The sequence below is a fragment of the Brassica napus genome, chromosome C5 (assembly GCF_020379485.1).
Source record: "Brassica napus cultivar Da-Ae chromosome C5, Da-Ae, whole genome shotgun sequence".
Lineage (NCBI taxonomy): Eukaryota > Viridiplantae > Streptophyta > Magnoliopsida > Brassicales > Brassicaceae > Brassica > Brassica napus.
The window spans coordinates 5,908,689-5,980,777 of NC_063448.1; the positions used below are offsets into that span (position 1 = coordinate 5,908,689).

Below are 72,089 nucleotides of genomic sequence, written 5' to 3' on the forward strand. Positions count from 1 at the left end.
ACTATATTTGTCTAATTATATTTATTTTTATCAAACCAAAACTCAATTATTTTATTCACTTTAATCTAACCCGTGTATTTCTATAAGCATATATATCTCCTTCTACCTAAACCCAAGTTGTCATCTTCTTTGTATAGTAAACACTGATGCTTCTCACCAGCACCTCCTTTTTCTTATCTTCTCTTTTTCCCCTCCTTCAGACTTCGTATGGTTCTTGGTTCGTCCCTCAAATCCTCCTCTCCGTTCATGTATACGAAAAAGACGTTGTGTTCGTCTCCGACCGTCACCACCACTGTTGTCCATAGAGTGATAGAGTCATCTCATCTTTACTCTTGTTGGTATTATATAGCGGAACCGAGACGTGGAGGAGAGCGACGTCAGAGCTGCCGCTCTTCACCATCACTGGATGCTGGAATCTTCACAATCCACCGGAGATCTGCACCGTTACCATAAATCCTAGAATTCCCACCCAAAATCCTCTACACTTGCTCACGGATCTCTTCGCTCTCCGAGAAAGAAGATGAAGGAGGATCGTGAACTCACAGAGAAATTTACAACACATAAATATTTCAAAAGAAGTTTTTGAGTTTTGATAAATAGAAAAAATTACAAACTATTTTTAAAATGTTAACATTTTAGTAGTTTTCAAATATAAATAGTTTTTTGTATTTTTGATAAGTAAGAAAGAGTTATAAAATATTAACTTAGTATTTGGTACTTTTGATTGAAAACAATAATATAACATTGTTGGATATCTTGAATAATTTTTTTTAAAAATAATACAAAAGGGATAAAAATGAGATCCTCTTGTTTAAAAAGATTACATATTTTTTTGAAAATTCACAAACTTGCCTATTTGAATATTTGATATATATCAAAATTTAATTTGTAAGCATACTTATTTTAGTCGTTTGAGATGTTTTACATTAATTTTTACAATTTCCCAAACTAACAAAGTTATAAGAAAGCCAAAAAGTTATTTTAACCAAGATGAACACATGACATTAAGAAGTACAAAGGTACAAACGTGTTTTTCAGCTGTAGTGGAAGACATATCTACCTCTCTCGGTAGCAGAATACATGGAATCTTATTCGTCCCGCACAGCTCCAACAGTTGCTTGGCACTCAATATTCTAGAATCAGTTCGCTTTCCCCAATAACTCCCCAATAACACGTTATGCACGTGTGTGTTACTCTTCCCTCTAAATTGGGATATAGCCCATGCAACTTGCTTGATCTGTTCAATGCGGTAAAAAACAGTAACCATTTGCTATTTAAATGCACTTACTCCCTCTAGATTTGGTCTGCAACAGCTTCATCTCTCATCTTACCTTCACTTATAAAATTTGGACTGAAGGTAACCATCAGCCCCATCTTCAAGCTATTATTGGTCCTAATAGGTACGTAAGTGATCAGTGAAACAATCCAAGAAAAAAAAAAAACAGTGTTTAGGAATATATATATATGTATCCTTCCTTGAGTTAAAACACAACATGCAAACCTGCGATATAGGATCTGGAACATGAGGCGTTCTCTCATCATAAGGCTCATTTGTAACCCTTATGACTCAGAACATGATTACCCCATAAGACCATACATCTGCCACAACACATTATGACTCAAAATCTAAACCAAAACAGAGAAGATCATAACAACAAATAAGCATCACTATATTTCAAAACATTGTGATATTTGACTTACCTAACGAGGAACGTAATTTGGAGTTCCACAAGTTGTCTTTAGAATGGTAACTCCCTTGAGATACAAGTAAGATAATTAGTTGATAAAAATTCAATCTTAAATTAAAACAATAAAGTGAGAACCACCATTACTTGGTCTGGTAATGCACTGAGCCCAAAATCAGATATTTTGAGATTTCTTTGAGAGTGTAGCAGAAGATTTTTAGGCTGCAATTGACAGTAGAAACAATCAAAATCAGATTTCGTTTGAAAAGATTGTTGATTGTCAGCAAAAGAAACTACCTTTAGATCTCTGTGGTAAACCCCATTTACTATCAAGTACTTCCTAGCTTATGATTCACTAAGACTTTCATTACGAACCTATAACATGTAACAACTGATAAACATTTTCTTCCAAAGATCATCATCACCTGAAGTAGTTGAGTCGAGAGCTAAGATAATTCACAATTTTATCAAACAGTCCACCACCTTTAATATACTCTAAGAGGATGTAAATATTTGTACGGCATGCTAGAACCTAAACAACAAAGAATCAACTTCCATATGAAGATAGCTATAAACTTCTCAGTATAAAGTAGAGGAAAGAATAAGACTTAAAAGACGAACAACATGACGAACCAATTTCATGATCGAGATTTCCCTCTTAGTCTGATAACAATTGTAATAAAATCTCAGACAAAACCAAACTAAAACCCAGCTCGCAATTCAACTCTTGGCTCCACTCGATCTTTATTCATGGTGAGAAAGGCGGTGGTACCCATCTCTCAATTCGGCTCTAGGCTCGAGTCGATCTGCTTGACAGAGAGAAACGCCGCGGTTAGGGCATGAGAGAGCAGATCTGCATTCACGGAGACTATGCGGCAATGAAAACTGATCTGATTGCAGTAATTCATCTGATTTGAATGAACGAAGAAGAATGTGCAAACACAATTCCAATGACGTGGAGAAACCAAATGTTTTCATTGATCAATCAATTTTTTTTCAGTTAACGACATGTCACTCCTACATGAATCGAAAATGCTTATGTGTCAATTTGCTCCATTGGATTGAGAGTTTTGCATCCTTTCAAGTTAAATCACCAAATTGGAAAAGACGAGATCTTGTATAATTGTTGGATGTAGGGAAAAACTAGATCCACTTGTAAAATGACCGAGATAGGTTTCTGGCATGTACCACTTGTTCTGGCTCCCTCTAGACTTAGAGAATCTATTATCTGTTGCTAGACGAGAATTTCTAGAAAATATATATGAAAAGGATATGCAATCAGTCAATCAACTCCCTTTTCACTTACCTTATTCGAATTGTAATGAAATCGAGGCTACTCCATTGTAAGAAAACGATTCAAAGCTAGATTGATTTTCCTTCAGCTTCATTGGTCTCTTATCTTGTGGCTCAAGTTTCAGACCAGGAACCGTGATTAACAAGGCACAAGAAAACGAAATAACGCAAACAAAGAGGTTAAGTAACATGGGAGTCTAGCTCTCTCTTATTGATTTAAGATCCGTAGGGACGAAGAGAAAAGCTTCGTTTTAGACGTTTGGAGGTGGCCAAATCTTCCCAAAGAGCTCTTCAACGCGTTTCGCCTGGTTCGCGTAACCTTCCACACCAGCTGATAAAAGCTCCACGGATGCAGGACCCATAGCTGAAGCCAAGCTCAGCTGATCCCATTTGATCAGCTAAACCAGAACCAAGCCAAAAAAAAAAAAAGTATTACACAACGGTTTAGCTAACCAAAAGTTTTGTCTCAGAAACCAGAACTAAACCTCTTTGTTGGTGAAGTTGTAGTGTGTCGCGGTCTCAGGAGTAAGTTTCCGAACAAACGAGTATTTTTCATCGTCAGGAACGGCTGGTGAGTCTTTGAGAGACTGCAGCACCTTCAATGGCGCAATCACATAATCAACCCTGAGGATAACATCCAGAGTTAGAATGAAAACAAGATCTTGTTTGTGTTTTTATACTTCGGTTTTGAGTTTACCCGAGAAGACTGAACAAGTCTTGTTTGTTTCTGACTGCAGCAGCCATTAGCTTGGACTTGTAACCATACTTGTGAATGTAGTTATATGATCTTCTGACCAAGGCCAAACCAGGATCTTCCCCGGATTTAACCGCAGTTTCAATCTCGGTATCTCCTGAATGATTACGCGCCCAGTCCTAAAGAGTTTAAAACATTAGCTTATAAATAAAGTTTACTCAGCATATGTTGAACAAAAATGTTACCCTGAGGCGACCAACGAAAATCTGAATGACAGATGCACCTGCTTGGGCGGCTGCTGCTGCTTGAGCAAAGCTGATGTTGAATGCAAAGTTAAATGGGTGAAGAGAAAGAATCAGATGTAGATATATACGTTCAACGGTACCTGTAAACGAAGGTCAAGTGCGTTTGAATTCCCTCGGATTCCAGCAGCTTTGCAGCTTCAATACCCTATGAGAGGCGATGATAAGCCAGATACTAACTTTGTGAAGCGTTTGCTAAAAGACACTTACTTGCCAAGTTGCAGGGATTTTGAAAAGCAGCCGGTCGTGAGGTACATCGATTTCATTGTAGAGTCTTAACAGATCATGAACCTAACAACATCATCACATCAACATCACATTACATGTCAAGAGATTTAAAGATATACACTCAGTGTGTAAGAAACTACCTTGCGGATAATGGCGTTAGTGTCATAAGCAAGACGTGCATCCACTTCAGTCGAAACACGACCTGGAACGAGTTTGACAAGATCTCCACCTACATTCACAATAGCCTGCACTTTTTCTCATCAGTAACTTGACACAAAAAAAGCTTTGATCTGATAAAAAGACCTTGAAGTGAGAGATAAGCTGTTAGAAAAAGTCAACCTTATCGAAAAAGCAAGAGAGTTTGGACTCAGTGGTATCAAGGCCCGCACAGGTAGAGTCCGCCAAAGCCATGTCCACAGCATTCTAAGCATATATGATGTAAAGAGAGTCAATCCTGTAAGGTTCATAACACGATGCTCTATATATATCTTTCCTTTAAATATCAAAAAAGCTTACCCGGAAGATTGTGTCGGGGAGACCGCAGATGCCAAGGAGGAGAGCAGAGCTAACAGTAGCTGCAGTTGGTGGGAACCTGCAATTCAATTATATACACCACAGAAAATTTATCCTATTGCCAAACCGAAGAAGGAGATTTTACAATAAATAAAGCTTAGAACAGAATTTCTGACTCTGAAGTAGAGATATATATATATATATATATGTTACCTCTCAAAGTCATCGAAAACGACTGTATCAGGAACAATTTCACTAAAAGCTGATACAGCATCTAGCTCATTGTTCTCACCTGTAAAACAAAAAAAAAAAAAAATTCAATCAAAGAATTGCAGTGAACATCCAGAAGCATTCCATAAAGTTCAGAACTTTAAGAAACCCAAATCTCATCCAAGAAAAAAGTTATACATAGACCAAAAGACACCATTTGTTTACGTACACTTCACATGTAACAATTAACTACCAACCATAAAATCAAAAATAATAAGCTAAGAACTTAAAGCAAGCAGGGCCACTGTAGCAGAGCCATAACTTTTAAAAATAAAAAAAAATAGCAACTTTTGTCTAGCTTACTTGTTCAAAGAGGTGATTCCATCCATACATTAGATGATAATCAATTCTCTTTCAAAAGAAATATCAATCAAACTGATGAGCGAGACACGATCATATAATAACAATACCAGCTCCGAGAGATGGAGAAGATGGAGAGGAGGAGGAGCTAGCGGAAGCGTGAATCCGTGGAATCGATCGCCGGAGAGTGAAGTTAACGGAGGGAGGAGGAGCAACGGAGAATCCGACGGCGACCGTCTTCCATCGTCCCTTCTGCGCAGATACAAGATCGCATCAATGAGGTACAGAGACAGAGATAATGTATGAGTAACCAAACGGAGAGAGGGGTACTTGGATCGAAGCAGAGAGAGCTGCTGCAGAAGGCGGAGATTGCAGAGAGAGTGTCATGTTTTTTTTTTTTTTTTCGCTTCACTTGGATCGATCTGACTGAACTAATCCAAACGTTGATATCTTCGGATTAAGATGGGCCCCGCCTTTTTCTTCCCGACATTACTCAATGTCTATTATGAAACCGAAAACTCCCGCTGTGGCAGAGGGTTTGTTTTCCAACAACAAAATCAACAATTGGCCATCCCACCACAATGAAAAATCCGTGTTCGAAACTACGCTAGGCGTAACGCATGCGATTGGATAGAACCTAGCATCAAATCAATTAATCGGAGATTATACAGGGATTAATCGGAGCGTAGTTTTAGATTATTTATATACGTTTATGGGTTTATATTTTAAATATGTAAACTAAGAACAATAATCTCGCATTGTTCACTGGCTAGACGCATTTATTGGTCCGTACAGGCCATGGGTTCAAGTAAAGGAGAGGTCTTTCTCTCTATTTTCTAAAGGTTTAGGTTTAATGAAAGCGAAATGACGACAATAACCCCGTCTCCTACCTCAAACACTGGGTTTTTTTTTGCGATTTCTATATTTTTTCTTCCAAATCTTATAGGTTTCAAACAATATATAACAAATCTATTGTGAAACACTTAACTACGGATTTCAAATCACCAGAATACTGATTTCTTCAACTTTTCCGAGTAACTGGCCGCCCAAGGCCAAATCGCGGCGGTTCCTGGCCAAATCGCGGCGGTTCCTGGCCGCAACGCGCTTTTCCGGCGAGTATCCGACCGCCTAAGCCGCGTTTTCGAATCCATGAACATGGATGAAAATATAAGGTTTGGGTCTCGCATTCAGATCTTCAGCCCATTTCTTCTCTCCTCTTAGAAAATACGTTTTTTTTCTTTAGAATCATATGATCATTGCTTGTGATTGCAAATTTCTTACCAAGATCAGTTTCTTCTTTCCGAAGGTTCTTTTAAACTTTTTAAAAGAAAATACAAGATAATTCTGGTCAAAACCAGAATGGAACTGATCCCTGATTGGTCGTTTCTTTAAATAAATTAAGACTACAGGTAAATTGAAAAAAATAATCGATTTAACTAACTAAAACTCCCCCCCCCCCTATTTTCTCTTCCTATCTCTCTCTACTTTCTATCTCAAAATCTATTTTTCCATTTTTTGGTTATTTGGCAAATAAGCCATTAATCTTATCTGGTTTTTAAAACACTGTGTATAAATTTAGGGCTTGGTGTAAGTGTTTTACTAAGTGTTGTCTTGAGTCGTAAATATTTTATTGGATTTTCTTTTTGAATAATGATATTTTATATGAAAGTTTTAAATTTTTTAACAATTATATATGTTTTTATTTTGAAGTAATGCATGTTTCAATTTAAAATGTCATCAAGGTTTGTTTTTTTTAATATACCAGTAGGTTCCTAGATTTAGTGGGAATTTTTTTAATTAGATTTTTAAAACTTACAAAAAGTATAGCACTAAAACATATATTGTATTGCGTTTCTAGAGTAACTTTTTACTCTACTTTTACCATTTAATGAAAAAATGTATTTTTAAAAATATTTATTTGTTGGTGGTAAACATGAATAATGGTATTACCAAAGTGATATACGTAAAAATTCTCTTTTTTTATTTACTCCAACTACCACAAAAAGTATACCAACCAGGTCAAATTTTTTTTTTTTTTTTCACATCATTTACTATTTAGAAAGTGAAAAACACACACTTAGTTTTGCTCTGTGTTATGCTAGAGTAGTAATGTTTCCACTCATTTTTTATTTTCTTTCTTGTTTTCACCATTTTTATTTTTCACCTATTTCCACCTTTTTGTTTACTCCTTTTTACTCTAGCTGTATCCAATCCCACTCATAGCCAATGAATTATTGGAGCACAAATTAGATTTAGTGGGTCCATAATTGTAGTGGCAACTGACGCTACGAGTGATGAGTGCGCAATGCAATGACAAAATTCAATTTTCCTCCTGGAAAGGCAGAGTTTCATAAATGTTCCTCGTACTATTTACACATTGATGAACTCATCCATATAATTTCTTATATGTAGTCCCCAAAATCCCCTATATGAGAACCATTACAACTTCTTTTTATACCCACTTGTCATCACTAGAATGATTCTTAGAATCATTAGAAAAATATGTTGGTCCATCTAATTATATAATAAGCTTTTTATTAAATTTACAATAAATTCATCATTAATGTACTTTATTATTTCCTTAAATAAAATTTACGGAATTACCTAATGTGGCTAAAGTATATATGGCAATTAATGATTTTGAATAATAAAGATTTGATAAAAAATAGCGTATCTTCTATCATATTTGTTTAATTTTAAGCTATTAAATAAATTAAACAACCACAATAACCATATAATAAAAATTTAGATTTTTATGTATATGTAATATTTTAAATTCTTACAAACGGCTATAAATTACTAAAACTGTTAAAAGTCTCACATTCAAATTTTATGATCCATGGTTTAAAATTTTTGTTATGACAAAATACAAATGATTACAAAAATTATATAAGTAAAAAGTCTAATTTAATTAATTAATAAGATTAATATATATATCGTTTTAAATTAAACTATAAACCATATAAAATATAATATTTTAGTTTCAAAATTTACTTTGAACAATTTTTTTGATAAAAGTTTTGAACGATCATTGACAATTTTTTTTTTAAATTATAAATTACTAAAACTATTAATCCCATAATGAAAATTTTGTTATTAGTAATTTAAATTTTTTTCTATAAAAGATACAAATGATCAAAAAACTATATGAGTAGAAATCATCATTTAATAGACATTAATATTAAAAATATACTAAAATATATTATCTATGTTGGTATCATTTAAATTTAATAACATATCCTATCAAATAAAAAAAAAATTGGATTAATACAATTGATTTATATGTTCGCACCAATTTAATTATATTTTTAATAGTTACCGACTTTTAATTATTTAATATATATTTATTATTTTATAATATGTAAAAATATTTAATACATAAAATAATTTATATATATAATCTTAACCTAGTACATTATTATTACATGTAGTCCCACATTCTTATTAGGCTATTAGCCTTATTACTCTACGTTTTCACATTTTGGAAACAAAGTAGCCACAAGAAACACTTACAAAACATACACACGCACCTTCTTCACATAACAAAGCTTACAAGTCATATTTATCACCCGTTTAGGTTTTCAGCAACGGCAAAAGTTCTGGAAAGCTTGACATAAACTTAACAAAATCATCGTATGCTTCTACGATGAGGTGATCATCGTCCCAATTATCCCTGTAAGTAGCGGATTGTGCATAAATTCTCTTGAAGCCAATGTAAAACATTTCTTCTCTCCATTTCTCTATCCGTGGATAGTCACATTGATCCGCAAGCCAATTATCGTATTCAAACTGCGACAAGTGTTTCACCAAAGGAATGTTTAGTCACGACCATTTTATCTAGATAATATTTTCAGAATGTAGTAGTTAGAAGTTTTACGTACCTGGGAGTCATCTGGCATCAAATGCGTATATCGCTTGGGAATACCCGAGGCTTCGAGCTTATTGTAGAAAGCCTTGGTGTCTTCCATCATCTCGTCTTGCGATGGGAGAGATACTCTTCCAGATAAAACCGCTGCAACCCACTTGCTTTGAAGCTCAAACATCGGAAAGGGAGTGATCTAGAAACCAAGTTAAACCAAATAATGAGATAATATGCAAAAGCAAGGAGTATATTCACACACAAAACAAAGAAAAAGGAAAAGAAACATTATTAAGATTATTAACCTGCCATGGTAAGCCGATGAAAGAAAGTCCGGGGGCAAGAGCCGGAGGAAATACATGCTTATACAACGGTCCAACGCGATTATCATCGACCGTCACTTCTCCTTTTGTGTCAAGAAACGGGAAGTAATACTTGTACCTGAACATAACAAAATCGAAGAGCTCAATGAAAACATCTTTCAATCAATGGATGTTTAAGCTCTCTTGGAGAATTGAGCCACAAAGTGTATCTTACCCGGTACAATGCATTATGGTATCTGCGTAAACCGTCTTTCCATTTTGGAAAACCACTGAACCATCTTTGCGGGCAGTTTCAATCTACAATGTACATAGAGGCATCAGATAATTGATAATCAAAACAATCAGCATCATTCATTGGCCGATTTAGTTAGTACCACTGGGTGAAGCCATAGATTGTCGTAACCGGGAAGCATCTCGTAGGTATCTGGTGAAGTCGATCTAGACGAGACGTGGACTTCCTTAGCGACTTTTGCTATATCTCTGCTTATATCAACGCCACTCGCTGAGCTTCCGATCACTATTACTATCTGCAAGGGTAATAAAAAGAAAACCATCCAAGAGTTGGGCGAGGAGACCAATGATTTGACGAGACCAGAAGCTTCAGTATAGTGATGAGATCCTTGTGCAAGTACCTGATCTTTGAATGGATCAGGAACACGGTAATTATGACTATGAATTTGCTTGCCTGGCCATGAATCTATGCCTGAAAAAAAAGGAAAGCCTAAGTCTTGATTGTTTCAACATTTCATCCATAAAGAAAACTCTATTTTATATATTGCACAAATAAAAACTCTGCTTTTTGGTTACGGACAAATTTGCAAGCAGCATTCTCACTGAGTTTAGTCGATTTAAAATCAGACTAGAACCAAACCAAAATTTGATAAGGTCAGGAACAAGATTCTGAAGGTTAATTTAATATAATCAATGACAATTGAGTAGGAAAACTAAACTGCTTATATTTCATTACAAAAAAAAAAAACTAAACTGCTTATATTGACGTAAACATTTTTTAATAAGAATTAAATTTTATACATTAGTTTTCAAACATAATTCTCTTTACTTACTGTTTTTTTTTTCGTAACAAATACGTAATTGGAAAAAAGTATTTTTAAATTATTAACAGATCAAAAGCCTATTATAATTTTCGATGTTGTATACAGAAACTAAGCAAATAAAATAAAGAACAAAAAAACAAGTGAAAAACTCAACTCAGGACAGGAGTTGTTTGGTTATTTACCAGCGATATGAGCATGACGTGGCTCTGTATAGTGTCCGTTACAAACCACGACGGCGTCGTATATCTCATCGGCAGCACCATCGGAGCTTCTAGACTCCACCCTCCACTTCCCTCTATTCTCCTCATCCGCCGCCGGTTCCGCCCTAACAACCTCCGTCTCGAACCTTATCATCTCCTCTACATCGAATTCCTTAGCAAAGTCTCGCAGGTAAGCAAGAACCTCACTGTGACCCGGATGTCTTCTCGGATCCCTTGACCCGTCGTGTGGTCGGGCCGCAAAAGGGAAGTCGGTGAAACCCATGCACTCTCGGGGGATGTTGGTGCGTAGGGATTTGTAAACGCTCGAGTGGACTACGGGTCGGGTTGGGTCGAGGCTTAGCGGGTCAGGTTCCACTTGAGAGGTGTAAGTCCACACGCCTCCAATCTGGCTCCCGCGCTCTAACACGACCACTGAGTGGCCTTCACGACGTAGCTCACGAGCAGTCACGAGCCCAGCGGCTCCGGCTCCAATTACCGCCACGTGGCGAGAGGTGGTTGGATCGCGATTACTATGTGCCATGTTTAGGCTGTAGTGATGTATTGCGATCTAATAAAAGAGGAAGAGATTGTAATAATATCGAAGAATGGTACGTGTTTTAAGTATAACGATGAGTAATTTATAAAGGAGGAAAATATGTACCTTAAATGATGACGTGTCAGTTCAGTGTAGACAATTCTTACATAATATCTTGTGTGAATATTAAATTCAGTTTATCTTTTAGCAAAACAAATATTTAATTCAATTAAGTAGGTAGCATTGCTTCAACCATGCATGTCTATAAGAGAATCTAGCGTTTTCGTTTATATCACTGGCTAAACTGGATTGGATTACGAATTATAACTGCTTTAGTTTAAAATAGTTAAAACATAAGTTCTCAATCATTGATCAAAAGAATTTCATTGTTTATTCTCTCTGCTTCTATATCTGGTGTGTTATAGATGACATGACAATATGACATTGTATTCATTTTGAATTGGTGTTTGAAAAAAACTTAATTGTGTTGCAGATACAATTGGATATAGCTTATTATTATACTCTCCTTTTATCATAATTTTATTTGTAGGCAGACTATTGTAAATGATGACTAATACTCTTATCTATTCATCTACAGACGGCTGATATTGTGAACAGCGCACATAATCATGATAGGCGATCCAACATGCAGTAACTAAGAATTAATACTTCAAGCAGAAAACCCTGCAATTACATCTTATGGTATTTCCATAAGAGATATAATGCAAATTTGCTTCCGCAATGCTTAAATTTTATAACTAAAGAAGTTATACTTATCTTTAAAGATTCAGTTTAAATAACCTTTTTGGCTACTTCTTTTGAAGTGCGTGCAGACTAATGCATCCAACAACTAACAATGTCCAGGATCATGTTTACTATTCAACATAGCATTTAAAAAAGGTAAGCTTTTCTATTAATAATGAAGTATATCTTTCGAATAAATTACCTGCTATTGTAATAGTTATGTGGATAACTATTCATTATAAAATATCCATACCACTATGCACATCATATTAGAAAAATTGCACGAAATGGAATACATTGAATAGCCAGCGCTTTTCAAAATATATTCGATCAAAAATATTCTAACATTTGTATTTACAGTTTAGTGATTATTGTTTATGGGTTTATAGTTTAGTGAGTGGGGTTAGGTTTATAAAATTTAATAAATAATTTTTAAATATTTATAAATGATTTAGAAGAGTTAATTTTGTTTGCAGTTGGCTGATGGGACCTACTGTTTTTATTCACAATATTTTCAGGCTAGTGTACCCGATCAATGTTTAATTCTCTTGGAAACTATAGTTCTTTGTTCTCTCGTAACATGTTTCCTGTAAAAGTATGATTACAAATTAAGAAAATCCAGGTTCTTATTTTCTTAGTACGAAGTTTAATTTTTTTCTAAATTCTGATGATCATTTGAAAGTTCGATTAGATATTTTTAAAAATACCCGATTAGATATAAATAAACAAGAATACATATATATATATATATACTAATTAATAGAAGGAATAATTTGAGGTTTTATGCAGTATCAACGTCAATGATTTCTTAAAATCTATATGATTATCACATCATTCTCGAATACATCCATCTAATCTCCCCCTTTCAAGCAAGAGATCGACTTATTTCGTCGGGAAAATGGAGAAGCAGCTTCTTCTTACATTATCTACAAATTCAATTAGGTTACAAACCCTTTTTTTCTTTTCTCGTACATGATATTATTATAAAATTAGTAAAGCTACAAAGAGCCGGCAAATATGAATCGTCTACGTTATTGTTCTTTGAAAATGATAGACGCCAAGAATGAAAAATATCCATCAAGATGCAGACAAATCAATTACCAAAGTAGTTTGAAAAAAAAAAAAAAAATGGAAGCGACGTCTCTCTTTTATCTTCCTGTATGGACACTTTCGTCTTTTTGGACAAAACACTGAAACCCACTACCACTGATCACATCAAACTTTCTTCAACTTTCCAAAGTTTGATCTACCCCCTCAGGTTATAGGTTTTAATTGATAATTGAATTATTGTACTTTTTGTTTTGCTAAAATGGATTGTTGTAACTAAAATGAATTATTGTACTTGGACACTAAAATTGTCACAATATTCATAATTTCCGAACCAATCCCTAAGCAAAAATATTTTCGTAACATTCTGGACTCATCTAGCCAATAGCCACTACTAAAAACAGCAATTCTTCTGACGACAAAGGGTGTTGGTAATACATATACCATAAGCAGAAAATTTTAATTTAATTAGGTTATTAGTTTTCATTTGGCAGCCAAGTATTTATCAAATCATCAAAAAATATTTTTCTTCAAGCATTTATTTGTATATTCGATAAAGTGAAGTTTGTTGTTTGATTCCCATGATCTTTCTTTTGTATGAAAGATTGGAGGGGTCCAAATTTTATGCAAGAGACTGGACTTTGGAGGTACAAGTGCTTTTGTAAGACATCCTCGCACTATTATATTTTCTTAACCTCCGTAACTAAATCTACTACAATTTGAAGAAAGTTTTAGTTTTAGAATTGGAATGCCAGCAATACAAGTTATACAACGAGATACGGCAAAGTAGTTTTAGATTAGTGAGGGATTTTCTCTCTCCTCTCTTTAGAAAGAGAAAATTCTCTTTTGTTCTCACACTTCTATCTTTCACAAGAAGGAATTCTTTAGAGGAGAGATTTTTTTGTTGTAAAATAGCTTTTCGATCTTTTAATCGATTATGTTCTTTGCTTAGGCGATTTTCAATCTCGCGTTGGCGACTTTTTGTTGTGTTTTAGCTCTTCTCCTTCTGATTTCATCTTCAATCCATCTGTTCCAAAGGATAGACAATCCTTTCACTAGAAAAGTTCAATTCTTGATTCGGATTTGGAATCAATCTTCTCATATGCAAAGAAGTATCCATGAAGATCAAGACAAGAGGGTCAGAAGATACTAGGGAGATTCGAAGCAGAAATAGAAGAGTCGGAGCTGCTGTTCAGGCTAGCGTTTCAACAATGTTCTGTCTCGGGTTTTTTCGAAGGTCTTCGTTGAAGGTTAACTCTAATGGTTGGAGAAGATGTCCTTGATGAACTGGTGGTGATTGAAGGAGATTGAAGCGAACAAGTAGTTTCAAGGGAGTCGGAGAAGGTGAAGGTGATCAGCCGGCGAGAGTTTCGGCGGCGTTTCTCGCTTTTAGACGGTGGAGCCTAGGAAGAGAACACGTGTTATATACGTGTTACACATGTGATTAATGTTTATCTTTAAATTTGGGCTCAACTTGGGCTTAATGTATCTATCAGAACCTTGTACCGTTTATAACTCGACTTTCTTGGTTTCGTTTATAAAACAAAAAGTTGACCCCAAAAAAAAAAATTAGTGTTTATTGGGCCTATGGTTATTAGAACGGGCTTGAAATTGCGGGTTTGAACGGGCTAGTTATGTTAAAATATCTACTGTTGACATGAGTAGAAGGTAATTTTGGTTTATATAAAAAGTCAACCATTGGCTCTTATAAGTCAGAAGCACAATAAATAAGAACATTGAGACAGGAAGAGACGTGCGTGCAGACAACAAGTCTAAGCAAACCGCTATTGGCACCAAAGAATGAAAGCATTTTATAAAAAGATAGATTTGTGCCTTAAAGACTTATTGATGATAGCTCAAATGAGCTTTATTATGCAGAGAAATAAAGAACGTATAAGATTTGTAAGTTGTCACCAAGAAGAATGAAGATTTAAGATTTGTTTTCATGAAAGAGAAAGGAGGCTGCTTATGAGACAGCCAAGGTTGCATTCATCAGACTCTTAACCACACTTGTATAAGCTTAGAAACACTAGTTAGATGGTTCTATTGGTTCATAAGATGGGCCTTTTCTATGGGCTTCAATACAGAAACCGTCCAACAGCGAGAAGACCAGTTTGAGCATGATAAGTTGAGTCCCATGGGTAGCAATTTGATGTTGCCAGAGAACAAGTTCAACAGAATTAGACAGAGCTTTGTTTCCGCTACGGACTTCAAAGCCACGGCTCTAGACCAGGCTGCAGAAGCCAAACGTGCATTACAAGTAAACTCTGCTAAGGTTAACGAGCTTTCCAAAGAGATTTGAGGATATGAAAGATGCGATTCATCAGCTCAAGCTTGCAGCCACTCAGAATCTGCAAGAGTACGCTAATATTGTGAAGAAAAAAAAATGATTTACGAGAATGTTACAAGACAGCTGCTGAAGAGGCAGAGAAGAAACTACTAGTGTAGAGGCAAGACCAAATGAAACTAGAAGTAGAATGATAGCTGCAGAAGAAGCTGAAAAGAGATTAGAGCTTGTTATAAAAGAACTAGAAGAGAGCAAGAGATATCTCAGAAGCAAGATGATATCTCAGAAGCAAGAGAGCAAGAAACATGATGAATCATCTGACTCGAAGATAAAGGTCACAGTACAAGAGTTTGAATATTTGAAACGAGGAGCAGGGGAAACAGAGAGTGCAATTGCAAAGAAGTTGGCAGATATAGCAACAGAGCTTGAAGAGATCAACGCAAGAAAAAGCGAAGCGGATAATAAGTTAGGAGCGAGCATGAAAGCGATAGAGGAAATGAAGCAGGCAACGGAGTGACGTGACTGGTGGAAAGTGAGTTGAGGAGATGACCTCAAAAAGGAAAATGGACAACATGCTTAGGGCTTTGACTCATTTGTATTAAAACCTTGTTCTGTTCCAATATTAAAACATAAAAAGACAAATGAATATGGTTAAGAGTTAGCGTAAAAGAAAAAAAAACACACATACATGTCAATCATTTTGTTAAAGGAGGAACCATTCATCATCTTCCAGATTTCAATAACTGAGAAGGAAGAACACACATAATGAGATGATCATCGCCCCCACTTATCACTGTCTGATTGTGTAGCAAGTCTTACGGAGTTGCCTTGTACTTCCTCACCTCTCCAGTCTCCACTGTTAAACATGGGGTGCACCAATTATATATCTCGTCTATACAACTGATCTAGCCAACCTGACACGCACCAAGCTGTTGGGGTGCATCTCTTGGGAAGCACGTTTTGCATACAAGGCGGTAACCTCTTCCAGGAACCGAGACGGTAACGTCTCATTTCTTTCTTTTTTTTTTCACAATAGTTTTCTTCATCCTATCCCGTACGCCGAACGCTTAAGACGATAGAACGGAGAAAGGACCCATCCAAAATCCTTAAACAAACAGTATTCAAGTTTTTTAAATATTAAGAAAATAAAAGATCGTACAAAATACAATAACTTAGCAAATAGTATGTCAATAAATTGTGGGGGATAAGCAATAAAAGAGATGTAACTATTAAAAGCTGGCAGAAGCTGGGAAACAGAGCCTCCTCCTCTACTGACACAAAAACTATATGTTTGGTCCCTCTTCTTTCCTCAACCCCACGCATTTCTGACCTAAAAATCTCTCTCTCTATCCCTACACGACAGCTGCAAAAAAAAAACTATTTTATTACTTAATTTTAATATTAATATTCTCTCACTCTCTCTTTCTCTATCTACTTTTTAAAAGAGGACTACTATTATCGTCAGTTGTCACTAAATGACTAAACAAATCTCATTCTATATCATAATTAGAAGAAAAAGCGAGGAATCCTAGACACACTTAAAATCATTATTAACGGAGCATCTCACATAATCCTTCATTATAAAATAAAGAATAAATAAAAAAAGAACAGAGGAAAAAAATGAAATCTTTTTAAAGTTTAAGAAAACTTTAGTGCCATTTAGTGGTTTCTCTTTTAAAAATTTAATTAAATTGTTAAATAATGTTAATAAATTAAGGATGAAATATTCTTGTTAATGGATTCTGCTTTAAAATCTTTGTCAATAATAACCAAACCAAAAAAAAGTTAAATAATATAAATCATAGAAAAAAGATAGCTCCTCTGATTGTTTGCACACTAACCACTTTTAATACCCTTTTCTCTCTCTCTCTCTCTGAGATATTGAGAGAGTCTCCTCTTTTATCCCTCTCTCTCTGTTGCTCCTCATGATCCGATTATTTAATTTTGTAAATTTTATGTGATAGTTACAGATACACGTTATATGTGTGTATGTATAATCTATCTAATCTTATATTGATGGAGACAATAACCAGACTCATGGATCTCATTTCTTCTTGAGAGATATTTTTTCTGGTCTCTTTTCATTCCCCTGTCTCCCCAGATCTGTTCGTCTCTCTGACCAGTTCCAACCTTCAAGCTTTTTTTTATTTTACGGGTAACTCTTTTATTTTAATATTATATACTACTTTTCTTAATATAAAAGTCCAAGTAGTAATAATACTATGTTTTGTTTTTGTTCGTCATGATAAAGTTTGATGCTTTTCCTTTTCCCCTTATAGCTTATAACTGTTGAATTCTGGTTTAGGAAAATATGTATACTTTTGTTTAATGTGAATAACGAACCCTCTGCTACATATTGTTTATCTTTTAAAGCGTTTATGGAATCTTCCATTATAGCATTTACTTGTTTGCATGTTTTAGATTTATACTGAAACTATATATATACTCTTCTAAAGCCATTTACGGAAGCTCTTTGTTTTGTGATCGATATAGGTTTAGTATCCTCCATCAATGGACTTAATATTATGAGGGTTTAGCAGAGGTTTTTATAGATTTAAAACCTTGTCAAAATTCTACATAGGAAAAACAGAATCAGAATTATCATATTGTTAAAGATAACAGGACATTTTGTATGTGTTTCCATTTGATTAATTGGTCGAGTTATGTACTACATTGATGTTCTTGTTATACCTTCATTGGTTTTAATCTTGTTTAGGCTTCCATGGATGTTCTGTTGTATGCTCTTTGTTATGTTATGTGTTGGAATGTCAATGTTGTTCTCTGTGTTGGCATTTGATAGGGACGGGGACACAGAATCAAAGAGCCATGTATTTCTTCGGTTTGTCCAAAGAACAAGTGTTGTCACAGAGACATGTTGTATCATATAAAGAGACTTTTAACCAGAACCCAACCAGTAGTACGGTCACTCTCTTTGGGAGACAGGTTAGCTTTACTCAGATTCTAGTCTTGTCCACCTTGTCGATGTTTTGTTGTTAAAAACAAATAATATTTGATGAGATTCTCATTCTCAGGTGTATCCAGTGAAAAGAGAGAGCTCCAATCTCAGCAATGGATGTATGAGGATACAAGACATCGATCTTCGACTTCCTGCAGATCACTACGCTTGTAATGAGGAGAAAGAAGCGTTAGCCACAAGCTGGAGTGGCAGAAGAAACCCAAGAATTGTTATTGATCTTGAACAACTTCCCACAGAAGAGGATGCGGATTCCATTAGCTATGCCACTGTGAAAAGTCCTGAAACAAAACCATCATTCTTGGCTCATCAATCTCTCTTAGAGAATGGTAGTGATAAAGCAAGTGATATGGAGTCTGGTTTACTGGATCTTAATAGTTTCCCTGATGCTGATGAGTTGGTTTCCGAGCCTCGTTGCTGTTTCTTACAAGATCTGAACTGTCCTTACATCGAAGAGACAGAAACTAGCTGCGAGAAGAGTGGTATAGATGATGAAACTACGCCGCTTTGCTCTCCTAAATCCCAAAACGTCCGTGAAAACGACGGTACTGCATCTCCAGCTTCAGATACATCTTGCTGCACCACTGAAGACAATTTGAGAAGAGGCTCCTCTCCTCGAGCGTTGGATCCTTCTTGCCGTACCAGGCTTGAGTTTCCTGTCTTACCAGATAACGAGGAGGAAGAGTTGTCTGAAGTTATTCAAATGGCAGCTGAATCATTAGTCCACATATCAACGGTTTCATATCAAAACCAAGACTTGGGATCAAAGCCTGTGTCGAGAACCAGCAGCTTGGAATGCTGTTCCTGCGATTCATATGAGCTACACACGTTAGGGATAAGCGAAACCAACACGGAAGAAGACTTGTGCGTGTCATCAATGGCTATGGATGAGCTCAACAACATCACAAGAGATGGCAACAAAGAGATGGGACTCAAGCTGAGAAGAGGGAGGAGGATGAAGCACTTTCAGAAGGAGATACTCCCCAACTTAACGTCGCTCTCTAGGCACGAGATACGCGAAGACATTAACATCTTGGAAGCGGTTTTGAGATCAAGAGAGTACAAGAAAATGCAGGGGAAAACGAAAGATGTCATTAAACTCGGAGCGAACCAGAAAAACAAACGTTCAGTGTCACAGAGGTACGTTGGTAAGAGAAGGCGAAAACATGAATGAGCTTATGATGATATCTTCATGGGTTTCAGATTTGCTTCATTGTGTAATCTTTTTAACAGTCTTATGTTGTTCAATTCTTTTTTCTATATTTAACTTTATGACATGGATTATTGATAAGAGGAGAAAGCTAGTGAGCTGATGAGTGATGACATTCTCTTTCTCATCCTCTCTCTCTCTAAATGTTACTTTAAGTTATCTGTTACACCATTTCCAACCCACCTCTATAATAGAAATCTCTAAAATGTGTTATTTTATTTTTTGAAACAATGAAATGTGGTCTATGTTGGAATCTTGGAACATGGTTCGTAAACCCAACATTAAAACTGATGATTTATGGGCCGTGGCCCATTTACTTAAAAGAGGCCTCTAATTTATCATCACTACATGTCCAAATTGTCGTTGAGACTCTTAGAGCATCGGTATCGGGGGACCTTAGGCCCATCCCGTAGGTTTAAATGGGTCAATAATAAATGAAAAAGAAATTAAAAGAGAGTGGGACGGGCTTTTAGTAAGGGCTGCTCGGGCTCGTCCCGTAGGCGACGTGACAGCACGCGAGTGGGCGATGGAATCAGTGTTGTTCGGCTGTTGTTCTCCTCGAGAATTCCGAAATCGAAAAAAAAAAAATCAAAAGCTCGATGGTGATGGCGAAGGCGACGGCGAAGGCGATGACGAAGCCTTGATCTCCAAATCCATCTCTTCAAATCGAAAGCCAACCCTGCGTCTTCTCTCTTTCACTGGAGTGGGAGATCTCTTTATCTCCCTTGGCGAGGTCGCAGCTTCCGGCGTCGTTTGATCCTCCGATCCTCCTCCAAAGCTCAATCCACATCGTTCGCTTCCGTTCCAATACGACGAGAACCAATCCTCTCCAAAACCTTTGAGAATCGTCCCAACAACAAAAAAAAACAAGGTTTGTTTTTCAAGTCCGATCTGATTTCAAATTTTTTTTTAGGGTTTTCTCGAAATTCGACGAATAAAATGGTATTTATCCGATGTTGTTTGATAGATTCGATGGCAAAAAGATATAGATTCACTGGTTTGAGAACAATTGTATAGATTCTAGGGTTCGACAATTTATGATAGTTCGTATAGATTTCAAAAGCTTTCTATGGTTCGATTGTATGATTATTTCGTTGTAGCTTGTGTGATTGTTTCGTTTTGATTGTATGATTATTTAGTTGGTAAAAAAACATCCTTGTTCGATTCAAATTTCTATGTTTGATTGTTTAGTATAGATTTGAACAACTGTATGATTGTTTCGTATAGATTTCTATGGTTCGAGATCATTTGTTTAACTGGTTTAGAGTTTGATATGTCTGCAAATTCCAATCTGTGAAAATAAGCTCATGTCATTTGTATAGATTTGATTCGTATAGACTAATAGTTTAGAGTTTGATTCGTATAGATTTAAATATCTCATGTCATTTGTCTTGATTAGCTTTCTTCATGAGACTTTGCATTTTCCATAGTTCGTAGTTTATAGATTAATGTTTATATTAAATGTTAGATATATATTTAAGCCACTGATGTTTAAAAAGAAAGTTGATAGCTTTTTAGTTGTGTAATAAGTTGGGATTTGACATTTCTTGTTCGGAGTTTGCCATTAAGGCGGTGATGTACTTTGTATTCTTCACTTCCTCCTATTTAAATCTCTTATCTTTTCTCTCTTCTATCATCTCATTAGTCTTTCTCCAAGAAATCTCTTATATTTTCTTACTGTTATGGATCCAAGCAATCTTCGTAGCCAGTCCTCTAGCTACGTAGGACTGCTTCACAGTCAACAAGGTAGCGTTTTCCATGAAAACTTTCCTTATGAAAGTTTTCATTCTAGTGTTAACTTTGGAGAATCACAGACTTTTCCGGCTTTCAGTTCACAACAATCTCAAGACGCACCAGTAGAGACACCAGTAAAGACACCAGCAGCCCGTGTTGTAAGACGCAAATGGAATCCAGCAGATGACGAGGTGCTGATCAGTGTGTGGCTTAACACTTCCAAGGATGCTATTGTTGCAAATGAGCAGAGGTCGGGGGCCTTCTGGAAACGGGTTTCTGCTTATTATGCATCAAGTCCTCATGGAAGAGAGGATGGTGTGAGAGAACACGGTTGTTGCAAGAAGAGGTGGCATAAAATCAATGAAGATGTTAACAAGTTCTGTGCCGCATACTCGGCAGCAGAGCGACAAATGAGAAGTGGTGAGACTGACACTGACGTTCTGAAGAAGGCGCATGACAGTTTCTTCTCTGATCAAGAGCACAAGTTCACACTTGAACATGCTTGGTGTGTGTTGAGGTATGAACAGAAGTGGCTCAGCCTTACCACACCCACGGCGGGTGGCGTTTCGAAGAGGAAGAATGTGGAGATAAATTCCCAAACTTCTACCAACGAAGGCTTCGTTGATGTTGAGAGCAGGCCCGAAGGTGTCAAGGCTGCTAAGGCTAAAAGAAATACGGGTAAAGGGAAGTCCGTGGCTGAGATTGCCACCGTTTGGGAAATGAAGAAGGACGATTTGGTGAGGAAGGAGAGACTGTCGAGGCTAGCAATACTAGACACTCTCCTTGGCAAGACTCAACCATTGAGTGAGGCGGAAGAAGTTGTGAAGAATAAGCTACTAGCCGAGTTATTCTGAAAAAAATTAAGAAGAAGATGTCTCTTTATGTCTTTAATTTTCTGTATGCTCTATGTTCTTGTTTGGTGTTTGCTATATGTAGTTCCGGTTTCCTTAAATGGGTTCTTATAAATGAATCATTTTCTTTTAATGTGTTTGCTCTATGTTTGTGTATAGCTCTTTGTTTCTAACTTTATAGCTCTATGTGTATCTAATTTAAATTTCGACAATGTATACAGGTTAAGTAACTATGGGACATTACAACTATACGCAGCCATCAGATGACGAGGATTTATTTGGAAACAATGACGACAGTGACTACAGCGAGACGGATGATCTCATACGACGTGACCAAGCTGAGTTAAGCTTGGAATGTAGATCACAAGTTCACTACCCTCCGCAACCGGAGGTTGACTTTGGTTTCCCGCAGGTTTGCTATTGTGGTGCTAGGCCACTGCTTGCAACGTCTAACACTAGGCAAGATCAAGGTATGTGCTAGTTAGTTACTGACTTGCTTATGTGCTACTTTGTGTATGTGCTTAGCTAGTTTTGCGTATGTGAAACAGAGAGAAGATATTACACTTGTGCGAAGAAAGACGACGGCGAATGCCATGTCTACAAATGGTGGGATGAGGCGCTGATGGAGGAGATGAGAGCCAGAGATATACACGTGCTTCAGCTGGGTGAAAAGGTAGAAAGCCTAACCCTTTTGACTGACTATGACACAGAGCAGAAGATACGAAACCTAGAGAAGATTGTGGGTGATATGGCTAAGGAGAAATCTTCTTTTAGTTATGGGTTTGAGTGCTTTGTAATAGGCATAGTTGTTCTTGTTGTTGTAATAGGCTTGGTGGTTATGTTTGGATAATTTTAACTATGTAATCGATGTATTTTCTCGAATGTAACCGATATGGATTTGTACTCTTTTATTTGTGCTCGTAACCAAATAGAATGGTTGACCATAAGTCACATGATCTCAAGTTTCTTATTTGTAACATAAGTCATAAGTTAGATTGTTTATACACATGTTTATTTCATTTATAACCATAAGTCACATGATCCAAAGCCACATGTTTATTTTGCTTTCTACCAATAAGTCACATGATCCAAAGCCACATGTTTATTTTGCTTTCTACCAATAAGTCACAAGATGTACTAAAGAGTTTATATCAATATTCATTCACGGGAGGATTCGTAGAGACTTCTTCTTTATCATATAAGTATTGAGACTTCTTCTCTCATTACAAATGTGGAAAGTCTCATCTTCTCTTAATTTATAAATTTTTTTTTCTGTTGTAAAAATTGTCTATGGCTTCTTCTTCCCATTATCATTACCACAAAGATGATGATGATGAATTAGATGACGTATTTGAAGATTTATTTGAAGAATTTGATTTCAATCCAAAACCAAAAGAGCGGAAAACACGAGTTTTTATCGAGAGACACCGGGAGGAAGGCCATCAGAAGCTCTGGAATGATTATTTTAGCGAAACTCCAACATACCCGCACAATGTATTCCGGCGACGGTTTCGAATGAACAAGGCATTATTCTTGCGTATTGTGCATCGTCTCTCTACAGAAGTTGAGTATTTTCAACCCAAAGTAGATGCAACCGGACGGTCGAGTCTAACTCCGCTCCAAAAATGTACCGCAGCAATTCGTCAATTGGCGTATGGTGGTGGGTCTGACACAGTTGACGAATATGTCCGAATTGGTGAAACAACAGCTCGAAGAAGTTTGCACAATTTTGCCGCCGGAATAATCCACTTGTTTGGCGATGAATACCTAAGACGTCCCACACCGGAGGATCTGCAAAGACTACTATATATTGGAGAACAACGTGGGTTTCCAGGGATGATTGTAAGCATTGACTGTATGCATTGGGAGTGGAAGAATTGTCTCATGGCTTGGAAAGGAATGTATTCACGAGGAACCGGAAAACCAACGATTGTCTTGGAGGCGGTATCTTCATATGACCTCTGGATATGGCATGCGTTTTTTGGAGCTCCAGGTACTATGAACGATCTTAATATTCTCGATCGATCACCCGTTTTTGATGACATTATTAACGGAATAGCGCCACAAGTTAACTTCTATGTTAATGGTAATCCATACCATTTGGCATATTATCTCACGGATGGTATTTATCTGAAATGGACTACTTTTATTCAATCTATCCGACTACCACAAGGTCAGAAGCATTCATTATTTGCTCAAATCCAAGAAGCTGTGCAAAAAGATGTCAAGCGTGCCTTCGGAGTCCTACAAGCTAGGTTTGCCGTTGTTAGAAATCCATCTAATATTTGGGATAAAGAAAAAATAGGAAATATTATGAGAGCATGTATCATACTCCATAATATGATTGTCAAAGATGAACGATCATCAGGAACTGAGGACAACGTTCATGAATTTGAAGAAAGAGAGGAGGTGACTACATTTTCCGTCAATATGCCTTCACCTATCGTGAGTACAATTAATCGTCGAACGAGCGTTCGGAATAGACAAATCCATGAACATTTAAAAAACGATTTGATTGAAAATATTTGGGCTAAATTTGGACATCTTACACATAACATATAATTTACAAGTTCCTATTTGTATTGGAATAAATGTTTGTGTGTGTTTTTTTTTTATTATGATGTTTGGTATTTCTTTTTTTCAATTTTGTAATTTTCTTAAGATTTTAATTTTAATGTTAAACTTCTCTTTTATATATTTTATTTAAAACTTCTTTTTATATGTTATTCATTATTAAAATAATAAATTAATTAAATAATAACCTAAGGGACCAGAAAAGTCCCACTAATAATATACCAAATTTTTCAATATCCTTAGTTTAGGTACCTTAACATATAAATTTAATAAAAAACGCTAAGGGCTCGTGGGTTGAGTCCCACCAATACCGATGCTCTTATTGCCATCAACTTCAGAATCAGCGTGGAGTAGTCTCGGTTTGAAATTTTCAATTTGGTGTAGTGTTCTGAGTTCTGACCGACCGTGCTGATTCTGCCACTCTAGGTTTAGAGTTTTCTTAGGTTTTCATTTATTTTATGTGATATTTATTTCACTGATTTGTTGTATTCTTAACCAAAGTTAGTTAGGTTTTTATGTTAATTATACACAACGGTTTATACTGATGTTGAAAAAATATATACAATATATTTACATGAATTTTGTTTTTAACAAACATTAATCCAGATACTTTCTCATTTTATGTAGTGAGCGCCACAATTTTGTTCGTCCACAGTATTACATATATATATTTATATCACTTATCATGTTGAAATTTTGGTTTCTGTGACAACTGGAAATATATTAATGTACTGAACATGAATATATTCCACAGAGGAATCTGGACGAATCTACACGACAATAATTGAATCATGACAAAGAAAATAGTTAGTTTCTTTCCCCCCCCCCCCCCCCCCCCCATCCCACTCTCCTCTCATGTCTTTTATTATATGTCAAAGAAAGTCATTAAATTGAACTAGTCTTCTTTAGACCAAAAGTTCATGATTACCTGTCTGTGATTGGCTCATGTAAGTTCAAGATCTAAATAAGTCTCATTTCAACACTATAACTCTTCGACAATCATTACAGTAAATCATACTATGTTGCAATACTATAATATATCTTTCTAAGATATTTTCCTATATGTTCTTCTTTAAGATGGTTGTCAATATATTGGAATATACTGTGGCCTAGTTGGTATTGTTTTGATACGTATAATGTGAATTTGGGTCCAGCTGTATATATAGTTGTATGACGCATGAAAAAGAATAGAAAATATGTTGTCTTGTGTCAAAAGAGATCATCAAATAATTGATCTGAAGAAATAAAAGTATCTAATTTAAGATCATCAAATAAACGTACAATTTCTTAAGTAACTTGAAAAACTATTTACATTCTTTTTTTGGGAAATACCTATTAATATACCAAGACACTGGTTCAAGTGGTAGAGGTGTTCCGGCCGAAACTTCTGCCACATGGATTCGATTCGTCTTGGTCACCTAACCGCACCTTAACTAAAATAACATGTAATATAAGGTTTCGTGGAATTAGTCTTTGAGCGTAAAAAGCATTTGAGATCTTCGCAGTTATGAAAGAAAACATATTTACATTCGTAAACAAAAGAAATTACATATTATAATCTCATTAAAATTACGTATATTTTCTTTCGTAACTAAAAATTATAAAATGAAAGTTATTTGATATTATGCTAAAAACTTCTATTCTAAATTAGATATACAGAAAGAACGTTATTTATAATATTTTGTTTTTTAAAAGAAAATTATGTAACAAAAAATAAATAATGAAAATTAGTTGAGTTTTATGCAGTTATATTACAAAATCAGATAACTCTCACGACTATATACACTTTATCCAGCTCAGTCCAAAATAACGGATTGTTGAAAGAAATATCTGAAGCAGACCGTTGGATGAGTATGGATTCTAGTTCATCAATCAATGGATTTGATTAGATTAGTATGGAAATTTGTTCATATACTGATGGACTGGATTAATATCCATATGCAGGAATGGATATAAGTTATAACTGATTTGATGTTCATGCCAGAAGTGATCATATATATATATATATGTCCAAACTCAGAATTTAAAGCTGCATTATTGGGGTGGGAGAATATTTGAGAAATCATAATATTAAATTATAATTTATATCTGCAAACTAGATAAGAGCTGGGAGACAACTGCTAGACAAACAAACGTGCACAGAATATTCCTTGCTATTTTTATATAGTAAGCATCATACAATACAATAAATAATAAATAAAAGGAGTATTAAGATCAAAGGAGAGAGTGTTCTCATAGGATTAAAAAATCAACCAATAGAAAGATTTTTTTTTTGCCACGTCAGGCCAGCTTGAGTTGAAACTCGAAATAGATTAAATATCGTGCTTTTTCATTCCCGTCAAAGCCCAAAAATTATATTCACATTTCTTTCTATATCTACGACGATCTATTTTTTCATCTTCCTCTTCCCCATCATCACCAAAAAATACCTAAAGCCATTAAGAAGCTCCTCGTACGATAATCGTCTTCTACATCAACCAATCAAATCCATTAATTAACACTTGAATGGGTATAACTCTTCATATTCCCTCTACCTCACCATATATTATATCCTCCCGCTTTCATTGCTCGCCTATTCCATCCACCACCAAAACACATCCCACCGCTTGGCTTCAACAACCCCCGCCTAACCCTTTGATCGATGAACATGTACGCCAATTTTATATTCCAATGTTTTAGTCTGTCAATTCATGTATACTCACTAATCTCATACATCGACAGGGGCACTGTCATACTTAGAAGCTTCCCATCAGCTGAAGCCACGAAATGAAGAAAGCCATGATGGTTGTGGTTGTGAGGAGGGTGAAGAAGAGGAGTATCTGGTGGTGCCATAAGATGCGGCTCTGGTGATTTGATCATCGTCTTTTCCGTGAAGATCAGATAAGATACATTCTGCCTTTCAGGAAACCTTGACTTTCAATTTGTCAAACAAGTAGTTACAACACCACATATGCTGGTCTTACTCACTCTCATGTTAATACCAGTTCCTCTCCTCGCGAATGCTCTTAAACAGATAAATATGAATCTTGGTTTAGGTCTCAGGCATAACAGCGTGGTGTCATATCCACTGATCATCTTGTTTTGAAATGATTGTATATATTGATATTGGGTTTACATAGATCTGGCACAACAGAACAGGTTTGATGGTTTAGCTTCTTATCGTCTTGACAAATCTTTGCTAACTCAGTTTACAGACATGAAGATTGCTGGAAACATGATTAGAAACCTTTAGGCTTTCAAGGGGAGATTTCAAATCGAGGAGCTCTCTCAGACGATGAGCAGAATGATAATTGAATAAATAAAGATCAGCTCGAAGAAGAATGGAGAATGAAGCTACTGATAATTGGTTCATTTTAAATGCCACATTGACACTAAGCTCACAAGAGAGGACATTAAGAAACTCTACTCCAAAATTGGTCTCATGTAAGTAGCATTCTACAATCAACTGATAATTACACTCAGTGGTATCAGAACATTCTAAACTAATTTTCATCACCATGGTTTTGATATTTCTATTACAGCTATCTATATGGTCACGAGGAGCTTGCTATATGTGAAGATATATATATAGATGTGCAATGTCTCAAATATATACTCTGGTTTCTATGGATGGTGCGTACTGGAGATGGCGTCTTTCCTCTTATAAAGAAAAGATTACTATCTGACTTTATGTTAATTTTTGTTATATTTGGTTTTAACTACAAGCTATGATGGTGCTATAGTTTTATACTTTTATTGCCTTTCAATCTGAACATTATTACATGTTAATTCTTTTGCAAAGACAGATTGCCCATACCAGACTGATTATGAGGCAACACCAACAATATTGAGCTTCCTTATGTATAACCTCTGGCTACTACAGTTACTAATCTTTCCAGTAAGTGTAAACCTTGAACACTGTTTCCAGGCTCAGTGTTTATGTTTTCTGCTCCAAGTTTATATAAAAAAAGGTGAAGGCTATGATCGGGTCAGGTGGACAGAGACTGGGAACAAAACATTTCAAGCTCACACATTTTGTAGAGGTAAGATTTCATTCGTTTATCACAAACCCTGACTCATTAGTTCCACTTAGATTCTGGTTATAGTGATTGCTTTTGTCATCAGTGTTTTACAAGTCACCACTAGACTCACTGAGTTACTATTAAAATAATTTGGTTAGTAAACCCGTATTGGTTGAATATCGACTTTATTTGTTAATTAGGTATTAATTGGTACCCGACTGTGAGGCAATGAGTTTGGACGCTCAGAGAGATCTGTCACGACTAATGATATTTGTTTTGAGACATACATTTGTTGACATTAGCTTTGGATTTATTTTCCAGAAAATAAGCTCGGGATAGAGCGAAGAAGAATTCCTGGATCTACAAATCCTACAACTTTGAAGGTTGGATGGTAAGTTTTATCATATGTGTTAACTCTTTAGGTCTCTCTTTATCTTGAGGAAGTTGATGCGGACGCAGCCAAGTGTTTGGTGTACGTCTGTGATGTGTTGTTATAGTTCCGAACTCATGTCTAATACTAATTGCGGCTGATTTTACAGTTCAACTATGCGGTGTTCTTTGATTATATAAGTTTGGGGAAGCAGGAGAACATGAACCTAATGTGGATATGTGAATGTGTTGCACAGGTCCAGAAGTAGTGGATTCACGCAGTATTGTCTACAAGTTCTTAGTCTGACGAAGAGCGAAAAACAATAAAGAAGAGTGCATGTCTTAAAATTGGAGGTGGAATAAAAACTCATTTGGTTGCTTTTGGTTTTTTTCGTTGTCCTTTTTACTGAGAAATCGTACAATTTGCAATTTCACATTCGTTTTATGCCAAGTGAGTGTGTATGAAGATTTCCTAATAAGAATATATGCCATTTGTTTATCCATGGTTATCAGTATTGTACACTCTTGCAGGACTTTTATTATATTTGAGAAGTAATTAACTTAAATTTTGTAAATATTTAATATTACCTTAAGAAATTTTATAGATTTATATTATGTTTCTGTTTTTAAAAAGAATATATGTTTTTTTAATTATGCTTTTGAAAAATTGGGCTAAATCTTCTATAAAGCTTCCATGGAGCATTAATAAGGATTAGTTCTTTAGAAAGACTCACAAAGAAAAGTATATTGCTGAGATAAATAGGAAATACGTTAACATACATTTGGTTCATGTTTCCGAAAAACAAAAAACAGCCATAACTCTTTAAACCCATTGTTATAAAATCATGATATTTTATTAATTTATACGAAAAATCGTTTAATAAAATATTTTAACAACTATTTACTTCTAGGTGGTTTATAAACACATGAAGATTTTACAATATTTGATTTTAACACAACAAATCATTAGTAAAATTTAAATAGAAATTATCCGCGCGTAGCGCGGAAAAGGATCTAGTATATGGAAATTGCAAAACAAAGCTCCATACATTTTAGCTCATCTTCTATAATTTTGGAGAACAAGACTTAGGTTCACCCCTAGGGTGAACCTTTAAATTCACTTCTCCTCTTATTACCAACCAAAATGCCACCTAGATTAATAAAAAATAGATTAATTTTATTTAAAAGAATGAAAAAAAATAATAACGCCAATTTTAATGATGCTAACGCCACTAACTAAACCCTAAACTTTAAATCTATACCCTAAACCCTAAACCTTAAACCCAAATCCTAAACCCTAAACCCAAACCGTAAACTCTAAACCTAAACCATATATCCCAAACCCAAATTCTAAACCCTAAACCCAAACCGTAAACCCAAACCCTATATCCTAAACCCAAATCATAGACTCTAAACTCAAACCATATATCCAAACCTAATGCCTACACCCTAAACTCAAATCGTAAACCCTGAACCCAAATCCTATATCCTAAAGGTTTGGGTTAATGTTGATGTTGTTTCTTTAGGGTTTAATATTTGGGTTTAGAGTCTAGGTTTGGGTTTATGATCTAGGGTTTGAGTTTAAGGTCTAGGGTTTGGGTTTAGAGTTTACGGTTTTGGTTTTGGGTTTAGGGTTTAGGATTTGGGTTTAAGATATAGGGTTTGGGTTTATGGTTTAGAGTTTGGGTTTAGAATTTATGGTTTAGGGTTTAGTTAGTAGCGTTAGCGTCATTAAAATGAGTGTCATTATTTTTTCAATTTTTTAGATTTTTTTTTTAAAATAATGTATTTTATTATTAATTTATGTGGTATTTTGATTGGTAATATGAGGGGAAGTGAATTTAAAGGTTCACCTAAGTTTTGTTCAATTTTGGAACAAATGCACGAAGGGTTTATCTTTTAGGGTCATCAAGCCATACACAAATAACTTCAGTCAATAATTTGTCGAAAAGATAATAGCCGCAGTGTGATTTGTCTTACTTAAAATATTCAGGATAAGCATTCAGATAATTACTTTTTTTTTATCTCAATTTCTATAATCTTTCTTGCCATTACTCTATTATATTCTGTAATTAGTTTAATTATGTTTATCTAGTAGTATATAATTTGTGACAATACAATAATATAAAAGTAACTAGTCGTCTAATGTAGAGGACCATCGTAGAGTATATTTGATCTTTGTCATGTAGGTTTAAAGATGATTTTGGACTATCTCCCTAATAATTTATGACTTATTCTTGGGTTCACCCACTAGGTGAACCTATAAGTTCACCAACCAATAGGATTATGTTATTTCAAATTTGATATCTTTTATAAAAGGAAACAAAATATTGTCAAGTTATATTATATTTTCAAAGTAAAAAGATAAAAAAATAAAAAATAAAAATAGTTGTAATTACAAAAAAAAAAAATTTAACGTCGACAAGAAAAAACTAAACCTTAAATCCTAATCCCTAAACCCTAAACCCTAAATCCGAAACCCTAAACCCTTGGGTAAACTCTAAACCCTTGGATAAATCATAAACTCTAAATAAAAAACACTAAACACTAAAACACTCAAGGGTTTAGGATTTTAGTGTTTAGTGTTTTTTATTTAGAGTTTATGATTTATCCAATGGTTTAGGGTTTACCCAAGGGTTTAGGGTTTACCCAAGGGTTTAGGGTTTCATATTTAGGGTTTAGGGATTAGGATTTAGGGTTTAGTGTTTTGCTGACAACGCTAACAATATTTTAGGAATTTTTTTTTTTTTTGTAACTACTATTTTTTTTTTACTTTTTTATTTTAAAAACATAATATAACTTGATAATATTTTGTTTCCTTTTTTAAAAGATATCGAATTTGAAATAATGAAATCCTATTGGTTGGTGAACCTAGAGATTCACCCTAGGGGGTGAACCCAAGAATAACTCATAATTTATATTGCCACTTGACCAATAGTCACCGAGGGACCAATCGATCCAATAGATTCTCAGAACTGGGGTCATGAATTCACTTATATCCAAAAAGAGACAAAGTTGAAAATATCAGACAACTTGAAATTTAAACAATACACATCTTTTTTTATTCTAACACAAACAGTACTCTCATCAATTGCGTTAAACCTAAGAAATTTCCATTTTGTTGTAAAAAAAAACCTAAGAAACGTTTCAATTTCTGCTTTTATACGGACCTTGACGGGAATCTTTATCCCTAATCAGTCTGTCCATAATTTTGTCGACTCGGAAACAAGAGTTAACTGAAAAAAAATCATAAAATATACCACAAAACTCGAAATCAAATTCATTCATATCGACAATAATACATTATTCATCATCATCATCATGATCATGCATGACCCATGGGAATATCCGGCTCATCTTCCAACTCAATCCCAAGCTCAGCTAGTCTTTTGTCCTTGTAAACGTACCACTTGGAGAAAACGAGGAAAATAAGGAAGTTCAAAGTAACAATTACGGCCACAAGCCAATAGAAATTATATAAACGACCCTTGTTGAGATCATCAGCGATCCACGGATGAGCTTTATCGGTGAATTTCTCAACAATAGTCACGAGAACAGAGCTGAAGAAAAACCCTAACGCCAATGTGCTCAACAATAGCCCCGTGCTCATCGTTTTCATACCTTTAGGACACTCTCTCAAGAAAAAGTCCAACTGTCCTGTGTATATCAACGCCTCGCCGATACCAACAATAAGGTACTGTGGGATTAGTAGATAAAACCCTAGAGGAAGCGTTTTGACTGTTGGGCCGTGGGAATGTGCGGTTCTAAGACGTTTGATCTCTACCAAAGCAGCTACGGCCATACCCATGGCTGCGAATAAGAGACCTAAACCAATGCGCTGAAGCGGTTTTAGACCTTGAGGGTAGTTGAATAGCTTTTTGCATAGGCGAATGGCGACACGGTCGTAAAGGGCGGTCGTTAGGAGGAGGCCACCAACATAGAAGACGGCCATTGAGGCTGGAGGGATCTCAAAGCTCCCAATGTGCCGGTCCATTGTCTCGGATTGTGCGACCGATAATGTTGTCAATTGTGCATGGACGGTCCAAAAGAGGATGCATGTTGCCCAAATTGGTAACATCCGAACGATTTGTTTCACTTCCTCAACATCGGTTAGAGTTGAAAGTGTCCATTTGTTGAATACGTTTTGGGTCATCGCCGCTTCTTGGTCCTTTATCGCCGCCTTGTCTAACGAACTTTTGCATAAAAAATGATATAAGAAATAGTTAGATTCATATTAGATTTCTACGGAGAAAAATGAATTTTGGATTAATGACAGGTCTGTATTGTCAGGGCTGGACATTTTATCCGTTAAATTTGATTCGATTCGTTATTCGTTTCGATTCGATCCGAAAATTCCGGATATCATTTTCGAATCAAAGCAAATACTAATATTCGTTAAAATCGAAGCAAATCACAAATATTAAAATTTTGGGAATCGGATATCCGATCCGATCCGGCAATATATAAATATATGTATATCTTGATTATATTTAAAGTTTTTAATGTATAAAATTATATAATTATTATTCCAACATATGATTTGATAAATTATATTCACATTATTACTTATATAAAAGTATTACATAAAAGGAAGAGAATACATTTATGATAATTATAATTTTTTCTTAAGTTTTGTGTTATTATAATTGTTAATTAAGTTTAAAAAAATTTACAAAATATGTAGATTCACTACTTCTTTCAATTTTTACCATATATATCATGCAAAAAAATATTTTGCAAAACAAATTTTGTATCAAAATTTTAAGATTATTTATATTAATCAAAACATATGAGATATCCGTACGTATTCGTAAATATCCGCAAATATCTATTTATTTTCCGGATATCTGTTTTTCCGAATATCTGTATTTTTCCGAAGCAAAACAAATCGAAAAATAGATATCCATGACATACGAAGCAAATCACAAATACTTTCAAAAACCCGGATATCCGATCCGTGCCCAGACCTATGTATTGTTACAAAAGATCTTTCATGTGTTTCTTAGAAAGAGCTGGCGTAGTGGCTTGTTGATAGCGAAATAGATACTATACTAAAATAGTCCCTACTGACATTTCATTGATTGTTATTTTTATTTATTTGTTGTTCTTGACTTCTTTGTTAACATATCATATTTTCGTGATGTAGCCCTTCACACAAAGCAAATTAAGAACTATACATAATCTATGTACATCAGCACATACATTTTTTTTTTTTTTTTTTTTTGGTAACTCTGGTATCTGGGCAGCCACATTCCCAACTATCCCCGTAGGGGGTCCAGCACCCCAACGGAAAGGATGTTAAATCCGCTGTGGCCGGGGCTCTAACTCGTGATGGCGGGCACCTCAGCCGAGATTCCTATACCACCAGACCACGAGGCCCGGTTACCAGCACATACATAATCGCCCAAGAATAGACAAATTGAATGAAGCACATAGCACGCAAAGCACGTGACGGTAGGGTTCGAAAGTCTTAACTTTGTGTCTAGCCCGGTGAAGGTGTAAAGTAGTAGAGATGTTACGACACGAAACGTGATGTTTCCCACTACAAGACAAAACAACTGTCTCCCTAACTTATGGTTTATTTCTTCTTTATTTATTTCCATTTATTTCCAAAACAAGGAGAAATTCAGTGTAGAGAATAACATAAAGATAGAATCCCTTCTTTGGGCTTTGAATTCTCTCTCAAAAAAGATTCCTTTCTTATTTGGGTGGAACTTTGGTTTTATAACCTGGTCGAAAACAACGCTTGTAGTTATCTAAAAACACCGCTTGGTTTTATCTTTTTCCGATCAATCTTCTTAACTTTAAAAAGTTTCTGGCTTTATCGGTAACGCGTGAAGATCAATCTAATTTCATCTCAAGATGTCGATTGCGATGGATAAGGCGATGTTGGCGTTATCTCTAGAGGAAGAAGATGAACCCTTTCAGATGTCAAATCTTCCTCAATTCAAATCTTCAGAAAGAAATTCGCGAAGTTTAATTGGAAGGATCTTGAATCCAGATTGTCAGAAGGTTTCAACAGTTATCCTTGATATGCCGCGGCAGTGGCAGAAACAAGGGAGAGTTAGAGGTGTAGCTCTATCGAGAGAACGGTTCCAGTTTATATTTGATCATGAGCATGATCTGTTAGAGGTCTTGGAGAAAGGGGTTCATACTTCTAATGATTGGACTCTGGCTTTGGATCGATGGATGGAGTTTCCTCCTCCTGATTATCTTCAGTATATCCTAGTCTGGGTTCGAATTAGGAATATACCTGTTAATCACTATACAGAGGAGGCTATTACAGCTTTGGGAGAATTAGCGGGAGAAGTGAAGGTAGTAGCTTTTGATCCTGACAAGCCCCAACGAGAAGATTATGTTAGGGTTCAAGTTCGTTTGAATGTTTCAAGACCGCTGAGAACGTCTAAAGTTGTTAGTCTTCCGGAAGGGGGAACATCGGTGGTTTATTACAACTATGAAAGAATCAGAAAACGATGCTTTGAGTGTCAGAGCTTGAACCATGAAAAGCAAGTTTGTCCTCTTATAGTTGGAAGAAGGAGAGATCAATCAAACGAAAGGAGGGCTAAGGCTATGGAGGACCGAGAGAGTGTTCAGTCTGTGCTGAAAGAAGGTGATCCTCTTTATGGAGTTCTAAGGGAAGAGCAGGTCGGGTTTTGTAAGTTAACGGGTAGATGGAAAATTTCTCCAGAAGTTTTAGAAGAAATGCGAAGATATCTGTTATCATCATCTGAAGCTGACAAGTGGGTGAGAATTGAAAGGGTTAGATCGTCTGTAGCTCAAGCTGAAAGTAACCCAATATCCCAAAAGACAGTTCTTCGTCTGGAAGTAGCTCCCGTGTTTACAAAGCAGCTAGACAAAGGAAAATGAATAGTGTTTGATTTTGATCTTAACTCTCCAGGGGATGCGTCCCAAAAGGCTGGGAACCCTACAGAAAAGATAATGGCGTCAGCTTTTAAGGCAGGAAGTAAGTGCAGTGCTTTTGAAAGATTGGGCGACCTAAGTTTGGGTGATATGGGTGATAAAAGGAGGGTTGAGGAAAGACCTATGGCTTCTGCTCCTGCTCCTTTTTCCTTGGAGTCGGGAGGTGAGACTTCTCAGGCTAAAAGTGATGTTGCAAACTCTACGGAATATGATTCATGTCTTTTGACTAGATCATCTGGGGTTTGTCAACAGAAACAAAAAGTGAGAAGAAGACCCTATATAAGGAAAAGGCAGGAGCAGAAAGCCAAAACCTCTTCAGTCTTGAATGTTTTGTATGGAGAAGGATCTAGAAGTGAGAAGATAGGGAGCAAGAGGAAGGTAGTAGTTGAGGATGATCGTGGATGCAAAGCTGCAAAGCTAAAGGAATCAAGGGTGATCCCGAATGAGGGATCGCCGCATCCAAGATAAGCATAATAAGCTGGAATTGTCAGGGTCTAGGGCGGCCTCAGGGTCTGACAATTCCTCGCCTAAGGGAGATGCGTAAAAAACATTTTCCTGAGGTGTTGTTCCTAATGGAGACTATGAATTGTAGAAACGTTTTGGTTGATCTTCAGGTTTGGCTGGGGTATGATAAGGTTTTTACGGTCGATCCTATTGGTCATGCGGGGGGTTTGGCGGTTTTCTGGAAGAAATCTGTTAATATCAAGTTCCAGACTGTGAATAAAAACCTTTTGGACTGTTTAATACAGCTAGATTCAGTCTCTTTCTATGCGTCCTGTGTTTATGGTCCTTCGGATTGGAGTAGTAGATGCGAGTTGTGGGAAAGGCTCTCCCGCATTGGGGTAAATAGAAAGGATGGGTGGTGTGTCTTTGGTGATTTTAATGATATTCTGCATAATGGGGAGAAAGTTGGAGGTACATGGAGAGCAGATGAATCTTTTGAGCCTTTTAATCAGATGATAAAAGCCGGAAAATTAGAGGAACTTCCAAGTCATGGTGATGGTTTTACATGGGGAGGAAGAAGGGGAAATTTGTGGATCCAATCTAGGCTTGACAGATGTTTTGGCAACAGAGCTTGGTCTCAGAAGTTTCCTTGCTCAAACCAGCTCTTTATGGCTAAAAGAGGATCAGATCATCGTCCTGTTCTTATTAAACTGATCGAGCCTCAAGAAAGTTATAGAGGATGCTTCAGATTTGATCGAAGATTGTTGGACCTAGATGGCATCAAGGACAGTGTCACCAATGCTTGGCATGTTGCTGATGGTAGTAGAATGGGAACGGTTTCGTCCAGATTAAAAGCATGTAGAAAAGCTCTAAGTGCTTTGAAGAAAAGATCAGATATGAATTCAAGGGAGAGAATCAGACAATTGGAGTTTGACTTGGAGCAACAGCAGTCGTCGCATGATCCCTCGGTATATCAGATTCATGCTTTGAAAAGAGATTTGGTAAAAGCCTATAGAGATGAAGAAATTTATTGGTGGCAGAAAAGTAATGAAAAATGGATGTATGCGGGGGATCGAAACACAAAGTTCTTTCAGAACTCTGTAAAGGCGGCCCGGGCTAAGAACAACATTGAGAAGCTGTTGAATGACAGAGGAGAGGAGGTATTCTCTGAAGCGGCTAAAGGGGATGTGGCTATTGAATTTTTCTCCAAACTTTTTAAGTCGTCAAATCCTAAGCCTTTTGATAGCTGGTTCCAAGGCATGGCTCCAAGGGTGACGGATCAAATGAACTGGTTTCTGAATAAACCAGTGACAGCTAAAGAGGTGAAGGAAGCGATGTTTTCTATTAACCCTTCCAAAGCCCCAGGACCAGACGGTATGTCAGCTTTGTTTTTACAGAAATTTTGGTCAGTTGTGGAAGAACAAGTGGTTAACGACGTTCAACGGTTCTTCATATCAGGGGTCCTCCCTAAAGAATGGAATTATACCCACTTGTGTCTAATCCCAAAGATTCCTGATCCAAAACTGATATCAGATCTACGGCCTATCAGCCTTTGTTCGGTGATTTACAAGGTCGTATCTAAGATAATAGTGGCCAGACTAAAACCTTGGATGAATAGACTGGTGGGTAATACCCAATCTGCCTTTGTGTCTGAGAGGTTATTATCAGATAATATCACTATTGCTCATGAGCTAGTTCACTCTCTGGGTTCTTCTACTCGCATTGGAGAGGAATATATGGTGGTAAAAACTGATATGTCGAAGGCTTATGATAGAGTGGAGTGGGGCTATCTTCGGGCTCTGCTATGTGCTTTGGGCTTTCAAATTAATTGGGTGAATAGAGTTATGACCTGTGTTTCAACAGTGTCGTATTCTATCTTGATTAATGATCAGCCTCATGGCTTAGTAATGCCACAGAGGGGTTTGAGACAGGGAGATCCGCTCTCTCCATTCCTGTTTGTGCTCTGCGCTGAAGGTCTCTCACATCTATTGACGAAAGCAGAGGAGGAAGGCTCGATAACAAGAATGAGTTTTGGTGATCATGGACCTTCGGTTAATCATTTGCTTTTTGCTGATGATTGCTTGTTGGTTTGTAAAGCAAATGAGGAGCAAAGTGATCATTTGTTAAGAGTTCTTCATAGATATGGAGAGGTGACGGGCCAAGTAATCAATCCTACCAAGTCTTCAATTACTTTTGGGAAAGGGATATCAGAAGAGGTTAAGAGTAATGTCAGAAGAAAGATGGGGATTGAAGCGGAGGGTGGAGCTTCTAAATATCTTGGTCTTCCAGAATGTTTAAAGGGATCAAAGGTTAAGCTCTTTGCTTACTTAAAGGAGAGAATGCTTAAAAGAATCTCAGGTTGGCATGCGAAGACCCTTTCTCAAGGGGGCAAAGAGGTTCTCCTAAAATCTACGGCTTCCGCTCTGCCAGTGTCGGCAATGTCCTGTTTTAAAATCCCAAAAACTCTCTGTGACAATTTGTCGTCTGCTATGGCAAGTTTTTGGTGGAGTTCGCTGGAACATAAAAGAAAAATCCATTGGATAAGCTGGGAGAAAATGTGTTTACCTAAAGAGCTAGGTGGCATGGGATTCAAGGACTTGAAGTGTTTGAACCAAGCACTGTTAGCCAAGCAGGCATGGAGATTAATTCATTCTGAGGATTGCTTGATGTCTAGGGTTATGAAAGCAAAATACTTTGAGAACTTAGATTTTGCTACAACTCCTTTGGGTGCAAAACCTTCCTATGCCTGGAGAAGTATTTTATATGGACGAGACCTACTTTCAAAAGGTCTCAAACGCATGGTAGGGAATGGAAGAAGTATGAAGGTTTGGACAGATCCATGGTTAGAGGATGAGGAAGGAAATTGTAGACCCCCGATCAGAAGGCAGAGGTTATTTGATGTGAACCTGATGGTTTCAGATCTGATTAACCCTCAGTCTAGAAGATGGGATACAATCAAAATAAATGAGCTTTTTGTTCTTGCTGATATTGCAATACTTCTCCGAAATCAGCCGGTGGTTTCAGATGATGATTCATGGCTGTGGAAATATACTAGGAATTGTCTTTATTCTGTCAAAACAGGGTACGATCTTTCCTTCTCTGTTAAGAATGAGGCCATTATCAATCAACAGAATATTCAGCCATCCTTAAATCCGTTAAAAGCTCAGGTTTGGGGTTTCAAAGCTCCACCGAAGATTAAAGTCTTCATGTGGAAAGCTATATCAAATGCTTTAGCGGTTAATAACTGTCTGGCAGAGAGGGGAATGAAATGTGATGAATGTTGTCAGGTGTGTGGTTTGGAAACTGAGTCTGTCAATCACGTTTTATTCTCCTGTACTTTTTCCAGGCAAGTCTGGGCGATCTCAGGTTTTCCATCACCACCTGGAGGTTTTACTGACACCTCTCTATTTCAGAATATGAAATACCTATTTTCAACTATACAAGATAGCTCACAGGTGGTAGAAATTGTTCGAGTTTTCCCTTGGACGCTGTGGTATCTATGGAAGAATAGAAACTCTTTGTTGTTTGAAGGGTTTCTCTATGATAGCATCCAAATTTGGAAGAAAGCAGAGGACGAAGCTTCACTCTGGTTTGTAGCTCAATCATTGGGATCAGAAGGAAAGGGAGTAGGGGTGGATTCAGAGCAGAAGAGAGAGGTTAAATGGAAGAAGCCACCAAGACATTTTTTCAAATGCAATATAGGCATGTCTTGGTCGAAGACAAAAAGGTTGGCAGGAGCTGCGTGGGTGCTCCGTGATTCAAATGGGGTGGTGTGTTTGCATAGTCGTCGAGCTTTTGGATCGGTGGGATCAAAAGATGAGGCTTTCTTTTTGGCTTTCCTATGGTCATTAGAAAGTATGATCAGTCATAGGATCTTCAAGGTTCACTTTGCGTTTGAAGGAAGGGTCTTGGTTAATGCAATAAATAAACCAAAAGCTTGGCCTTCCTTCAATTTTAAAGTGAAAGAGATTATGATGCTGCTTGTGAATTTTTTGGATTGGAAGGTTATGTTTGAACTTCCTGCAGCTAATAGGGGAGCGCGTCTAATAGCTCAGAGTGTTGTGAATCAGGATAGGTTTCAATCGTATGTTGCGCTGGGGCAACCAAGGTGGCTTTCGGTTTTGTTTGAAATAGAACGTGACTTTAGGTAGTTTATGATCTGATTTTCCTTTGTAAGGGTTTTTCAAACTTTTGTGATTATGGAAATTTCAGATGAAAAAAAAAAAAAGAAAAAAAAAAAAAAACATAAAGATACTATACAGTTATCTGCGGTTAAAAGTTATTTGATTCCTTTGGATTCTTGTGTGTCTATCTAGGCATGCATAGGGATTGATGCGTAAAAGATACTTACTGTACTTGGTTGGCAAACAAAAAGAATAAAATAAAAAATAGAATATGATAACTACTTTTACTTTCACCACAAATTGGGGCTTAAGCTATTTTTTTAATGTCTATAGTTTGTAGAAAACTTGTATATTTTCACGAGATCCACAATTTTGGTTTAACTCTTTTATGAGATAAGATCTCTTCCAACAAAAACAAAATTCATAATATTTTAAATATTCAGCCAATAGGACAAGTCCGGTCATTCTCACTTTAATAACCAAATAATCGAACACATGATGTGAAATTTTCTATATTTTTCATTTAGAGGTAAAAAGTAACGATGGAGAATATTACCCAATGTGCATATATATCCCTAAGTTTTTTTCTTCATTTTTATCAAATCTTCATGAGGAACTTTTCTTATTTTCTTACCTATTATATAGTTATGTATTGAACTTGACGTGCTATCTAACGTAAGTACACACACATATACACAATTATAAGGAAATAATCCAAAATATTGTAGTTAGCTGTACAAAATCCATGTTCTGGCATGGAGCAGTTTCATTGTATGGTCGAACAGTAATATTTTTATGATAAATTTTCATTTTCCTCGTAACAAGAGACAAAGGAAACTATTCAAACCTTTTTATTGGATTCTAATGCCAAGTAGGCATATAATGAAAATAGTTGTGGTCTCCCTTTAACTAAAGGACACGAGCTTTTTGAGTTATTTCTCACCCACACAGCCCCACTTTTAATTTCACATTTCTCAAGTCTCTACTATCACATTCAATTAACCCACCATACTCAATTATTTGAGATTAACCCTTTCAATAAAATACAGAAACTGTCAAATTTGAATCTTAAAAATATTTTAACCTTAATGAATCATAACCGTAATTAATCATAGGTGGGATTTGTTTCTTTGAGTAAAATGTTTCAAATTAATGAAAATAAAGCAGCTAATTAGACAATAGATATCGTACCGGAATTGTTTGGTATGTGGCAGCTTTTGTTTACTCTTCATCGAACCTTCAGCCGCGATAACATCATCCAAGTCGTATAGATACGACGGGTCCGACGGCAACTCGAGCCGTCTATTCCTCCATGCAGCCACAATAACCGCCGCAACTTGAGTCATCGGGCTACCGATCAACTTCTTGAAACGGTAGCAATTTGTTCCGGCCAAGAAAATGCTTAGAGAAAGTACGATTGAAAACGCGCAAAGGCCATATCCCCATTTGCGTCCAACATCGTCTTGTATGTAGACAAGGACCGTCACGGCTAAAAGAGAGCCAACATTTATACAAAAGAAGAAGCGGTTGAAGAAATATGTCATTTGTGACTGTTCTTTCGGTTCAGTCTCATCGAATTGGTCTGACCCAAAACCGGAGACACTTGCCTTCACACCTCCTGTACCTAGGGCAGTGAGGTATAAGGCTAAGTACAGAACCGTCAGTTGTATTCCACTTGCTTGTACGCAGTGAGACGACGTCGTTGGGTTGCATCTTGGTGGTTGAAGTCCCGGTATAATAGTTGAGAGGGTTAAAATCGAAACACCCTAATAATCATGTAGTAATAACATAAATATATATATTTTTGGAAAAAATAAACAAAATAAAGACTTATGCCGTTTACTGTTTTCATATATTTATTAGAGTAGTCAATATTTATAATTTCTTCATTTTCTTGGCTATAATTTTTGTAACACAAAAGGGACTTCTAAAGTCCTTACCGTGGCTTGGATTGCGGCGAATATAGCAATCGTTAAGTACCTATATGAAACAAAATTAATTTACTTAACATGAGCACAGGAGAAAAAATCAATTTGTTAATTATTTATAAATTATATACATACAAACCTTCCGAGAAAGGTGTGAGCTATGAAGCCACCGAGGAGACAGAGCATGAATGAAGTTCCGAGGAAGTTGGTAACGGTGTTAGCCGCTGTTGCATTGCCTAAATGCATAGTTCCCGTCAAATAAGTCACTAAATTAACGCCGATACCTAAAGTTGTTAGCCTCTCTACCGCCTCAATACCTTCAAATAAACTGAAGTTAGATACATCCAGGAAGAAACTGAAATTAACTCCAAACCATTTCGAATAAGCTTATAACGTAATATATGTGTGTTATTATACTTACAGAGAATCATCGCGGCGCTAGCCCATCCACCGGTTTTAGAGCGATCGGCAGGGCGGCCTTGGAAGTCCCAAGCATCCAAAAGGGTTTGAGATTTTGTTTCAGGAAGAGACATATCTTGAAGATGGACGCAGGACGAAATGTTTTTGCAGTTTTCTTATAGGGACAAAGGTTGCTTGGTCAATACAAGCAAAGTTCTTAAAAAGGCTTTTTTTAGACCTTTTGGTTTCTTTTATGATATTAAACGTGTTCATCTTTGGAGTCTTGATGCCTCTATTTATACTGGAAATTTCCCAAGCTAAAAATTTAGTTTTTGGGTTTTGATTTATTTATTTAAAATATAAAGTGACACATGACTCTGATGAGTGTTTTTTATTTGGGAGAGAGATATCATATAGAATAGAAGTAGTAAATAAGTGTTTAAAAAAAAATAGAAGTAGTAAATATACACACACGTAGAAAGAGAAATTGCGTGCGTCTGGGTGACAAAGACCAAAGCCGAATACTTTTTTTTGTCGACAACAAGATTTCATTAATATTGCCCAATGGGCACCAAAGCCAAATACTATTTGAGTAGTCATACTATTTGACTTTTTTCTTGGGTTCATCCTAGGGGGTGAACCTTTAGGTTCACCAACCAATAGAAAGTTGTCATTTTATATCTAGTATCTTTTAATTAAGGAAACAAAATAACTTGCCAAATTATATTATGCTTTTAAAATAAAAAATAAAAAATTAAGTAAATAAAAATAACAATAGTTCTAAAAAAATATTGTTTAAAAAAAATATTTATTTTTAAGATTTAGAGTTTAGTGTTTAAGATTTATAATTTAGAATTTATCCAAATGTTTAGTGTTTTTCCAAGGGTTTAGGGTTTACCTACGGGTTTAGGGTTTACCCAATGGTTTAGAGTTTACCCAAGGGTTTAAGGTTTTCCCAAGGGTTTAGGGTTTAGGATTAGAGTTTAGGGTTTAGTGTTTTGTTGACAACATGTTTAGTGTTTTTCCAAGGGTTTAGGGGTTTTACCCAAAGATTTAGGGTTTACTTAAGGATTTAGGGTTTAGGATTTGAGTTTAGGGTTTAGTATTAGAGTTTAGGGTTTAGTGTTTTGTTGACAACATTTTTTTTTTTTGAATTCGTTTTTTATATATTATTTTTATTTATTTTTAAATTTTATTTTGAAAAAATAATATAATTTGCAAGTTATTTGGTTTCCTTAATTAAAAGATACTAGATTTAAAATGACAACTTTCTATTGGTTGGTGAACCTAAAGGTTCACCCTAGGGGGTGAACCCAAGAATAACTCATACTATTTTACCATTTCCTCTGACTTTGGAACTGTGGGTATGAACTTTTTAGGTTAAAAGGCATTGGTCATTTTTCAGTGCCTCAGAGCAGCATTAACGTAAGGGGGGAGCGTGGTTCTATTTTTTTTTTTTTATTATTTTTTTTTTGTTTAGTCCGATTTTTTTTTTTAAAATAAAAAATAAAAAATGGACCAATCGCGGGCCGCCACGTGTTAGTGGAGCCCGCGAACAGTACAAAAACTTTATCGGATCCGCCCCTTGCAGAAGAGAAAAAAGGGGTGGGTTTTATGATTTTTATGGGCCATACACCTCTTAAAACTCATTAAGAGTCAGCAATAATGCTGCTCTCAGTGTCATCAAGCGCATCAAGTGCTAGATTGAGAGTTCGAAGTTAAAGATTTTTTAAAATGAGAGTTTAAAATGTTGAAAATTTAATTAATTTTTTTTAATTTAAAAATAGTTGAAGGATTTTATCACTAAAATCTTTTTTAACAGATTTTTATATTTCATATAATTCAGAAAATATATCCGATCTCTGAATTATTGATAGGCCGATCGATGAAGTTTCAACCCAATAATAAACACTTTTTAAATGTTCTTATTGCTATATATTTACGTAAATATCCCCCGCAGTCCATTATTTTGTATACATCCAAAGATTGCGGAAGCCCAGACAGAGGTGACAAGTGACAACGAGGAGTCCGATCCAAAAAGAAAAGGAGAAGGCGTGGTGATCCCAAAATTTATGATCTTCTCTTGAATTAAATTGATAACTACTAGTCTACTACATCATCCGGAAAGAAAAAAAAAGAGAAAAGAAGAAATTGATAGATAAAATTAGGTCTGGGCGTTCGGGTACCCGTTCGGGTTCGGATCGGGTTTTTCGGATTTCGATTCTATTTTGTAACACCTTATAGGTTTCATTTTAGTAAATTTACAAGTACGGATCGGATTCAGATATAACATTTCGGTTTCGAATCGGTTCGGATATATCCGAAGTAACCACATATCATTCGAATTCGGATTATATCGGATCGGTTAGGATATATCCAAAGTAAAATCTAAAATTTAAAAGTAAAACATAAGAAATATATCTTCTTTGTAATATAATGGAGTATTTAAGGTATTTATTTAAATTTTAAATAGTTATTGTTAGATACATATCCAGATAAATATGAAATTGAATATTTAAAATACATATTCATGTTTCAAATATTTATATTATATATTAATTTGGACATTCGGATCGGTTTTTCGGATATTTTTCTGGGTTTTCGGGTTTTCGGGTTTTCGGGTTACCCGTTCGGGTTCGGTTAATAACACTTCGGGTTCGGATATGTTTTGTAACACCCTACAAGATCCATTGAGGTATTTTTTACATTTCGGATCGGGTTTTTCGGTTCGGATTCGGTTCAGATTTCGGGTTTCAGATTTTATGCCCAGCCCTAGATAAAATTTTAAGATAATCCTAAATTCGAAAATGGAAAATAGAGATGAAAATAAATGGATCATAATAAACGTATATATCTCAGGCCCAGTTTATTAGCACGTGACAGCTGTGCGCCAACCAGAGATTCTCCCACAGCGTTGGCTAGGTCATTGAAGATGATTAATTAGCATGAACACTAGTACATATAACTTTTAATGGTAAAACCGAACAACTATACCTTATGCTTAAGTTTTTTAAAACAAAAATTATGCTTAAGTAGTCTTAATTAACTAATTTAAGTCGTGACGATAAATGAGGGAAAGATTATTTTAAAATGGAAAACATAGGAATGCCGATTTACAATTTGTAACAGTCGTATAATTCACACACTCAAAAGTATGAAATTTTTATAGATTTTAGAAAGCTTTAACCAACAAAAAAATGGATTTTGTGCATGACATTATGGTCGAGTGGTAAAGAATAAGTTTTGCACGAAACCAAGGGGAGTTATTGGTAGATAGATTCTAGATGAATCATAAAATTTTGAAAATTCATCATTATTGCTTTATGGATTTATAAAATCTTAGTAAATTCTATTGTTATTGGTTTGAAGATTTTAAAAATTCATTCAAAATAATTTGTTATTCAAAAAATTTACTTATTATTGATTTTGTAATTCTATCAAACTCTATTGTTATTGAGATATAAATTCTTAATTTATTTACTCATGAGATTCAACTTTGAAAATATGATGGATACCCATAAGATTTTCAAAATACATATAATAAAAAACACTTTGATTTTGTAGCATTACACAAACAAACAAGTAATAATAATATCAACATTTGACCATTTATTTCAAAAATGTAACAAGAAGAACGTGACACATGCAAAGAAAAAAAAGCAGCCATGGTGTTCTTAATTACACCATAACAAGAAGCAGTTCTTGAATTTCATCATCTTCCCAGAATAGCGTAAACAATAGTGGTGGAAACCTCCCTTTCATAGCCGAGGATACTTCTTTCTACCAACTCATTCTTCGAGGCACAGCTCTATCGTTGCCATGGACAGTATAATTATTTTTTCACCTGCAGGTGAAGAAAATGATATTTGAAACACCATCTGAATAGCTTAGGCAAGCTTTCATCCACACAGAGAACTACCCAACACTGATTTATCTTTTCCGAAACATTCATCATCTCCTTGTGTCTTTTTCGGAGTGGAGATGGGATCATCGCTACTAGTGTTGGTTACATTTTAAAATTCTGGAAACGTTTTATAAGAACTTTTATATATTACCTTAGACCATCTTCAACCCACCTCTATTTTCATCTCTATATTTTCTTCTAAAATAGAAAATCTCTATTATAGAAGTGGATTTGCTCCAATGTATGCCTCTATAATAGAGTTTTTCTATTTATAGAGGAAAATATAGAGATGTGCTATTTTCACCTCAAAATATAGAGACAAAAAATAACATTCCTCTATACTTTCTTCTAAAATAGAGGAACTCTATTATAGAGTCATGCATTGGAGCAAATCCAACTCTATTTTAGAAAAAAAAAATATATAGAGGCATACATTAGAAAGATATTTTGAAAAACAAATGTATGCAAATCTTTGAAGATCAATGACAATCGATAGAAATCCATGTAAAATATTTGTTAAGTTTACTTAACTTTTAAAATGCATCAACTTTTAAAATCACTAAATTCCATACAAATGAATAATCCCTAAGTCATATTTTGTTCGACACATAGATATAGACCTCTGTTTACAGCCCATTTGCATATGCGGAAAAAATTGCCTATTCGGAAGCTACATTTCATCTTGAGAATTAATCTAGACTCTTTTATAGGCCTGAATTATTTTTAGATTAAGAAAAATATAGATTTTTGTGTAGTTTCTACAAGTTTGTTTTAACGATAAAAATTACTCAAAGCTAAAAGATATTCTGAACTGGATAAACCAGATCGATGGTACATAATTAATATAGGTCCATAGTTAAAGATAGATTTCGAATACTACGTGCAAATTTGTCTGTCACAATATTTTACATTTTTAGTATATGTCGAATTGTCAAACTGGAGAATTTTTTTTATATCATTGAAATTTTCCCATGCAGATAATATTTCTATCTGGGTAATATTTTGTTAAATCCCCTATATATTAATTGATGAACATTTGAAAAGGTGTAACCTCAATTTTGTAATAATTAAAAAAGACCCATTGCTTATGTGTCAATCAATTAGGTAGTTAATTAATCGTACGTGTCATCCTTATATTGAAATTGAAAAACATGTTGGTCCAATTCGATTTTTATATCTCAATAGAAACATTTAGTACCAACTATATGATATCATATGATATTAACTAAATCAAGGTGACTATTTATTATATATTATTTTCTTAACTAAAACCTACGGAATTACCTAATGTGATTATAATATATATAATAATTAATGATTTTAAATAATGAAGATTTGCTAATAATCTGTATGATTTCTATCATTTTTGTTTAATTCTTTACTATTAAAATAAATTACATAATTACTTTAATCATATATTAAAATTTTAGATTTTTTTTTATATGTTGTATTTTGAATTTTTCAAAACGAGTATAAATTACTAAAACTATTAAAAGTCTCACATAAACTTTTGTGATCAATGTTTAATTTTTTTTCTATAATAAGATACAATGATAATAAAATCATATAAATAAATAATTTTATTTTAATAGGTGTTTATGTTAATATATATATATATATATATATATATATATATATATATATATATATATATACTTCATATCGTTTAAATTCAATTATATATCATATACGATGGATAAAATTGATTGCTTTGATTTATTTATTCTAAAATAGTTGCGAATAAACAATAGAGGTCATTTGATTTATATGTGCAAGCCAATTTATTACATAATAGTAACTGATTTTTTAGTTATTTAATATATAATTATTATTTTATTATTTCATATTATGCAGAAAAATATAAAATAAGTATTTATTCTGCACAAGCCGCAGATCTTAACCTTAGTATGTATCTTTTTAATAATTTTGAATCCTAAATATTTTCTAAATTTCAGGCCAAAATAAAAGAAAGAAATGAGAATAAACTCAAAAATCAATATTTATATTGAGCAATAACCAAAATGACACAAAAAGGAGAAAAATATCGAAGATAGATAGGACATTACAAGAAAACATAAGTTTAACGAGGGTGGTTTTCCTCGTGAGTTCGTCGTAAAAGAGGCTTTACGAGGAATTAGCGAGGAAACATGTTTTGTCGTTACTCGTTCGTCGTAACACATATTTCATCGCCAATTCGTCGTAACTTAGCGACGAAAATATTTCGTCGCGAAAACGAAGTACATCATTTCGTCGTAAAGACCACGTAAATATTCCACGTAAGGAGGTCGCTATATTTCCTCGTAAATACCTCGAAACGTGTTTCTCGTAAACTACACGTAAATACCTCGAAAGTGTTTCCTCGTAAAGTACACGTAACTACGACGAAAGTATTTCCTCGTAAAATACTCTTTTATCTTTCCTCGTCATTTCCTCGTAAACGTTTCCTCGTAAAATACTCGTTTATTTTTTCTCGTCATTTCCTCGTAAAGTTTCCACGTAAATAGGTCGTAAATTAGCTACGAATTTACTTCTTTTTTTATTTTACTGAATTGAAAAATATAATTAAAAAAATAATTAAAATTATTTAATTTATTCATAAATTATAATTTAAAATAAAACTCAATACGAAAATATTTTATATATAAATAAGTTTTGAATTTATAATACAACAACCGGAAAAAAAGAACTAAGGGTCGTTCATCGCCTGGTAGAATTCTTCACTCTTCCTCGCAACATCCGCTTCGTTATGTGTGTCGGATGACTCGCCTGGAATGAGATATTGTTGTCGCATGTTCCTCAACATGGACTCCCATTCCGGATTTGTGGCCGCTATAACGTCCAAGAAGCTCTCGACTCCACCCATACGAGCTTTTGTCGAGGCCAACTCGTTACGCAGCTCAGTGACTTCATCATCCCGTCGCTGACCGTAAGACGATGTCGCTCTCGGAACATCGTTGACAGAACCAATCCCCAACGTCTGTCCTTTTTTTTAGGGACAACCTTAAAAATAAAAAATAAATATTGTTAGTAAAAATTTAAAGTTAAATTAAATGAATAATAAAAATTAAAATTTTAGAAAATTTACCTCCTCGTAAATCTTATCCACTTCAAGTGTGGATAAGGTGACGGGTAATCCGTCGGTAGACTGCTGGGTCAGCTGGGTATGGCGGTCTTCAACCCGAGCAACCACGTCGTTGTAGATTTGCTCGGACTTGCCATCTACAAATATGCCAGCCTTGTTCTTGTGGGTCCTCTCGTAAAGTTCCATAAGAGACGGTAGATGTCCCGTCTCTTTGGCCTAAAAACATTTAAGAAAGTTAGAATAAAAATATATATATTAAAAAATTTATTTAATCAAATATTTAATTACCATTTCCATACGGACACCGGCGTGGGATTTTTGGTCCGTAGTGTGAAGCATCGTCCCGTTCCCGTGCTCATCGACCGTGTTACGGGAGTTAGAGCAAGACTGGACAATTCTAATGGAATCAGGAAAGACACCAATAACGAATGAGGCCATCCCACACATCCGTGGTGAGCTCAGCGGGTTTGCCACGCTCATACCCCTTCACGATCCAGTCACCCTTCCAGTTGAAGACCGTGTCCAACAAGCGAACTTTCGCCTTCGCGTAAAACGCTTTCCTCACCCTCTCAGTGACCCCCAAGGCCCAATGATATTTTTGCTGTGGAAAAAATTAAATAAATAATTAGTTTTTTTAAAAGAAATATATATAAATCATGAAAAAATTAAAGTATATATAATTAATTAATAGAAACTTACAACGTAAATTTTGAACCGCGTCTTTCTGACGTAGTGAGGCGTCTTACTCCAGTTCGGATGTGGCATGGAGAAGTAACCTTTGATCGTGTCGGTTACGTCCGATGCAAGACATCCGTCAACCCTAAACCTGGAAAAAACAAATTTAAAATATAAATTATTTTTTAATGTTATAAAAAAATTTTAAACGAATTAAAAAAAAATTAATGTAACATACCACAAAGTTTCGTCCGGTCGGTCGGGGTCGATGTATGGTAAACCTTCTCTGCCTGGCAGACGGAGAATGTCCTCGATAGTGTACTGCAAGTAAGGAGCACTCGGAGGCACCATCAAATCGGGATGAACATCGGCGGGCATCGGGGGAGCCATCGGAGGAGGCACATGAGGAGGCATCGTCGGAGGAGCCATCGGAGGAGGCACAGGAGGAACCGATGGTGCACTAGAAGAAGGCGACCAAGAGACTCTCTGAGAAGGCTGAGTCTCGGGGACAGTCTCCGGACCGAAGAACCGGGAGCTGAAGAAGAACCGGGAGCTGAAGAAGACGACGGGTCTAAACAACTACCAGGCTCACCGAACATCTGTCTGTAATGGGGAGTAAGTCTGTTCTTTCGAATCGTCTGGAAATTTTTTTTAATTTTTAAAATTAACATTAACAGTATAATTCCCTACATTATCCACCTAATCAACACTAATTAACATAAAACTCGTAAACCTATCTAAATTCCCTATACTAACCACATAATCTATCCTAAACTAATCAAATTAGAGAGGAATTACAGAGACTTACCATTGCTACGAAATAGAAAGAAAGTGGAGAGGAAGTGGAGAGGAAAGAAAGAGTGAGTGCTCGGGAGTATATATAAGATTACTTATCCTCGTTATTTCCTCGTAAAGTTACGAGGAATTACAAAGGCACGTGTTTAGCTTTACGAGGAATTACAAAGGTCCGTGTTTTATTGTACGAGGAAGTAGCGAGGAATTACAAAGGTCCGCGTTTAGGTTTACGAGTTTTTTACGACGATTAAGCTTACATAGAATTTACGAGTCAACATTTTACGAGGAATTAGCGAACCCCGCTTTTCTATAAATACCCGCAACTTTTCTTCTCAAACCATACACAAACTCACAAATCACACACAAACTCACAAATCACACCCTATCTCAAATCATGCAACTCAGCAAATCACACAATATTTGAAAAAAAGGAAGAGAAGAAAGATATTGGAACACATGTGGGCTAGACTTACGTAAGTCTCGCCACATGTGATTCCATTATCTTTCTTCTCTTCTCTTCTTTTTTTTTAGTTTTTATTCTACGAGGAATTAGCAAGGCCAGCTTTCTTTCTTTTTTGGTTACGAGGTATTTACGACGATTTGCGCATACGTGGAATTAACGAGTCCCGCGTTCTTTATTTTTATATTTCGTCGTTGTTTTCTCGTTGGCTTACGAGTGTTTTACGACGATTTCTCTTTCGTGGAATTAACAAGCCCCGCGTTCTTTATTTTTAAATTTCGTTGTAATATCCACGTTTATTTAGGAGGAATTAACGAGTATTATGTTTAAATCCCTAAAATCCGAAACCCCAAACCCCATCTTCCTTATCTTCTACTTCATATATTCCAAACCCCAAACCCATCTACCCTTTAAACTCAATATATTTTTTCACCTCAATCTATTCTTTCCATTCCAAACTCCATTCCTTAACTTATTATCTCAATATCTTATTTATAAAACAAACTCCCACATTACCTTACACAAAATCAAATACATCAATCCGATACATCGACATTCTCGTCATCACTAGAAACATCATCATTTTCATTAAACTCGTCTTCAACAGCTTCCTCTGTGGCATCGTCGGTAAGATCTTCGTACTCGTGATTATGCGGATCAATGAGAAAGATGTCATCAATTTTTTGTTCAGGTTCCTCGACTTCATTTATCTGTTCTTCTTGCAAAGGTAGTTCTTCTCCACTGATGATTCGTCCTCGAGGTGTAACTTTGATCACGGCTAACCAATTTATACCTGAATCTCTCATCCGAGGGTATGGAAGGAAGCTAACTTGGTCTGCTTGTGAAGTTAAGATGAAAGACTCGAATTTGTTGTACCTTCGTCCACTGTTGACAGCAACTACACCGAATTTGTTAAACCGAACACCTCTGTTGACGACGGGGTCGAACCATTCACATTTGAAGAGGACGCATTTCAGCTTCAATATCCCTGGGAATTCGACTTCAATAATCTCCGTCAAGATCCCGTAGAAATCTGTTTCCCCTTTCACACATATTCCATAGTTACTGGTCGTCCGCTGTCTACCATACTCATATGTGTGAAAAGTATAGCCTCGTGTGAAATACATCAGTGATGTGGTGACCTTTACAAGTGGAGATTGAATTACTTCGTGTAACCACTTAGGATAATCTTCATCGTCGTCATAATCAACCTGCAAAAATAAAGAGAACGTTGAAATACAGATCATGTATGAAAATAGAGTTTGAGTTAATTAATACATGATTCCTCAACCACTTAATAAAATGTTGATCTTTCCTTTTGTCTACGTCACTTGTGGATATACCAGGAAATATTTCTTCGACTTGAGAAACAAATAGGCTGTAAAATCACATTTTATATGAATGAATCTGTCATAATTATATAATTTATATGTATATGTGTTTAGAAGTGTCCATATGTGTTACCTTTCAAAATAACACATCAATGTATCTTCGCAATTGAGTAGAATATAGGTGTGTGCACTATGAGCGTCTTGTTCACTCGACCACCAAACCTCTTTTGACTTCCCTCCGAGTCGCCCAATCTGGCTAAAGAGATCTGGAACACCAGCAACTGCATATGTTGGCGCAACACCACCATCATCATATCTTCTTGGAGCTCTTCTCCGGGTACGTACTTTTGACGCAAAGTAGTACGATGTGAAGTGAGAAACTTCTTCCGTCAAACTTCCAGCAATTATAGAACCTTCAAATTTGGCGAGGTTCCTTCCTTTTCCCTTCAAATATTTCATGGCTCGCTCATACTGATACATTCATCCGTAATGTACAGGTCCACGAAGAAACACCTCATATGGGAGGTGGACAGCTAGATGCTCCATGACGTAAAAAAATCCGGGAGGAAATATCTTCTCCAAGTGGCACAATAAGATGAGAATGTTCTCCTGAAGCTGTTCCACAACTTCTTCTTTAAGAGTACGTGTGCTCAGATCCCTGAAAAATGCTCCAATGCCTTTTATATTCCAAAAAAAATTAAACACATTGTTAGTCATATATTATTTTGCAAACTAAACCGTTATAAAATTATTGCGCTATAAAACACTACCTGCAAGTGCTTCATGTACGTTTGTTGGAAGTAGCTCCGCAAATGCAAAAGGCAGTAGTCGTTGCATAAAGACATGACCATCATGACTCTTCATCCCAGAGAACTTTTGACCCTTTTCAACACATCTAGAGAGATTTGAAACATACCCATCGGGGAACTTCACTTCTGATGCCACCCTGTTGAACAACACCGATTTTTTTTCCAAAGACAATCTGAATATCGGAACTGGAACTTGTCCATTGCTTTTTATATGTAACTCGCTTCTTGAAAAAATATCCGGCAAGTCCAACCTTGATTTTATGTTTTCTTTTGTCTTCCCTGGGACATTCAATATTGTATTCATGATGTTCTCAAAGAAATTATTCTCTATATGCATCACATCGAGGTTGTAGCGCACAAGAAGATCCTTCCAATATGGCAACTCCCAAAATATTCTCTTCTTGTGCCAGTTGTGATGAACACCGTAAGAATCAGGCATAATACGAGGGACATGCCAATTACCACCCCAACGAACTGCTTCGTTAGCTCCGTAGTAGTCGATTTGCGCTTCAATTTGTTCTCCAGTTAGATATGGAGGAGGAGTGTCTCTCACAACCCTTTTGTGCCTAAACAAATTCTTGTTTCTTTGGTACGGATGGCCAATAGGAAGAAATCAACGGTGACAATCAAACCAACTTGTCTTCGTACCATTCTTCAGTTAAAACGCATATGTCGTTCCATTACAATATGGACACGCTAATCTCCCATGTGTAGTCCATCCAGACAACATCCCATAGGCAGGAAAGTCACTTATGGTCCACAAAAGCATCGCTCGCTTCGTAAAATTTGTCTTCGTTGAACAGTCATACGTCCTCACCCTGTTGACCACAAATCCTTCAACTCTTTTATCAGTGGTTGTAGGAAAACATCCAGGGACCTTTTTGGATGGATCGGACCAGGTATTAATATGGTCAAGAATAGCAACTCCCGTTGCATGCACATCTCCGGTGGCAGGTTGTATGGCGTAAGAAAGACTGGCCACAATGAATATTGTCTCTCTGACATTCCGAACAGACTAAATCCATCTGTGCATAATCCGAGATGCACATTTCGGCTATTGCTAGCGAAATCCGGATGTACTTTGCTAAAATGTTTCCAGGCTCTTGCATCTGATGGATGAGTCATCTCACCATCCATCTGAGTATGCTCAGCATGCCATCTCATCTTTCCAGCTGTCTGCTCTGATTGGTACAATCTTTTCAATCTGTCTGTAATTGGTAGGTACCACATCCTTTGGTACGGTACCCTATTACGTCCCCGTCCTTGCGGCTTGAATCGTGGCTTCTTGCAGAATCGATATTCTTCTAACTTCTCATCATCTCCCCAGTAGATCATGGAGTTGTCGATGCAAACATCTATCATCTCCGAAGGCAACCCAAGACTATAAACCAGTTTCTGAATCTCATAATAAGAATCATCAGACACATTGTCTTCCGGCAAATACTCTTTAAACAAGTATGCCCATTCGTTCATGCAACTTTCAGATAGATTGTGATCAGTTTTAATATTCATCATTCTAGCAGCCAACGACAAATTAGGTTCTTTGTCTTCATCATGAGCTACGAATTCATCAGCTACCATATCATGAACCCTATCATAATCTACCATCTCCTCCTGATGGTAACTATGTTCATTATGCAAATGATGATCAACCGGTTCTTCCTGAAAATTGTTATTACTACTACTAGCGTCATTCTGATCATAATTATAACCTTCTCCATGTTGAAACCATATATAATAATTTGGCGTGAAACCTCTATTTATTAAATGCTTCCAAACATTTTCACGGTTTGCCAATTTCGAATTGTTGCATTTCTGACAAGGACAGAACATCTTACCACTTTCTTGGGCGAGCGGTGTTGAATCTGCTTGATGCATAAGTGTCTCCATCCCCGCAAGGTATTCTTTCGTCACTCTCCCGTTAGCATCTCTATGCATATACATCCACTTCCGCAACTCGAAAATATTCCCGGAGCCAGCCATTTTTTTTCTTTCACGTTTTTTTTTGTTGGTGTGTTTAAAATGATGTTCAAACATTCCTATTTATAGAAAATTTTCAAATCTGGTAGTTGTAATTTTCCTACGAATTAACGACGAAAATTAGTTAGGTGGCCGAAAAAAAACGTGTGACAAACAAAGTTGGTGGATTCAAAATTTCGTCGCTAAGTAGACGTAAATTATTTCCTCGTAAAGACCACGCTAAGTTTACGTGGAATGTACGAGGAAATACGATTTCCTCGTAAAAGCCACGTCACTTTACATCGACTTTACGATGAAACTGTTTCGTCGTTACTTTACGAAGAATTAACGCTGATTTTATTTTTTCCGCGTAATTTCCTCGTAAAGTCGACGTAAATTAACGAGGAAAAATATTCCTCGTTAATTTTCTTCGTTAAGCTTGTGTTTTCTTGTAGTGTGATTGACACGTGAACGTAAACTTCTCATAACCATAATTAACTTTTAAATTGCTAAATCATGATATAAAACCGAGCTGTCTTAGTTTCATTGTAACCAAATAGTAGGCATGAGATTCTTCGACCTAAACGTTAGGTTTTTATGCGATAAATAATTTTTTGACCTAAAATATTTTTAAAAATGAGATAAGTTCATTAGTAAACAAATTATGTAATTAACAAAATTTTTTTAAAAAAATTGTTTAAGGGCCAAATATATTAATTCGATCAATAATATAATTTTTTTTTCTACGATATTTCTTAAATAATTTTCATATAAATTTATCTTGCGCCTGTCTTAGATAATAGATTATTAAATACGGCTGTCGGGTGTAATGCGTGACATTGACAAATTTACTGATTTAATAATAAGTAAATAAAGTATTTATATTCCAGCAGGTGACGAATGAAGAAAAAAATTACAGATTCATTTTTTAAAACGGTTTGATCTAGTTTGATTGAATAATGAAGAAGGGTGTCGAATTAAATAATTGGGTATGAATCCTTCGAAGGATCCCAAAGGCCATGGTTGACTAAACATTGGAATGACAACTTGTTCAATAATAGAATGTTAGCAATATTGTAAATATATGTTTTGAAAATGTTTTCTTATTATTATAAAGAGGGTTATGTTAGAATTATCGGGTTGGGCGTCCTGATTTGATGATTTCATCATTATGAAATTAGTTAACTAGGAGAAATATATGACTCAATAGGATGGCAATGAAGGCATCCAGTGTCGCAAAACTGTGAAACAATTACTATACTTTTGGTCTGACGTCAAATTTTAGTTTGGTAATGTAAATACAATAAAATAAAACTGTTTTCAATAAGTCCAACTTTAGAAGGTGAAAATACCAATTAATCAAGCATTGTGGCAATGTGGTTTGGGTAAAAACGCTACTATTATATACTCCATCCGTTTCTGAATAAGTGTTACTATGACAATTTTTACACAGATTAAAAAAATTGCTGAAATATATGTAAGTTGTTATTAATTACACTTCTCTGGCCAATAGTATTTAAGATAAATAAAATTATTTATAAAATCAATGCAATTTGCAATTAATTTTCAGCTGAAAGCAAATATAATTTTCATTAGATTTGTAAAGTGACACTTTTTGTGTAACAAAAAAATGGTTAGATTGACACTTATTATGAAACTTATGGAGTATAAACAAAACAATATGATTTGTAAATTTTAAACCAACCACACACCCATTAAATTAAAATCATGGAAAATTAGGTTGTATGACGCTAAAAAAAAATTCAGTGTCTGACGAAAATACCTAACTTGTGCACATATATTGTATATTTTGTGTAATGATACCATTATACCTTCCTATAAAACCGGTGCAACCTGCAAAGAAATAAAAATTAATTAATAATTATTGACTGTAAAAAATAAAATGTGGTCTTTTGTTACCCACACACTCTCACAAAATAAGTTTTTCATTGCTAATATTTGGAAAAGTGAATAGATTCCTTTGCAGATTTGAGCGATGAAAACGCTACCCACTGCGTTCCCGGAAAAGTTTTGTGGAGGAGAAGATCTGTTTAAGAGGCCTTTGTTGGTGACGGAGTTTCCAAAAACGACAGTCTCGAGGAAGTTGGAACATGTACGTATCTTCATTTGAAGTAAATCTTTGTCGCATGTGGGAGAAGATGAACAGTTTTTGTTATTGTGTTCTATTCTATTATATGAATATAGAATATAAATGTAAAATAATATGTACTTTCATATTTTATTATGTGATATATTCCGTTAATATACTATTTAATCATGTTTCATTACATTTGACGGTTACTAAAAAGTGCTCTATTTTGTTTAGAAATATAGTTTGTAATTTTCTTAAATTCTAACAATCATTACATGTTTTTGAATTTGTAAAAATCGTACCATGATCTATATTGTTAGTTTAATATTACATAATATTATGTATTTTTTACATTTTAATATTTGGATTTAGGGTTCATGTTTGGGTTAAGGTTTAGTGATTAGATTTTAGGATTTAGTATTTAGATTGTGAGGGTATGGTTGGGGTTAGCATTAACTTCTTCCATGCGATCATAAAAATTTCATAATTTCACCAATATGTACTATGTTATTTATTTTGTTCCATTATATTTGGGTTTAGAGTTTATATTTGGGTAAAAATTTAGTGATTAGAGTTTAGGGTTTTGTATTTAAAAGGTGAGAATGTATGATTGGGGTCAACATTAACTTCTTCTATGCAATCATAAACATTTCATAATTTCACCAATATGTACTATGTTAATTATTTTGTTTCATTCTATTTTGGTTTTGGATTTATGGTCTATATTTGGGTTTCGGGTTTACTGATTAGAGTTTAAGGTTTAGTATTTAAGGACTGGATGGAATTGAGATAATGTTTAGTATCTAGGGATTGGGATTGAAATATGTTTAGTATTTATAAGTTATAGGTGTGGTTATAATCATATAATACTTCGGTGATATGCAATAGATTACTCGGTGCATATGTATTTGATCAATAAAGTTATACTTGGATGGCTTCTCTTTCCATTTGGAATAGTTTTCAGGTGCTTTTGGCATTATATTTTAATGGCCACACTTACCTTGTACATGTATAGAAAAAGAATAAAACCATGTACTTTGTGTCATAAATATTAGAAACTATATTATATCAAAATCAATGACATTTCTTAATTTGTTACTGAAATATGGTTAGTTCGCAAATAAACCCCAAAATCATTGTAGACATTTGAATACACAAACGAAATCCAGACAATTTGATCACGTTTTCATAAGTTTTATAAGATATTTTACATTTCAGATATACAGTAAAATTTTATAAATTTATTTATTTTTAAAATTGAAGTACATTTTTATGTAAAATTTAAAAATATTGATTTTAATGTATACAAATATTGATTAAATTTTTAAAATACAAATTTTATGTTGTTATTCGATTATTTGGTATATAAAAATATGTCTCTTAAATATAAATGCATTTTAAGTGTAAATGATAAAATAACATCAAAATAATTTGAAGTGTTTAAAACTAAAGATGGACTTCAATGTGAATAAAAAATATATTTTTTTTGTTTATGTTTATATAATTTTATATAATAGTTATTAATTTATGTTTATATTGAGGTTATATATTTTCAAAAACTTATTATTTTATTATTGTAACGAATGTGTCAATATTTAGCATTGGTTCAACTCAGAATTTGAGTAATTTATTTATTCATCGTGTTATTATTGTAAGAATGTTGCATGTCTTTAATTTGATTTTTAAGAAGTTTATAAACATGTTTATGAACTATTAAACTAAACATGTGCCTTTTGAAAACCACAGGTGAATTAACATACGTTTGATACTAAGATTATTAATAAGTATATTGATATGATTGTATCTGCGAGATTTAAATTTTGGAAAACAGCAAGTGTTGCTTACCACATGACCTACAATAGGTTCACTTTTTTAAATGTAAACTTTTTTATGTGTAAATATAAAATCAATAAATTTTCCGATCAAGAAGTGTTGTTACTATATAGTAGAATCAAGTATTCATATTCGAGCTCAAATCTCTCAATAATAAAACAAAGTTTATCTAAATACAGTTAAGTTGATCACATGTTGAAGTATTGAAATAACTGGACTAACCAGTTGGATACTAAATAAAACGAGACACATCCAGTTAAATTAACCATAGTTGAGTTATTCAATAAATTGGGTGTCTCTAGGCTCTAGTCGCAGTCAGTATTTAAAAACGAAGAAAAAAGGAAAACTATTAACTGGATGATGACCGATGAGGGGCATAAGCTCACCCATAATAACAAAAAGTCAAATTCTAAAGGGACCCAATTCTACATAACGAAAAAAAGAAAAAAAGTTTTAAAATTTGGGGACAAAACAATATTTTGGCTCATTAGTCATTGACTCATTGCTACGAGGACATGGATTTCCTGTTTAAATAGTAAATACATCTATGAAAACTACATGTATTTGGTGTGTACATACACCAATAATCGAGTAATTATGAACAATTATGATTTATAAGGGACGGTCGGAATAAGATATGTTCTTGACCGAGTAAATCCACTAAGTTAATTTTACCAAAAAAAATCCACTAAGTTAAATGTTTAATGACTGTTTAAGGTATTACGTTTCTATGTAAGCTACGAAGGAGTCAATTGTTTCTAAGCCTTCGATAAATCTGTTTGTTGTGTTTCACATTTAAATGTTGCAATTGTTTGTTGATACCTTCCGAACACACTGTTCATGCATTCATTTATATTTTTCTTAAAGCACACAAATATTTCTGTTGGCATATTACTTTAACAATAACTAGATCCCGATCCGCGCAACCGCGCGGATTTTTATTTTTATTTATTTTTATATAAACATCTTGTTTTCAATTCTAAATTGGTATATATTATATTATATATGTGTCTATCAATTTTTAAAACATAATAAGTTTACGGTATATTTTTTCATTGAATAGATTGTTTCAAACTTTCACATATCTTTGTATCTTCTTCTATATATATATATTTTCGGATTGTTATTTCATTATTAAAAACGTAGCTATATATATAAAGATTAGTAAAATATTGTTTTATTGTCATATTCAAAGATATTGTAACATTTCACAAATTTATAAAGTTTTTAAAAAATTAAACTTTTCGCTTCATAGATTTATATTATCGAATAAATAATTAAACATTTAGTTTTTGTTTAATTTTTAAAATAAACTATATAGTTTAAAATTTGTTTTCATTGGTTTAAGGTAGTAAAGATTAATCATTGTTAGATAATTTGATTTTTGTTATTTAAAAAAAAACTTTATAATTGTAAAAGTTAACATCGACAAATATTTAAATAAATAACATATGGAGGTATAGTATTACAACATTAAATTATATCTATTTAATTTATACTATCTATAAATCCAATGAACCATCTATTGTTTAAATCCAATTATTGATAGTCCAACAAAAATTTCTGGTATGCCCAAAATTTAATGATAAAATTAAAGATTAAATGTAACATGACTTTCTAGGAATAAGTACATTAGGTCCATTTTTAAAAAAAATCACACATGAATTAAGGTTATGACTTCTGTTTTAATATATAAGATGAAAGATTATAAGATAAAGAAAGATTACGAATATATAATGCAGAAAAAAAAAATAATAATAATAATAATAATAGTAGTAGTAATAATAATGATAATAATGTGAAGAGATGAATGAAGGTGAAAAATAACTTACATCAGTGCAAAAAAAAAATGAATTGTGAAAAATGTAGTTTCATCTATTTGTCAGAAATTCAATCATTGTAAGTAGTTCTTTTCAACGTGAATTAGATTCATTGGTGATAGTTACATCCGCAATTTTTTTATTACAGCTAGGTCAACTCGATGTTGGTATCTTTTTTTTTTGTCTTTTAATGTTCTCAAAAGACATATATGTATATTATTTACCTGATTTTAAGTGGGCAAAGACAACTTAATCGGGGTTGTATAAACTTCCACAATGTTGTAAAACGAAACAAAAATAATCGTAATTTGTTTGTGGAAACCAAATCTTGATCCATTAATAATACATACACAAGATTTCTGATATTTCAACAACATTTGAGTTTGATCAATTTACTTCGGTTTTTAGCATCTGAAATGTACATATCAGATTAAATGTGAGAGTTTTTAAATTTAAATGCGATAGTTCGTTAGCCCGTAGCTATGTTTTGAAAGTGTTATTTTAAATATTTTGATAATAAATTGTTTAAACTCACAATCATGTTACAACTAACTCAATATATAGGAATTGAGTGTGATATTACATTGAAACGTTAACCGACACTTTTTTTTTGAAACAAAACAAGAACTTCTAAATAACACTATTAACAGAGTGAGAGAGAAGGATTTTTGGTTGTCAAATTGGGAAACCCTAAGCGCCGCTAGAGCAAAACAAGTCGATCTCTGCGTTCTCCTTCTCTGGTGGCCGGCGAGCTTCGTCGGTGCCGTGAAAAGGCTTTTAGTATAGCTATTTTGTGTCTTTAGTCTTAGTTGAAGCTATTGATATCCTTAGAGACCTTTGGGTTCAGATCTGACTTCGATCTCATCTTGTGGCTGGCTTGGGTAGCTTAATCAGGTTCGTGGCTTTTTCTGGTGCGCGATGCAGATTATACCGGCTCTGATGTGGGGTGTTACTTCTTCCATCGGATCTGGATAAGTTGAAAACTCTGTTGGCTCATAGGTGATTGTCGGGCTTATCCCCTCTTTGTCTCTGTCTCGGATGTCGTTTGGTTTCAGTCTCGGTAGCTGTCTAGTTTCTGTGTCTTTTACGTGGTCTACATCCATTACCTTTCAATATGAGTTCGGCTCTGCAACAAGATAGCCGTTCTGGTGTGATCTTGTGTAGCTTCATCCTGAGGCTACTCCGTGGAGGCACTTCGAGCGAGTGTAGCAGATTTTGTTAAAGGGGATTAAGGTTTCTTCAACATTTTAGAGATTGATGTGTCTTCCGACTACTTGGTCTCGTCGTTCGACTTCAGTGCTTGTTTTTAGTTATCTTCAGTGGGTGGCGCTTGGGTGTTGTGAAGATGTGATGTCTCTTGGTTTGTAACCAACGGCTTTTTCCGGATTACTTGGTAAGAGGCTTTGGAGCTGTGGCTCAATTGCGTGCTGTTTTGGAGTAGTTATTTACCAACCGTCGTCTTCAATGGCTGCTCGAGTTGGAGATTTTTTCTCTTGTGGCTTCTTGTTGAAGAAGCAGCTTTTGTGTTGTGGTTTGTCTGTGGGTTCAGAGGGGAACCGTTCTTGGAGATCATCTTCCAACTCCAATAATTTAAGACTGTCATCGCTTTCTCGCTCATATCTTCTTCCAGCTCTGTTTAGCTCCACTTCTCTTGTAGATTATGATGTTTCTCTATTGTATGCCTAGGTAGCGTTGTTCCCTTCTTTCGGTTTAGTGTTTCAGTTAAGTTGATGTTTCAAATTGTCTCTGAGAGGTTCTTCTTACCTCGCCGGCTTTGACTCCGGAAAGGTTGTATACCTTTGCCAGCTCTGTGTTATCTTTCGTTGAATTCAATATAAATCTACCGATGACAAAAAAAAAAAGACAGAAGGTTTTTGGATAAGCTTTAAGAAGTAAGAACATGCTAACGTTTATTATTGTTTGTTAATGTCAACAGGGTCACATTAAAAGGTATAAAAGTCGGCAATACCACTCCCAGGGTTGACTTAATAAGTAATCAATAATTATTTTGTTCACCAAATAAAAATTTAGAATTTCATATTTTCGTATAACGTATATAGTATGATTATTAGTTATTGATAATATAATAAGGAATAAAGTTATGGCCTCATTTAATAATAAACTTGTCGTGCTCTGATTTGCGTTTAACAATAAATTTTCGTTTCAAAAATAAATTGTCTGTTATAAATCATATAGTGGATGTCCATAACCGGCCCAATGCTAGAAAGAGAGTCGGCAAACCCTAGTTTTCTTTTATCTCTTGGTTTATGATTTGTACTTTTTCCATATTTGTATTTCTTTTCTTTAATCTTTTCATTTATTCTATGACGGTGTCACTCCCTATATATAAAGGGCTCCTTATGTTTATGAATAATACAGAAACATACAGATTCTATTCTCTTGTTTCACAACACGTTATCAACACGATTACTCTAAGAACCCTAAGCTAAATCCTGACTCAGAAACCCTAAACCCTAACGGTGATAAACCCTTAACCCGACGACGAACCCTAATCCGATCGAGAACCTAAAACCCCATATCTAAAGCGTTCCCGATCCCAGCTCGAGACCTCAGTCCGTTCCAGCTCTCGACAGAGACCGTCTCAGCTCGAGACACAGCCTGTTCGCGACCCGATACCGTTCGCGACTCAGCTCGATAGCCAGAACGTTCGCGACCCGTCTCAGCGTCAATCCGTTCGCGACTGACAGCAACCCGTTCGCGACTCGACGATCTCAGCTCGCGATCTCAGCAACGATCAGTTCCAGCGTGTGACCCGATCAGTTCCAGCCCGCGACGATCAGCAAGCAATCCGTTCGCGGCTCTTCTTTATTCGGTGGTCCATTCAACCCGACTTGAGGTTAAGGTAAAACTAAACCTAATAACCAAACCTTAAGGCAAATAGATCCAAACCCTAATACCTGAATTTGAATCTCATTGCTTGATCTAAATTGAAACCCTAATTCCCTAAAGCCTAGCCGCATGCATGCACATTGCATACCATGCAAACCCTAATCGAATTTTGATTGTTTATGTGAGTGAATGTTTTGAATCTTAATTTGATCACATAGAACCAATTGCTAGGATTGCTAATCTCATACTTGAATTTGGTTGATTGAATTGATGAACCAATTGAATGTTTCAAGGTTAAAGAAATCACCTAGGTTATATGTTCTCATCCTGTTTAAGATTTAACCTGACCAACTTGTTCATATGTTAAAACCCCTTGATGCATTACTTGATTGTTTGATTGAGGTTTCATGCTTCCCATTCATATGATCACTTAGAAACCGTTTTGCTAAGATGTATAAACGATTGCATTAAGATCATATAGAAACCGTTTGATAAGATTGTTCATACCCTTGGCCGTGCGGCTTGTCTTGCATCATGCATGTTCGGATTGTTTGGCCGTGCGGCTTGTTAGCATATCATGCATGCATGATCGTATGAACTGAATGCACCATATCCGTTTGGTCGTGTAACCAATTTTGCATATCTGATTGTCTTGTATGCATCATAAGAACACTATAATCTTAAGATTGAAACATATGATTTAAGATGTCGAAAATCAACAACTTGGATTTTGCTGCCCTAAATTTCTCGGGAGATAATTACTTGCAATGGACACTTGATGCTAAGATCATCCTAAAATCCAAGCTCGGTGAATGTATCACCGAGGGCAATAATGCAAGTGAGAAAGATATATACAGAGCGATATTGATTATACGCCATCATCTTATTGAGAGTCTCAAAGATCAGTACTTAACTATTGAGAATCCTCGAGACCTTTGGACAGAGTTGAAAACGAGATATGATCACCAGAGAACGGTGTTATTACCAAAGGCTATGTATGATTGGAGGAATCTTAGAATCCAGGACTTTAAGTCCGTGGACGAGTATAACTCGGCCCTGTTTAAAATAGTTTCTAAATTGAAACTGTGTGGTGAGGTTATAACGGATAAGGATATGTTTGAGAAAACCTTTTCCACCTTCCACACAAGCAATGTGTTGTTACAACAACAGTACCGTGAGAAGGGCTTCTCTACTTATGCTAATCTGATCTCTTGTCTCTTGCTCGCTGAGCAGAACAATGAGATGTTGATAAGGAACAGTGAATTGAGACCTCCTGGATCAACCCCATTACCTGAGGCACATGCGGCCGTAGAGGCTAAGAAAGAGTCGAACCATGTCCAGAGTGATAGCCAACACGGCCATGGTATTGGAAAATGGCATGGACGTGTGGTCAAGGCCGAAACTCGTTTGGTTGAGGCCGAGACAACTCATATGGCTGTGGCCAAGGAAACTCCTATGGAGGCCGTGGTACATCTTTCAAGCCACAAAGCTCGACTAAATCCATGTGTCATAGATGTGGTATGGGCAATCATTGGGCTAAGACATGTAGGACTCCCAAACATCTCGTTGACCTCTACCAAGAGAGTTTGAAAGGGAAGAATCCTGAAGCTCATATGACTTATCAAGATGGTGAAGAAGATTTCAATCATGAACGAGATGATCTCATGGATTATGAAACTTCTGATTGTTTAAAAGATCAAAGTTGATTTCGTCCATCTATGTTTTTGGTGTTCTTTGCTTTATGTTTTCTATGTTTTGATTGATTTGAACTTGTTTTCTTATTTATAACTTAATGAATGAAAGTTTTTATAAAGAAGTCTCTAAAGTATCATTCTATAATCTGTTTTGAAGAATGGATGAATTCGTTGTGGACAGTGGGTCAAGCCACACTATCTTAAGAGACAAAAGATATTTCATAAATCTAACAATGAAAAACGCAAATATCAATACTATTGCGGGAATAGCTAGTCTCATATAGGGCTACGACCAGGCTAACATCATATTGCCTAAGGGTACGCATCTAGAGATATCTGATGCATTGTATTCACCCAGCTCTAAGAGAAGCCTATTGAGCTTTAAAGATATTCGAATGAATGGTTTTCATATTGAGACTAAGGGCGAAGGGAACAAAGAGTCATTTCAGATCATTGAGATCAGCCAAGGCTATAAGAAAGTCTTAGAGACTATACATGCATTCGCTACTGGCCTTTACCACGCCAAGGTCAGTATGATGGAGGCCAATGTCGCATTTAATAAAGAGGCCACCGAGAATTTTACTCTCTGGCACGACCGGCTTGGTCATCCTGGTACGACCATGATGCGAAAGTTGATATTGAACACTAATGGCCATACATTGAAAGAGAAAAGAGTTGTTCCTAAGAATCTAAAGCGTGTAGCATGTTCACAAGGAAAACTCATTGCTAGGCCATCACCAGTCAAAGTGACTAAGAAAACAATAAACTTTCTGGAAAGAATACAAGGAGACATCTGTGGACCAATACACCCACCTTGCGGGACGTTTAGATATTACATGGTCCTGATTGATGCGTCCACGACATGGTCGCACGTCTCTCTCCTATCATCTCGCAACTTTGCGTTTGCGAGATTGCTTGCTCAAATCATTCATTTGAGAGCACATTTTCCAGACTTTCCTTTAAAGACTATACGTCTTGATAATGCTGGTGAGTTCACGTCCCAAGCGTTTAATGATTACTGTATGTCCATGGAGGTAAGTGTGGAACACTCTGTGGCACATGTACATACACAGAACGGCTTGGCCGAATCATTCATAAAACGAATTCAACTAATAGCTAGACCATTGCTTATGAGGTCAAAGCTTCCGGTCTCAGCTTGGGGACACGCGGTCTTGCACGCGGCCGAACTGATTCGTATAAGACCGTCTAGTGAACATAGATATTCCCCATCACAATTGTTTACGGGTCATGAGCCAGACATATCCCATCTTAAGACATTTGGCTGTGCCGTCTATGTGCCAATTGCACCACCACAGAAAACAAAGATGGGACCTCAAAGGAGGATGGAGATATATGTTGGATATGATTCCCCCACGATTATAAAATACCTTGAGCCAACTACGGGTGATTTATTTAAGGCCAGGTATGTGAATTGTCACTTTGATGAATCCGAACATCCAACATTAGGGGGAGATAACAATAAGCTGGTAAAAAAGATTACATGGAATCAAACGTCCTTATCTTGACAATATCCTCGGACTCAGGAATGTGATTTAGAAGTCCAAAAGATTATACATTTACAAAAGCTAGCTAATCAATTGCCAGATTCCTTTGCTGGCCCGAAAAGAGTGACTAAGTCTTATATACCAGCTACTAATGCACCAATAAGAATTGATGTTCAAGAGGGACACAATCAAGTTGCTACAGAGTCTAGACAACGTTTGAAACGTGGTAGACCAATAGGTTCCAAAGATAAGAACCCTCGAAAAACTAAGAAAAGTGCAGATAATGAAACCGAGGTTGTTAAAACCCTAGACACGACCGCAGCCGTTCCTAAATCTCGGGACTTAGCCGCAGCCGATGCCAAAACCCTAATAGCGATCGCGGCCGATCATGAATGCTTAGATGCGGCCGGCCCTGATGTATCTAATACTGATTCTTGGGACGCCAAGATTCAAGGTACTGAAGGTCCTGATAATAATGAGATCTCAATAAACTATGTCTTGTCTGGGATACAATGGAACAGAAAGAATGTCGACATTGATGATATATTTGCATACAAGGTAGCACTTGAACTTATGGATTTGAATGAGGATCATGAACCCACGTCTATTTATGAGTGCACTCAACGATCAGATTGGATCAAATGGAAAGAAGCTATAAACGTGGAGTTAAACTCTTTAAAGAAGAGTGATGTCTTTGGACCAATAGTCCGGACACCATATGATGTTAAACCAGTCGGCTATAAGTGGGTCTTTGTGAGGAAAAAAATGAACACGGCAAGGTCGTGAGATATAAAGCACGGCTTGTTGCACAAGGATTCTCACAGAGACCAGGAATAGATTATGAGGAGACATTCTCCCCTGTGGTGGATGCTACTACTTTTAGATTCCTGATAAGTCTGGCTATAAGAGAGAAATTAGACTTGCGGTTAATGGATGTTGTAACTGCATACTTATATGGGCCACTGGATAATGAGATTTATATGAAAGTACCAGAGGGTATAGAGTTGAAAGACAAATCGAGTACTCGAGAACAACACTGTATAAAGTTGAATAAGTCACTTTATGGATTGAAACAATCAGGCCGAATGTGGTACAATAGGTTACGTGAGTACCTAGAGAGAGAAGGATACAAGAATGATCCAATCAGTCCTTGTATCTTTATAAAGAAATTCGGTCAGGGCTTTGTGATTATAGCAGTGTATGTTGATGATTTAAATATCCTAGGAACCTCTGGAGAGATTTCTCAAACAGTTGAATATCTTAAGAAAGAATTCAAGATGAAAGATCTTAAAAAAACAAAGTTTTGTTTGGGATTACAATTTGAGTACATAAGAGATGGAATCCTTGTGCATCAAATGACATATACAGAAAAGTACTCAAGAGATTCAACATGGCAGAGTCTCACCCATTATCTAGCCCCATGGTCATGAGGTCCCTCGGCCTGGACACTGACCCGTTCCGTCCTAAGATGGACGACGAAGATGTCCTAGGTACCGAAGTGCCATAGGAGCTTTGATGTTTCTGGCTAGTCATACACGACCAGACATATGTTTTGCCGTGAACCTATTGTCTAGGTTTAGCTCATGTCCGACCCAAAGGCACTGGAATGGGATTAAACATATTCTTCGTTACCTGTAAGGAATGAAAGACTTGAGTCTATTTTATACTAACCAAAACAAAGAAGGTTTAGTTGGTTTTGCTGATGCAGGTTATCTTTCGGATCCACACAATGCTCGATCACAGACATGCTATGTGTTTACACATGGTGGAACAGCTATATCATGGCGTTCCATGAAACAGACGATCGCGGCCACATCTTCAAACCATTCGGAGATCTTGGCAATACATGAGGCCAGCCGCGAGTGTGTTTTGTTGAAGTCCATGACCAACATGTTCGAGTTGATTGTGGAATGTCTGAAGGCAAGGACGCACCAACCGTGATGTATGAGGACAATGCAGCTTGCATTGCTCAGCTTAAGGATGACTACATCAAAGGAGACCATATGAATCACATACTGCCTAAGTTCTTCTTCACGCACGAGCTTCAGAAAGCCGGCGAGGTCCAAGTCGTCCAAGTGCGTTCCAGTGATAACTCAGCCGACCTGTTCACCAAATCACTTCCGACCTGCACGTTCAGAAAGCTCACGCATCAGATTGGGATGCGTAGATTGAAAGACCTTCAGTGATGTTCAGAACAGAGGAAGTAATACGTGTTGTACTCTTTTTCATTCACCATGGTTTTGTCCCATTCGGTTTTCCTGGTAAGGTTTTAATGAGGCAACATCTAAACCGTATTACAAACTCTGTATGGTTATGACATCCAAGGGGGAGTTTATAAATCATATAGTGGATGTCCATAATCGGTCCGGTCCATAACCGGCCCAATGCTAGAGAGAGAGTCGCCAAACCCTAGTTTTCTTTTATCTCTTGGTTTATGATTTGTAATCTTTCCATATTTGTATTTCTTTTCTTTAGTCTTTTCATTTATTCTATGACGGTGTAACTCCCTATATATAAAAGACTATACAGATTATATTCTCTTGTTTCACAACATTGTCAACAATATTATCTTATTTATGGACGGGCGAAAAATGCTTAATTCAGGGGTTGTTTATAAAAAAGATAAGCAAATAACACCGAAACTGGTATAGAAGAATCTGTATAGGTGATCAGATATCACCAGGCAAGAAACACGTTAATATGTGCCCAACATATTCTGCCGAAGATCTTTTTGAAACTATTTATTATTTAAACTTGGAAAAGCTGGCTTTAACTGATTCTTACCATATTCAGAACATATTATTGTTTATGTTCTGAACTTGCGAATATGTGAGCACATGAGCTAATCAGGCAAACTATTCTGTCTCTCCTCAACTTTCAAGGATTTTCCAAAAGAACACATCATCATTAAGAATAACATACTGAAAAGATGATATTTAATAGCAGGATTTACAAATACTAGCAATTGATCATTCCTTTCATTGTCAATTTTTTGAAAGTAATTTAAAAGCTACTATTTTGACCAAGGTCACGATTTTCAGCTATTGTTATTTTTATGTTGGTCATTAGACTCATTACAGATGGCAGATGCTTAGTTTTACGGTTGGCCAATATATATACTTTTTAAATGGACTTGATTTTCTACAAATTTGTTAGTTTCAATTTGACCTACATTTTTATCATAAAGATTAATTATATGTTTGAAAATAAAGATTCATAATAATTGTTTATAAATTCTGTGCGTTAGATGAAATCTGTACCCCACTCAAAAAACAGACATCACCGATCAGCTATAGCTGGATTTCATGTGGAGTAGCTTGCAATGAAGTTTCCATGTCTTGGATTAGATACTAAAAGTCATGAATGTTTTACTTCTAAAGGTGAGGGGTTGCTAAAAACATATTAGAAGATTTGATCAATCATATATTCTCGTCTGTGTTAGCAAAAAAAATATATATATATATTCTCGTCTTGGTAAGTGTATGTATATAAGTCTTGGTCATTGTATGTATATACATACAAAAAACTTCGAAGCGTATACACAAAAACTAGAAAGTAAAAACCATGGAAAATTGTATAATTGTTTATCGGAATTAAGAACACTATAAAACACTAAACATTCGGAAACTATTATCATTCATTTAATAGTATTGAAATAGATCATAGTTACGAGTCAAATTTTCATAGAAATCCCAAGTTTCCGCGTCGCGCATTGCGCTTCGAGTAGTTATCCAAAAGACATTTGCTTGAAGCTCACATTACATAGACATTTCAACGTTATAAAATTAATTAAAAGTTTATTACAATAACATAAAAATTTCAATTCTGTTGAAATAATAGATTTTCCGCTTCACAGTGACGCTCAAGAAAATAAATGTCGTCAATGAAACATGAACTTGTTATATACATATATTTGTAGTAATTGAATTCATTTATAGGATATTCTATTGCAATTTCTTAATCTTCTAACGTTACAACGCAAAATCTCGATAGGGTTTTCGCATCTTAGAAATGATTTGCATTTTCTCTAAAATATTGTTAAATTATTTTGATACAGTTCACCAAACGTTCTAACTTAGGCCTGAACATTCGGAATCCCAATCGGGTTTCGGTTTTGTTCAATCGGATCTCGACTTTTTGGGTTTATCAAAATCAACCCCATTCGGGTTATATGAAAGTTTGGTTCGGAACCGGTTCGGGTTCTCTTGGGTTCAAAGATCCAGTACAACCCGATGTACTTTCGGGTTCGGATCCCAATCGGTTCTTTGGTTTAAAAGTACGTAATTTGTATCTACTTTGTAACCAATACAATCTGTTCTTCGGTTTTAAAATACCTGATTTATATCTATTTTTTAACCAAAACATAAATAAAATTGATTTAAAAATAAAAAAGGAACATCAAACGCGATCATTCAA

The 72,089-nt window shown here is 35.5% G+C and overlaps 5 protein-coding genes across 6 annotated transcripts; 2 read left to right on the forward strand and 3 right to left on the reverse strand.

Annotated features, from left to right (window-relative positions):
* Positions 1-3,026: 3,026 nt before the first annotated feature.
* On the reverse strand, positions 3,027-5,806 carry LOC106401634 (transaldolase). The gene is made up of 12 exons (XM_013842175.3): positions 5,616-5,806; positions 5,396-5,537; positions 4,929-5,007; positions 4,719-4,794; positions 4,542-4,625; positions 4,343-4,447; positions 4,185-4,265; positions 4,058-4,122; positions 3,918-3,987; positions 3,676-3,851; positions 3,464-3,602; positions 3,027-3,376 (listed from the first exon to the last, which is right to left on the reverse strand). Exons 1-12 carry the CDS (start codon positions 5,670-5,672, stop codon positions 3,230-3,232), a joined length of 1,221 nt encoding a protein of 406 aa, XP_013697629.1. The 5' UTR covers positions 5,673-5,806; the 3' UTR covers positions 3,027-3,229.
* A 1,862-nt stretch (positions 5,807-7,668) lies between these two features.
* LOC106397370 (flavin-containing monooxygenase FMO GS-OX-like 2) lies at positions 7,669-11,344 on the reverse strand. Its single transcript, XM_013837957.3, has 8 exons — positions 10,705-11,344; positions 10,100-10,170; positions 9,842-9,994; positions 9,682-9,764; positions 9,450-9,585; positions 9,167-9,343; positions 8,698-9,074; positions 7,669-7,707 (listed from the first exon to the last, which is right to left on the reverse strand). Exons 1-7 carry the CDS (start codon positions 11,261-11,263, stop codon positions 8,859-8,861), a joined length of 1,395 nt encoding a protein of 464 aa, XP_013693411.2. The 5' UTR covers positions 11,264-11,344; the 3' UTR covers positions 7,669-7,707; positions 8,698-8,858.
* A 5,818-nt stretch (positions 11,345-17,162) lies between these two features.
* Positions 17,163-19,690, forward strand: LOC106402230. 2 transcript variants are annotated; one of them, XM_013842924.3, is made up of 3 exons: positions 17,163-17,490; positions 18,136-18,278; positions 18,368-19,690. In XM_013842924.3, the coding sequence occupies exons 2-3, from the start codon at positions 18,162-18,164 to the stop codon at positions 19,481-19,483; spliced, it is 1,233 nt and encodes a 410-aa protein (XP_013698378.2). In that variant the 5' UTR covers positions 17,163-17,490; positions 18,136-18,161; the 3' UTR covers positions 19,484-19,690. The 2 variants fall into 2 exon arrangements, with proteins under 2 accessions (XP_013698378.2, XP_022564113.2); XM_022708392.2 differs by lacking the exon at positions 17,163-17,490 and having other exon boundaries at positions 17,517-18,278.
* A 1,511-nt stretch (positions 19,691-21,201) lies between these two features.
* Positions 21,202-22,107, forward strand: LOC106398409 (glutathione S-transferase T3-like). Its single transcript, XM_013838970.2, has one exon. The coding sequence runs from the start codon at positions 21,202-21,204 to the stop codon at positions 22,105-22,107; it is 906 nt and encodes a 301-aa protein (XP_013694424.2).
* Positions 22,108-32,189: 10,082 nt separating this feature from the next.
* On the reverse strand, positions 32,190-43,173 carry LOC106402197 (protein NRT1/ PTR FAMILY 6.3). Its single transcript, XM_013842885.3, has 5 exons — positions 42,887-43,173; positions 42,605-42,782; positions 42,478-42,517; positions 41,729-42,303; positions 32,190-33,241 (listed from the first exon to the last, which is right to left on the reverse strand). Exons 1-5 carry the CDS (start codon positions 42,996-42,998, stop codon positions 32,374-32,376), a joined length of 1,773 nt encoding a protein of 590 aa, XP_013698339.2. The 5' UTR covers positions 42,999-43,173; the 3' UTR covers positions 32,190-32,373.
* Between the last annotated feature and the right edge of the window lie 28,916 nt (positions 43,174-72,089).

Bases quoted from the DNA above. Each gene is read 5' to 3' on its own strand.
- LOC106401634 (XM_013842175.3), bottom strand. From the start codon at position 5,672: ATGACACTCTCTCTGCAATCTCCGCCTTCTGCAGCAGCTCTCTCTGCT. The intron at 5,008-5,395 runs GTATTGTTATTA...TTTGTTTTACAG, and splicing joins TTCTCCATCTCTCGGAGCTG to GTGAGAACAATGAGCTAGAT. The intron at 3,377-3,463 runs GTTTAGTTCTGG...GTTCTGGTTTAG, and splicing joins ACAACTTCACCAACAAAGAG to CTGATCAAATGGGATCAGCT.
- LOC106397370 (XM_013837957.3), bottom strand. From the start codon at position 11,263: ATGGCACATAGTAATCGCGATCCAACCACCTCTCGCCACGTGGCGGTA. The intron at 10,171-10,704 runs GTAAATAACCAA...CTTTTTTTTCAG, and splicing joins ACGTCATGCTCATATCGCTG to GCATAGATTCATGGCCAGGC. The intron at 9,075-9,166 runs GTACGTAAAACT...CACTTGTCGCAG, and splicing joins TGATGCCAGATGACTCCCAG to TTTGAATACGATAATTGGCT.
- LOC106402230 (XM_013842924.3), top strand. From the start codon at position 18,162: ATGTATTTCTTCGGTTTGTCCAAAGAACAAGTGTTGTCACAGAGACAT. The intron at 18,279-18,367 runs GTTAGCTTTACT...TCTCATTCTCAG, and splicing joins TCACTCTCTTTGGGAGACAG to GTGTATCCAGTGAAAAGAGA.
- LOC106398409 (XM_013838970.2), top strand. From the start codon at position 21,202: ATGGATCCAAGCAATCTTCGTAGCCAGTCCTCTAGCTACGTAGGACTG.
- LOC106402197 (XM_013842885.3), bottom strand. From the start codon at position 42,998: ATGTCTCTTCCTGAAACAAAATCTCAAACCCTTTTGGATGCTTGGGAC. The intron at 42,304-42,477 runs GTAAGGACTTTA...CATGATTATTAG, and splicing joins TCGCCGCAATCCAAGCCACG to GGTGTTTCGATTTTAACCCT. The intron at 33,242-41,728 runs GTACGATATCTA...TTTATGCAAAAG, and splicing joins CCACATACCAAACAATTCCG to TTCGTTAGACAAGGCGGCGA.